This window comes from Carassius auratus, chromosome 13 (assembly GCF_003368295.1).
Source record: "Carassius auratus strain Wakin chromosome 13, ASM336829v1, whole genome shotgun sequence".
NCBI lineage: Eukaryota > Metazoa > Chordata > Actinopteri > Cypriniformes > Cyprinidae > Carassius > Carassius auratus.
In genome coordinates this window covers 19,613,511-19,685,599 of record NC_039255.1, presented here as the reverse complement: position 1 = coordinate 19,685,599, position 72,089 = coordinate 19,613,511, and the positions used below count along the sequence as shown (strand labels likewise).

The 72,089-nt window shown below is 37.8% G+C and overlaps 4 protein-coding genes across 4 annotated transcripts in view; 3 read left to right on the top strand and 1 right to left on the bottom strand.

Annotated features, from left to right (window-relative positions):
• The window catches only part of dhx57 (DEAH (Asp-Glu-Ala-Asp/His) box polypeptide 57), a 12,619-nt gene extending 6,677 nt beyond the window's left edge, over nt 1–5,942 (top strand). Inside the window, exons 14-23 of the mRNA XM_026279048.1 lie at nt 1–96; nt 200–400; nt 1,840–2,116; nt 2,193–2,288; nt 2,411–2,494; nt 2,583–2,720; nt 3,153–3,227; nt 3,300–3,434; nt 5,160–5,360; nt 5,432–5,942. The exon at nt 1–96 is cut by the window's left edge and continues 78 nt beyond it. Of these exons, the coding sequence (XP_026134833.1) occupies nt 1–96; nt 200–400; nt 1,840–2,116; nt 2,193–2,288; nt 2,411–2,494; nt 2,583–2,720; nt 3,153–3,227; nt 3,300–3,434; nt 5,160–5,360; nt 5,432–5,575 (1,447 nt within the window). The 3' untranslated portion in view covers nt 5,576–5,942. The remainder of the gene's footprint in view (nt 97–199; nt 401–1,839; nt 2,117–2,192; nt 2,289–2,410; nt 2,495–2,582; nt 2,721–3,152; nt 3,228–3,299; nt 3,435–5,159; nt 5,361–5,431) is intronic.
• A 1,730-nt stretch (nt 5,943–7,672) lies between these two features.
• On the top strand, nt 7,673–18,979 carry LOC113112985 (atlastin-2-like). Its single transcript, XM_026279049.1, has 13 exons — nt 7,673–7,835; nt 10,882–11,204; nt 12,108–12,242; nt 12,331–12,435; nt 12,509–12,559; nt 12,642–12,698; nt 13,233–13,325; nt 13,400–13,538; nt 13,620–13,747; nt 14,300–14,356; nt 14,603–14,674; nt 15,011–15,442; nt 17,886–18,979. Exons 1-13 carry the CDS (start codon nt 7,763–7,765, stop codon nt 18,003–18,005), a joined length of 1,785 nt encoding a protein of 594 aa, XP_026134834.1. The 5' UTR covers nt 7,673–7,762; the 3' UTR covers nt 18,006–18,979.
• A 3,207-nt stretch (nt 18,980–22,186) lies between these two features.
• LOC113112983 (lymphocyte-specific helicase-like) lies at nt 22,187–31,423 on the bottom strand. Its single transcript, XM_026279046.1, has 23 exons — nt 31,116–31,423; nt 30,932–31,029; nt 30,732–30,835; nt 30,368–30,490; nt 29,640–29,693; nt 29,513–29,537; nt 28,262–28,323; nt 28,127–28,165; nt 27,665–27,889; nt 27,256–27,438; nt 26,995–27,138; nt 26,629–26,825; nt 26,409–26,505; nt 26,113–26,274; nt 25,618–25,769; nt 25,395–25,539; nt 25,212–25,295; nt 24,465–24,584; nt 24,257–24,373; nt 23,229–23,388; nt 23,025–23,121; nt 22,834–22,910; nt 22,187–22,702 (listed from the first exon to the last, which is right to left on the bottom strand). Exons 1-23 carry the CDS (start codon nt 31,121–31,123, stop codon nt 22,611–22,613), a joined length of 2,565 nt encoding a protein of 854 aa, XP_026134831.1. The 5' UTR covers nt 31,124–31,423; the 3' UTR covers nt 22,187–22,610.
• A 12,588-nt stretch (nt 31,424–44,011) lies between these two features.
• LOC113112982 (uncharacterized) lies at nt 44,012–71,706 on the top strand. Its single transcript, XM_026279045.1, has 8 exons — nt 44,012–44,417; nt 50,970–51,766; nt 60,394–60,558; nt 64,025–64,193; nt 65,113–65,243; nt 66,125–66,246; nt 70,286–70,389; nt 70,912–71,706. The coding sequence occupies exons 1-7, from the start codon at nt 44,339–44,341 to the stop codon at nt 70,377–70,379; spliced, it is 1,557 nt and encodes a 518-aa protein (XP_026134830.1). The 5' UTR covers nt 44,012–44,338; the 3' UTR covers nt 70,380–70,389; nt 70,912–71,706.
• Nucleotides 71,707–72,089: the final 383 nt, after the last annotated feature.

Genomic DNA, 72,089 nt, shown 5'->3' with positions numbered 1-72,089 from the left:
GACCAAAATCATCATCTCCACCAACATCGCTGAAACCTCTGTCACCATTGACGATGTGGTGTATGTCATAGACTCTGGCCGGATGAAAGAGAAGAGGTTTGAGACTCTTGAGACAGATCTAGATGTTTATTTTTCTTGGCTAACATTGACTGATCTTTCTGGTTTGGGATGCATTGTCATATGATTGTGCATGTGTTAGGTACGATGCCAGTCGCAGTATGGAGAGTCTAGAGGACGTGTGGGTGTCTCGTGCCAACGCTCTTCAGAGAAAAGGCCGCGCTGGTCGTGTGGCGTCAGGTGTCTGCTTCCATCTGTTTACGAGCCATCGCTTCAGACACCACCTGAGCCAACAGCAGCTGCCTGAGATCCAGAGAGTTCCTCTGGAGCAGCTCTGTCTAAGGTAACCACCTCAAAAGGAAACCAATCACAAAAAACGCATGCATTTACAATAAAACACTTTAATTAAAGGTTCACCCAAGGTCACCCAAAAATTAACATTTGCTGAAAATGTACTTAGCGTCAGGACATCCAGGATGCAGATGAATTAGTTTGTTCCCGGGAACCGATTTGGAGAAATTTAGCATTACATCACTCAGTGAATGGGTGCCATCAGAATAAGAGTCCAGACAGCTGATAAAAACATCACAATAATCCACAAGTAATCCACACCACTCCAGTCCATCAAGTAATGTCTTGTGAAGAAAAAAATGTTTATAATAAACAAATCCATCACTAAGACTTAAAACCATCTCCTCAGTCCAAAATATGAGTCCATAATTCATAATTCCTCCAGTGACAAAATCAATCCACTGTTGTTCTCTTATATAATAATTCACCAATGTATTTGTTTGTTGGACGTTTTTTTTGCTTGTAAACGGTGCTTGATCTGTGCACATTCCTCTCCTGATTCAGATGGGACAGCATTTTCACTGAAGAAAGCAATAGCATGGATAAATGGATGTTAAATTAATGTTAAAAATAACTTAATGATGGATTTGTTTCTTAGAAACATGCAGCTTTTGACTTTATAAGACATTTATTTAATGGACAGGAGTGGTGTGGATTATTGTGATGTTTTTATCAGCTGTTTTGACTCTCATTCTGACGGCACCCATTCACTCCAGTGGTGAGAAAGTGATGGAATGCGCCATTTTCCTTCAAATCTGTTCCCATGAACAAACAAACTCATCTACATCTTTTATGGCCTTTCAGCAATTAAAAAATTCAAGTGAATTATTCCCTTAAAGCTGCAGTAGGTAACTTTTGTAAAAATATATTTTTTACATATTTGTTAAACCTGTCATTATGTCCTGACAGTAGAATATGAGACAGATAATCTGTGAAAAAATCAAGCTCCTCTGGCCTCTGGCTCCTCCCAGTTGCCCTATTGCCATTTGCAGAAACTCCATCGCTCCCGGTAAAAAATAACCAATCAGAGCTGCGGTCCGTAACTTTGTTTGTGTTCAAAATGTAGTAAAATGTATATAATAAGCGAGTACACCATGAATCCATTTTCCAAACCGTGTTTTTAGCTTGTCCTGAATCACTAGGGTGCACCTATAATAAGTGTTTATATTCGGACTATTTTAGATTGCTTCGGGGATACCGCGGCGGAGTAACCCAGTACCTTTGTGATTCTTCATAGACATAAACCGAGAGAAGTAGTTCTGGCTACGATGTTCTTCCGCAAGACGCAAGCAGTTCTGTTTATTAACCGCTAGAGCATCAAAAGTTACCTACCGCAGCTTTAATACAAGTAAACTTCATGTGAAACCCAAGTAGGACTGGTTTAGATCTTAATAGTTTAAACTTGAACCCATTTCTGTTCATGTCTTCCAGGGTTAAGGTGTTGGAGGTGTTTGCAGAGCGTCCTCTGGAGTCAGTTTTCTCTCAGCTTATTGAGCCGCCCGAGGTGGGCAGTCTGGACGCCGCTAAACAGCGCCTGTGTGCCCTGGGCGCCCTGACAGACAAGGAGTCTCTGACGCCCCTCGGCTGGCATTTGGCCTGTCTGCCGGTGGACGTGCGCATCGGTAAACTCATGCTGCTGGGGGCCATCTTCCGCTGCCTGGACCCTGCCCTCACCATCGCCGCCAGCCTGGCCTTCAAGAGTCCATTCGTAAGTCAGCAGCCACATGTAGAAGATCCCACTCCAGCGCTGTACTGTGTTACCTGAGGTCTTGTCATGCTCACAGGTGTCTCCCTGGGACAAACGAGAGGAAGCGAATGAGAAGAAGCTGGCCTTCTCTCTGGCGAACAGTGACCATCTAGCTTTGCTGCAGGCGTACAAGGTCAGTCCAGGCTCTGTAAATACACAATATTTAAAGATTATGTGAACATACTGAAAGTATTCCAGTGAATTTTATTTTCTGTTGACAATATAATCATGATATAAACAGATTTGTTTGCTCAGGGCTGGTGTAATGCAGCACAGAGCGGAGCTAATGCAGGTTACCGGTACTGCAGAGAGAACTTCCTCTCGAGCCGGGGCTTACAGGTGAGACTGGACTCTGATTGGCTCAGTAGAAACGTTAGTCATTTTAGCATGCTTGGGTAACTGCTCTGTGTCGTGTGTGTGCTTTCAGGAGATAGCAGGTCTTAAAAGGCAGTTTGCAGAGCTTCTGTCTGACATTGGCTTTGTGAAGGACGGACTGAAGGCCAGGGTCATTGAAAAAATGACCTCGAAAGGAAGTGATGGGGTGCTGGAGGCCACAGGTTATGAGGTAACCGATTCTGGAGTACAGAGACAAGAACTACAGAACTGAAAGATGTCCATGCAGTGATGAAGCTTTTCTAATAGATTTTGATTGATTTAAGTGTTTTCAGAAATTTCTGACTGGTGGTAGAGACAGCTATTTCAAAATTGAAATTAAAATATACAAATATTTTACATTATTTCACTAAAATGGTGCGTTTGTGTTAACATTCTAGTGATCATCGCTGATTAATATCAGTTTGATAATTGTGCTGTTTTCTGAACTATTTGGAAGATGTTTCATTGCATCTCTTCCAGACAGTGAATGCTTTTTGACACTATATATGTCATATTTAGACTGTTGGGTAAAATCTATACAAGGTATTTAAACACTGTAGGTAAAAATAATGATAAAAACTCACAACCTGTGAACTGTTCTTTGTTTTTCTGCGCCTCACAGGCCAACCTGAACTCTGATAACACCAAGCTGATGTCAGCCATGCTGTGTGCAGCTCTCTACCCTAATGTAGTCCAGGTCAGTGCACACGTCTCTGGTGTGTAAGATGTTAAATGTGACTGTGTGTAAAACATGCTGTGTTTTGTTTAGGTGAGATCTCCTCAGGGGAAGTACAAGCTCACTAGTAAAGGAGCTATGAAGATGCAGCCTAAAGCAGAGGAGCTGCGCTTCATGACCAAGAGTGATGGAGCCGTCCACATACACCCCTCATCTGTCAACTACTCTGTAACTATCCCATCTAAACTACATCTGCTCTGAACATAGCATCTGAAAAATCAAGCATTTTCTGCTGAAACACTGCGTCTCATTCACTAATTTTTGTGTACAATTTTCTTATTTATACGCACATTTGAACTTCTCACGAGAACTTTCTGCCTAATTCACAACATGTGCATACGCACATGAGCTTGTTCTTAAACTCGTTCTTCTGTTAGTGAATTTGGAGTCTTCTTAATAAGCGCCCGCGTGCACGAGGTCAGTAATTAGCATAATTCACGCCCAAACCAGCTCCATATAAGGGCTTTCCACAACGCGGCACTTGTACAGAGAAAGACAATTATGGCACCGAAACAAAATACAAAGAAAAATAACTTTAACGATAATGAATGTGAGGTTTTGCTGTCGCAGGTGGAAGCCAGGAATAATTATTTGTTATTTAAAAGTGTATCCACTGGCATAACGGGCACAGGTAAGAAGGAAGCATGGGTTAAACACAGGCTTGGAGATAAGGTGGTGAGAGCGGTTGGTGATGTGGCTTAGGTGTGGTCCCAGTGAGTTGCATAAATCAATGAGGACTTCTCTGGGCAACCTAAAGCGACTGAACAGTCAATCGTCACTCTCCGCGAACATATCTGTGCGCTCTCTAAAGACGCGCTCTCTCCTTAGAGCACGCGCCACGATGTCTTCAAGCAGTACCAAGTGTGCAATGCCTCTAAACACAAGATGAGACATTAATCATCGTTTATATAAGTATAGATCAGGTGATTGTTGTTTGGAGCTCTAATATTTTATATATAAATATAATTGGAACTGTAATTATAATTTATCAATAACATCTAATTATATACGGTTCTTAACACATGCTTATAAGGCCCCCGTTTGTACATGATTATTGCGTACGTGTGGTATAAGTTGTTCTTGAATCTTTTAGTACATTTAGAATAAATTTTAGTACGAAAGTTTTTGATGAATTATGATTTATTCGTGAAAACGTCTGTACGCACATTTCGCTGTTTTCAGGGCAGGATTTTGTCAGTTAGATTGTGAAAAGCGGGCATTTTTAGACTGCACTATTATCAGTAATAGTATTTATAAATTATATCATAATTTATACAAGACCTGTCTGTCTTACATTATTTTTAAGTTTGTTTTAGAGGCAGATAAATTTAATATAATATTAAATATATAAGAAAATGTAGTATTTTCTATAATATAAGATAGAATAAGATTCTAAATAAGATAGATAGACAGACAGACATAGATATATTTACATATGTATGAATGTGTGTATGTGTGTGTATATATACATATATATATACATATATATATATATATATATATATATATATATATATATATATATATATACAAATTCATGTGTACTGTATATAATACATGTGCAGATAATAATTTTTCATTATTTTAATTTATTCAGTTACATGTACTTTTATTATATAACAATTAACAGTATATACATATAGACACAAACATCATTATATAAATTTTTCTAATAAATTAAATATAATAAAATGTTTAATTCAATACAAGCATATATAATAAAATTTAATATATATAAATAAACACATAAAATTAAATTTACCTAGTTCTTAAATAATATCGATCTATATATAAAATTTGTGATTTTGTTATTATAATTGGCATATTATCATATATTTGTTATTATATATACATTTGAATTGTCTTAAATGGAGTATAACTTCCACTCTGTAGGTGCGGCACTATGACAGCCCATACCTGGTGTACCATGAGAAGGTGAAGACGAGTCGAGTGTTTCTCCGTGACTGCAGCATGGTGTGCGTGTATCCCATGGTGCTGTTCGGTGGCGGGCAGGTGAGCGTGGAGCTGCAGCGTGGAGAGTTCATCGTCTCTCTGGACGACGGCTGGATCAAATTTGCTGCTGCGTCTCATGAGGTAAAGCAGACGTGCACTAGAATATTATAGCATGCTATGGCAGTATTTGATTTCAGATTGTGTTTATGTAGGTGGCTGAGCTGGTGAAAGAGCTGCGGTGGGAGATGGATCAGCTCTTAGAGGAGAAGATCCGAAATCCCAGCATAGATCTGATCAGCTGTCCTCGAGGATCTCGCATCATACACACCATAGTGTCACTCATCTCCACACAGTGACACACATTCATCACAACAAGGTGTTCACCTGGAAACAGCCTTATAGCTTGTCAGTAGAAGATTTTTGTTGAACCTTGTGGAAGCACTTGAAAAATCTTTCATACAAATGCATAAAATGTTCTTTGACAATGTGTGATTTCACACAAACATTTCCTGAATCCCAGAGTCTATATTGGACTGCTTTACTGCAGTATTACAAATGGCATGAGATTTTTGTGAGTATGTATTGTGTCGAATATAAAATACACTATTATTTTGTTTTGAATTATCAACTTCTATTATAATGTGGGACTACTATGAAATGTCAATGCCAAAAGATGCATAATGAAGTGTATGTAAGAAATAAATGAATTAAGTGGATTCAAAATTATGGATTTACTTATTTAAAAAATATTTTTTCCCCCAATTATATTTAGGCACTTGTGATAAAAAACAAAACAAAAAAACAATTGTGTGATTTTGTTCCGTTTCTATAATTTCGGCAATTTTGAAAATGTCACCGGCATCTCATCACATGATTGCACTTTTTGGGTAACACTATTACAGTATTACAGTAGTACAGTACACCTAAACAAAATATATTAAATATATATATATATATATATATATATATATATATATATATATATATATATATATATATATGGGGGTTAAAATTGAATATATATATTTATATATATATATATATATATATATATATATATATATATATATATATATATATATATATATATATATAGTTGAATTAAAATAATAATTATTATAAATTTTAGTTGTTTAGCTTATTATTTAAAAGCTTGCTTTGATTTATTCTTGAGGCTTGCTGGGAAGTGTGCTGAGACCATGGTTAAGAAACACTTCTTTAAAAAGTGTAAATCTGTTTTTTAAGATTTTTGTGAATTTAGTAAAAATGGTGTGTTCAATCAAAATAATATAATTCATGAAACAAGTCGTATGCTCAGAAGTCACAGCTCCACCACTGTAATGAAAGTTACAACACGGAAGTACAAATGACTACAGCTTGAGTTAATGAACTACAATTTCCACTGGAGTTTGCTGCTGTTGTACTCGTACTGCCACCATCTGGATTGGAGCAGTACTGCGCAGAAATACATGTGGCCCATTGGTGCTGCTGCTCTGATTTTGTAATATGCATGAACCATTTTAGTTTAAATTTTAAACGTTGTTTTTATGCATTAAACTTATAAAATGGATTAAAAAAAATATTTAAAAAAAAATGTACGTTGCACATGAATAAAAGCAATACTCAAAACAGACATTGCAAAACAACATCGTTTTTTTTTTCATTAAAAAATTAATTCCATCATAACTTATCTCCTGTCTTGTAATACGTATCTAGAATTCCTTGTGGGATTTGAAAAAGGACCAATAAGTGCAGCAAGCTGAAGATCTGATCATACTGATCTAGAATAGTTATAATGAAATTCAATAACTACAATAACATTGGATTAATCACTAAGTATTGTATAAAGTTGCTCTTATTTTGTTTAATTTAGTTGTGTAATTTGCTAAAAGCTTTGTTAGTTCATATCCTCTTGAGTTTCTATCCATTGGTCATTATTTCTATATTTTCATGAATGCATTATTTTGTGACATTCTGACCTGGTGAGTTATTAAATGGGCAACATATGCAAATGGTTTTTAAATGTGTCAGTCTAAAGATAGACCAGTCCTAGATATGCTGTGCCTCCGAGAGTTCCTTTTCAAACCTCTTTTTTTTCCTGTCATTTAATTTCTCAGGGAAAATAGCATAAGTTTGAGATCACTATAATGTTTTATTTCTTTCTTATTTTTATTTTATAATTTTTTTTACTCCACAAATTTGTGTAAAAACATGAAGACCGTGTTCTCCAAAGAGTTCCAAAGAGCTTTTTTTTTATTATTCGGTGAAAGTATCTGACCCTCTGCATAAAGTCGCACGGTCAGTGCCACACACATTTGATGACTTTTATTGACGATTGATATAAAAATGCAGTCTCACGAATATTCCTTATAACATATTTTCTTGTAAGAGCTCTTCTCTTTCTTGTGTTGACATCCACACTGACAAACCCATCTTTGTTTCCCCAAACATCTCTGAACTAGTGCAGTAAGTTAACGCACAGTGCAGTCCGAGGGAAACTGGGGCCGCGCGACGTCACGCTGCGAAGTTTGAGCAGATCCAAGATGGCGGAAGACGGCGGACCGAGGAATCGGCGTTTCTCAGCGTCGAAGCAGAAATGCCACAACTTTGCTGAAGGTGACAACCTCATTTCATCTCGTGTAGCATCGGAAATCCGTTCTTCACAAACTCACTTTGTTGTCCTGATGCGTGTTTGTTAGTTTGCGTTAATTTGTGTTTTAATGAACGGCTAAAAGTACAGTAAAAGGGACCTGAACTCGTGTTTTATCTGTTTCACGATCGAATTTGAGCAGGTGTGATTCAGCGCGCTCCAGAAAGCAGCTCTGAAAGAGTTTTCCAGAGCTCCAGCGCTTGTTGACGCTCGTCGCTGGCGTTAAACGCCGCGTGAGAGTTGAGGTACCTGTCAGGGAAACCATAACGGTTTTATCCGTGATATGCCCCTCTCTCGGTGCATGTTTATCAGGAAACGGCGGTGTTCTCGGCGAGTTCTTACGTTACTTTTATCCTTGCTATTATTAGATGTTTTAATTTGCAACCTTGCAAACTTTGGAGCCAGTCTTCCTTAATTTCTCGCTTTGACGTGGTCGTTCAGCATGCGCTATACATTAAACTCCACTATTATGAAGACTCGTTAGTGGAAGTGTATTTGTGAGTTAGTTACTGTTAGATCATTTCAGTGTTTCACTGAATTCGCCAGCTGGTTTGTGATTGACGAGCTCGTGCACGTGAGCGAGCGCGCGGTCAGCTCTTCGAAGATATCTCGCGCGCGCCATTGGAACCTAATGAAACTATCTACATTCAAACGAGTTGTGCTTCTCGCGTGCTCTCTTTAGCTTTAGGGTGATGGGTGCTATCCTGTAGGCCTGTGTGCATAGTCTCAGAACTTACCAGGGTAATTTGCCATGTAAATTTACTTATTTCTTAGGGCTTGGCTGTTGTGTACAGTAACTGTAAGTGGGAAGGACACTTATATTAAGTTCTCTTTTGTCTGTGCAAATATGTCAGTCAGCTTATGAACCGATAAGACATAAGCAGAGGTGGTTGTGTCTGATTTGTATGTTTTGTCTGTCTGAAGTTATGCATCTGTGTTTGTGGTCCACATCTATGATTATTGGGCTTTCAAATGGCTTATAACAATATATAGCTTACCTGATATTATTTTTAAAGATATCAACAATTGTACTTTGGAATTATTCAGAGATAAGAAAAATATGATAGAAACATGTACTGTATGTTAGTTAGTAGCACTTTAAGGTTTCAGCTACCAAAATTACTTACATTTAGTATTTGTTAGCACTGTGAATAACAGCAACAGACATCTGTGTCTTTATTAAGTTAAATCAAATTATAAAAGAAGTATAATTAAATGTATCTTTCATATTAGCCAATGCATTACCCAAGAAATGCAACTTTATTGTCTTGATATCCTCTGTCATGTTCTGTCCTGGCGTAAGGAACAGGTTAATTTAAAATGATAGTTTACTATAAAGCATATTATAATTTAATATTAAAGTATTTCTAGTCACTCTTTCCATATTTCCCCCTTTATGAGTTTAGTAACATCACACAAACTCTGTTGCACTACATTACATGCTATATTAATGTTTTAATATATCAAATTAAGTTTTTATATAAATTGATAAACTGTGCTAGGAAATAACTGAATGCAGGTGATCTGGATTAAGTAATCCAGATTCCATCTTTTAAGTAATTATATTATAAAAGGGTCATAATCAGATTACAGTTAAATTTTTATGGATTGCATGGTTACATATTGTTCACACAATGGCAGCAAATTATTCATAATTTATTCGTTCACACTAGTTCTTATTTTCCTTGTTAAATGTTGCTTTCTAAGTGAACCACTTGCAGTATATACAGAGACTAATAAATTTGCAGGTTACCAAACACTGGATGTGTAGCTGTGACATGCTACGTTTTCATCATAATTCAGTGACCTTCACTAATTATTTATTTTGGAAGTCTGGACAAAAATATTACAAACCTGGAAGACTTTGGCATTGCGATGTCAGGTTTTCATGTCTGTTAATGAGCCGACATGAAATATTTAGTCCCCTTGAGATTTTAAGAATTTAACAGCATATTTGCCGGTTCATTCGTGGTATTAGCCGATTATTCAGTCTGGCCAACATGAGAGCGTCACACAGCTGAGCTGAGCTGAACTTGCAGCTGTTTTGGATGGACTGTCCCGTCTCCAGTGTGTCCTTGGTGTGTGTTTGCTCACACTGACACTGCTTGACTCTGTTCCAGTGGCTCTGCTCGGCTGGCCGTGAGCCTGAGCAGACCACAGCGAAGGGGAGAGAGAGGGAGAGGGTGTTTGTTTTCTGTTACATGTGTCTTAACCCGAGGACAAAAATTACCAAATTTAGCCCTGTGGGCGAAGGGATCTAGGCTTATCGCAGCTCATGGATAAAGTGCACGGGGTTTAAACAGAGACCCACGCTCCTGGAATAGAAAGTGACCGCAGTAATGAGCTGCTAGTGAAGTGCTAAAAAGCAAAGCTGCAAACATCAGAAAACACATCTCTGGTCATCGAGGACTGGATCTCAGTGTGTGGATGTTTCTCATCTGTGCCTTTTCTGACTGTTTGGGCCAGTATTACACAACAAAAGAGGACATTGTGCAGATGCTGAAGCTGCAACAATATATATTGTTTTTTTAAATTATTTAAATATACATATAACACTGGTAATTTGTATATGTGTATGTGTGTGTGTGTTAATTTATACTGTATAATGTTATAGTTTTATTATTATTTTGAAATAGCTTTTATTTTTATATTTTAAATATGTTATATGTTTTTTTATTTATTTATATATATATATATATATATATATATATATATATATATATATATATATATATATATATATATATATATATATATATATGCTACTGATGTGCTTACTATTTAATTTTTATTTATTTCCATTTAAATTTTGGCTAATTTTTATTTTTTAAGTCATTAATTTTAGTCTTTCAACTTAAACTAAATAGAAATAAAAATTTGAAATTGTTCGTTTTTCCTCTAATATTTATATTGTATTATGTTGTGGCTTTATTGCAGTTGACAGAATGTTTCTGATAGTTGTAGTTAATGATAATAACCGTTCCAGTGACCCTGTTCGTTCCCCTTCTTCAGAGATGAGCGGTGTGGAAGATGTTCCACTGTGCCGCCCCGTCGAGGGGATGAGCTCACTGGACACTAATGGAGTCACACCGTGTGCTGTAGAGGAAGAGCTTGAGCAGGAGGACCACTCTGTTCCTGAGGGGGCTCGACCCATCCAAATTGTAATCACCAACGAGGACGATCATAAGTTTGAGTTGGATGCTGCCGCGTTGGAAAAGATCCTGATGCAGGAACATGTCAAGGATCTCAACGTGGTTGTGGTGTCTGTGGCTGGTGCCTTCCGCAAGGGAAAGTCCTTCCTGCTGGACTTCATGCTGCGGTACATGCATAAGCAGGTTAGAACAAACCCCATTCTACTGATGTCAGTGCACGAGTAGCTGAAAGATGGACAAAATATAAGATTTCAGATTAAAACGTGTATAATATTTAAATGAGTCATATTTTAAAAGCTTATGTTTCTTATTTACTTCCTAATGGGTTTCTAAATGTTTTTCAGGGATCCTCAAAACATTGCTTCAAGAATTGATGAGAACATTGTTGCTCTTAAATGAATAAATTGATTATTCAGTCATTAATGTAGATACTAATTAGAAGATATTTCTATTTCCACTTTAATTTTTCTATATTTTACATGTTGAGAGAAATTACACATTTTATAGTTTAGGTGCAAAGTCTGTCTTTTACTAAGCAAATGGTTATAGATATTTTTCCCCCAGTGTACAGGGAAAACACATACAATGACTAGTACAGGCATTATTTATTACAGTAAATCAAGAACATTAATAATAATATATGGGTGCAAAATTGTTACCATATATTTATGCCAGCAAAGGTTTAAATTCTTTTAATTAAGATTCTTTAATTTTCTTCATTTTTGTATTTTCCCTGTTTTTACAACAGCTATAAACTCTATAACAGTATAAAAAAATAACACCGCTAAAATGAAAAAGAAAGTATTGTCCCTTTTTTGTGAGGACAGTAAAACGACACATCAACTACCCATATGCATTCAAATATGTGAAGCATGAGACCTCTCACACATCTGTTAAAAATAAGTCTGAATTATCGTTCCTGAGAACAAGTTCCTGATGACTCCTATCACTGACATGCCTTAACTTGCGGGCTCCATCCTGCATGTATAAAACCAGCTGGGTCACATAGATGTGAGCATGCATGCTTTATTAGGTACATTTCAGGACATTCACATGGCACTGTCCTTTGTCTGTGTGTCTTTGTAGACATCTGAGTCATGGACGGGAGGAGACGATGAGCCACTGACTGGTTTCTCCTGGAGGGGAGGCTGTGAGAGAGAGACTACAGGCATCCAGGCCTGGAGTGAGGTGTTTGTTGTGGAAAAGGAAGATGGAACCAAGGTGGATGGGCGTTTACTTGAAGATGTGTATTATGTCACTGTCAAGAAATGTTGACTGTGTGATAAAACTAATCTGTGTGTGTCTGAAGGTGGCGGTTCTGCTGGTGGACACTCAGGGAGCCTTTGACAGTCAGTCCACCATCAAAGACTGTGCCACGGTTTTTGCTCTGAGCACCATGACCAGCTCTGTGCAGGTGTGTTGAGCACATTAGTGGGGTTAAATAATCATTAACATAATAAGTGACCAAAAAATCTTGCTTGTTTTAGGTTTACAATCTCTCTCAGAATATCCAAGAAGATGATTTGCAGCATCTCCAGGTAGCAACTTGCTTTGTTGGTGTACATCGTTAGTTAATGTTAAAAGTGTGTGTGGGACAGTAACATCATGCATCTTTTATAGCTTTTCACAGAATATGGTCGCCTTGCATTGGAGGAAATCTGTGAGAAACCATTTCAGGTAGAAAAGCTGATCATTTCCAATTTACAGCTGTTATTGAAGAATCAGAGCATTTGTTTTGATGGGTTGTATTGCTAAAAAAAGAAATATCCCTTCAATATGTATTGATATGTAAAAAAAAAAACTATTCTGGGGGGGCAAAATAATAACTTTTAACAAAAATGTATAAATTCACAATGCACTAATTAGAGAACAATTTATGAACGCTTGATTTATTCCGAAATAAGGTAATCTTTACTGTTCAAATTGAAGTAATTTTAGTTGTGGCTTGCTAGTAGAACAGCGTTTACAAAATAACCAAGCCACTTTATTTTGTGTAAAACGCTGTGAAGTGTAGAGGCCCTTTATGGCATTGAATGCACATCTGTGGCCACAATACATCACTATAATTTGGTGTGATCTTGGTCCACTCTTCTTCCAATCTCTTTCATAGTTTGGCAACTGTAGTTGGGTTCTTAGCCATAAGTTTGTCACCAAGGATTTTCCAGAGATTTTTAATCTTAAGCTTCACGTTTCTTATTTCCTGTCTTCCAGAAACTATTGTTTCTGATCAGAGACTGGTGTTACCCCTACGAGCATGGGTATGGGCTTAAAGGAGGGAATTGCTTCTTGAACCGGAGACTACAGGTGAGAAGATGCGCAGGTGAACACGGCTTCACCATGTTGAACGGAGTGCGAGTTATGTTTTGTGTTCTCTGTAGGTGAAGCAGAATCAACATGAAGAGCTGCAGAACGTTAGGAAACACATTCACAGCTGTTTCTCCAGCATTGGCTGCTTTCTGCTGCCACATCCAGGTCTGAAGGTGGCCACCAACCCTCACTTTGATGGCAGACTGAGAGGTCAGTATAGATTTTCTCACAGACACAGACACACACGTGCACATCTCAACTCTTGGCTCATCATAAACTTGTTTTGTGCAGACATTGATGGTGAATTCAAGAAGGAGCTGCAGAGTCTAGTGCCTTTACTCCTGGCACCAGAGAACCTGGTAGAGAAAGAGATCGGCGGAGCTAAAGTCACGTGCAGAGACCTGCTGGAGTACTTCAAGGTCAGATTTGATTAGTTGAGCTGCAATAACAGCTGCAAACACAAATCTGATCAGGTGTTAATTGTGTCAGGATTGAAACTGAAGAGGCTCTATTCAAGTGTTCCCCAAGGTTTGTGCAGCGAGTGAAGTGACGGTCATCTACTTCTTTGATAATAATAGCTTTGCACCATCTTTTTACTTTACACCATCATCGAGTACTTGTAATAACTTCTGATTGTGGTCTACAATTTGCAGACATGCACTTTTTGTACGTTTTAAAATGGATTGAGTACTTATCATTTGTCATGAACATCCTTTATTGTTATGAAAATACCTTGAGGTGCATAAAAACACATACAGAAAATATGAGCGTCATAGCACTGCACATTCATGACCGTTGTCTTTTTACAGTTGTCAGGCAACATTAATGTAGAGTTGAGCTGATTTAAGATCACTGCTGGGCTTTTTATAGTGTCATTGAACAGGGTTCATCCAATCAGATTGCATTTCCAGAACATTTTCTGCTTTATGAACATCCAGTATAAGACAAATGTTTATTTTCCTTGTTTGTAGGCGTATATTAAAATCTTTCAAGGGGAGGAGCTTCCACATCCTAAATCCATGTTGCAGGTGTGTTGCTCTCAATCTTTAATGTCACCTACAGTGTTGTACAAAAGTTTAAAAGAATCAGAAATGCAGTAATATGGTGAAACATTTAAATTGACTATAACAATAATGTTTTCTATTTGAATGTATTTTATATAGCTATGAAAAGCTAAATTTTCAGCATCATTACTCCAGTCTTAAGTGTCACACCATCCTTCTGAAATATGAATATGAAAGTGTTAAATACCCACTGTTCCCTTTTTTACTCAGGCAACTGCTGAAGCAAACAACCTGACAGCTGTCGCTGGAGCGAAAGACACTTATAACAGAGCCATGGAGCAGGTAGAGTTACCTTGAGCTGCTAGTTTTTCTTTCATGCATATAGACCAATTTGAAGTAGTGTGAGAAAAATACATTCTGCATATGAAAGTTCTTTATTTTCCTAAATGGATCATGCATGGAGAGGGACCTCAGTTCTCTTTAAATATAGCAGGAGCGTGACGTGAGATGAGCTAGCCTATATAACTGAAAATAACAAGGCCATTGCTCTAAAATAGTAGGTTTGGCCTAGATAACTCAAAATACAGAGATGCCTGTAATGGTTTAATCATTTCTGCAATGCATGCATCTGGTGATTAGTAAAAGATTTTGAGCTCATATTTTTGTTGTATGTCACAGGTATGTGGAGGTGACAAGCCATACATCGCCCCTTTGGACCTTCAGTGCTATCACGAAGAGTTTAAGAAAACCTCCGTTAAACAGTTTAGCGTGGTGAAGAAAATGGGCGGCGTGGAGTTCTGTCAGCGCTACCAGCAGCAGTTGGAGACGGAGCTGGATGAAGTGTACACAAATTTTGTGAAACACAATGAAAGCAAGAACATTTTCTACGCAGCGAGAACTCCAGCCATCCTGTTTGCCATCATGTTTGTGACCTATATGGTCTCCACAGTAACAGGTTTCCTTGGGCTATCGGTAATCGCGGCTCTGGCCAATCTGGTGATGGGGGTGTCGCTGCTATCGTTGTGTGCCTGGGCGTATGTCAGATACTCAGGAGAGTATCGAGAAGTGGCTGTGGCAATAGACCTCATCACAGAGGCCCTGTGGGAACAGGTGAGTTATGCTTCCTGGATGTCCTTCCACATGTTGGTTGGGTCCATGCTACAATATCCCACCATCACATTGTTTCAGTTGCTTGCCGTCATTATATAAACCCTTCACTTCTAATCTTGTCATAACCCCAATTTCTTAAGATGAGAAAGTAATTTGACTCCTCATTGACAGTACTTGAGATGATGGGGGCCCATCAAGCTCATATATACAGGTGATAGTCATAATTAGAATATCATCAAAAAGTTTATTTCACTAATTCCATTCAAAAAGTGAATCTTGTATATTATATTCATTCATTACACAAAGACTGATACATTTCAAATGTTTATTTCTTTTAATTTTGATGTTTATAACTGACAGCTAAGGAAAATCCCATATTCAGAAAATAAAAATATTGTGTACAGGTTCAATATTGAAGACACTTGGTGCCACCCTTTAATCAGCTAATTAACTCAAAACACCTGCAAAGCCTTTAAATGGTCTCTCAGTCTAGTTCTGTTGGCTACACACTCATGGGGAAGACTGCTGTCTTGACAGTTGTCCAAAAGAGGACCATTGACACCTGCACAAGGAGGGCAAGACACAAAAGGTCATTGCAAAAGAGGCTGGCTGTTCACAGAGCTCTGTGTCCGAGCACATTAATAGAGAGGCGAAGGGAAGGAAAAGATGGGGTAGAAAAAAAGTGTACAAGCAATAGGAATAACCGCACCCTGGAGAGGATTGTGAAACAAAACCCGTTCAAAAATGTGGGGGAGATTCACAAAGAGTGGACTGCAGCTGGAGTCAGTGCTTCAAGAACCACTACACACAGACATATGCAAGACATGGGTTTCAGCTGTCGCATTCCTTGTGTCAATCCACTATTAAACAACAGACAGCATCAGAAGCGTCTCGCTTCAAAAAGGACTGGACTGCTGCTGAGTGGTCCAAAGTTATGTTCTCTGATGAAAGTAAATTTTGCATTTCCTTTGGATATCAGGGTCCCAGAGTCTGGAGGAAGAGAGGAGAGGCACACAATCCACGTTGCTTGAGGTCCAGTGTAAAGTTTCCACAGTCAGTGATGGTTTGGGGTGCCATGTCATCTACTTCATGCTTTCTGCTGCTGACCAACTTTATGGAGATGCAGATTTCATTTTCCAACAGGACTTGGCCCGTGCACACAGTGCAAACCTACCAGTACCTGGTTTAAGGACCATGGTATATCTGTTCTTAATTGGCCAGCAAACTTGCCTGACCTTAACCCCATAGATTTTCTATGGGGTATTGTAAAGAGGAAGATGCGATATGCCAGACCCAAGAATGCAGAAGAGCTGAAGGCCACTATCAGAGAAACCTGGGCTCTCATAACACCTGAGCAGTGCCACAGACTGATCGACTCCATGCCACGCTCCATTGCTGCAGTAATTCAGGCAAAAGGAGCCCCATCTAAGTATTGAGTGCTGTACATGCTCATACTTTTCATTTTCATACTTTTTAGTTGGCCAAGATGTCTAAAAAAATCCTTTCTTTGTATTGGTCTTAAGTTATATTCTAATTTTCTGAGATACTGAATTCGGGATTTTCCTTAGTTGTCAATTATAATAATCAAAATTAAAAGAAATAAACATTTGAAATATATCAGTCTGTGTGTAATGAATGAATATAATATACAAGTTTCACTTTTTGAATGGAATTAGTGAAATCAACTTTTTGATGATATTCTAATTATATGACCATCACCTGTGTGTGTGTGTGTGTGTGTGTGTGTGTGTATATATATATTTATATATAGATTTTTATGTTTTTAAAAGATCATAAAGACTTTGTAAAAGTAATCTGTGAACTATCCTTTTTAAAGGATTTGAGAAACATGTCTGACGTTAAGACCAGCGTTCTCATCCTCATGGAAAATCTGAAAGTATCAAGGGATTTAATTGTCCCAGATAAAAAAAAAAAAGATATAGAAGTTTATAAAATCTCATGGACACTTTTTATGTATTAAATATACTTTGTTTTTTAAATGGTCAACTGCTATTTTATCAGCTACACTTTGCTCTTTGTGAGTGCAATGTTTATAAAATTATTAAAATTCTTGTACAATAATTGCAAATGACTGGAAAAGTCATGGAAGGTAAAACATTTGAGGAGCAGTGTGTTTGAGAGGTTACTTTAAACAACCAACCAGGGGAGCGTTTCCCAAAACCATAGTTGCAAACTAAGTTAGCGACTTTGTTGGTTGCAATACAATTTCCCATTGCCAACCAAGTAAGTTGCTAACAGGTTAGCAGCTATGCTTTTGGGAAACACACCCCAGGATGGATGTTAAAAGAGGTGTATATCTAGGGATTTGACCCCTCTGACCTGTAATCAACCACCCAGAACATCCTAGCAACAGGCTAAAAACTCTCCAGACAAGCGCCATTCATGTTTTCATTGTTGTTTTCCCTTTCCTCGCTGATTCTAGGTGCTGAAGCCACTTACTGAGCAGTACATGGAAGAAAATGTCAGACAGACTGTTGTGAACTCTATAAGAGCCACGCTCACAGATCAGGTGACACAAGCCACAAAGTTGAAGACCAACTGACAGTTTGCTGTGCCTTATCTGCCCCGTGTTTCAAAAATCACTGCTTCTGTTGTGTAGTTTTTGTGATGTACGGTCATGTAGGTTCTAACCAAAGTTTACAGCATTATTTTCCCTGACCAAGACTTTTTAAAATAAAGGTGATTCACGATGCCATAGAGGAACCTTTTTGTCTAAATGGATCCATAAAGATCCTTTCTGTTCCACAAAAGGTTCTTTGTGGCGAAAGAAGGTTCTTCAGATTATAAAAAGGTAAGAAAGAGATGGTTCTTTAAAGAACCTTTGACTAAATGGTTCTTTGTGGAACCAAAAATGGTTCTTCTATGGCATCGCTCTGAAGAACCTTTACTTGTAAGAGTGAATGTATACCCCAACATGCTGACTGACACTGTAACAGCAACGGACAGCAGTACAGATGCTTCAGGATTAATCATCAGGTATACATGCAGCTTTGAGGGATTCTTCAGGGAAGCACTACAGATGTTTTACAATCTGAAAGTTTTGAACAGTTTTGAGATCTTTAATCCCTTATGTGCTTAACGGTTGAATTACTGCTCTCAGTGGATGATCCGTAGCATTTGCCATTTTGCCTTCTAGCACACAGCTTTACTTTTGTGAAAACTCATTTTTGCTGGATTTCTTGAGGCATTTTTAGCCTTTAAGGAATGCTGAAGTTGTAAATCCATCCATGACACCCCTCTATCGGGCCTCTTTCTGTACAGTGTTGTTTTAGACCGTATCATAGTTTCCTGCATGTAAATGAGTGTACAAATATCAGCTGTAGATCACGAGGATTTAATTTACAATATTTTGAGACGAGTATGAATGTGATGCTGTAATTGCTTTTGTTGTCCCACAGAGCACCTTTCATTGTGCAGTCTTCTGACACATGGGAGTGCTCATGAGAAGACTTTTAAGTCTTTTAAGGTTATGCATGTAATTTATTTTTTAAATGATTAAAATATTGAAAAACTTTGTTTCCAGCTCCTTCAGGATTATTTGGGAGGCTATCAGTTTTCTTTTTTTTCTTCTTTTTTATATAAAGACAGAAAAAAAAAAACTAGTAAGCTATATGTTAATGTTTTATATTCAAGTTAAAACTTACATTAATGTATTATGGATAACTTGAAATAAACCATAGCATGTTTAACTCTTCACCAAGATTAGTTTTTAAAGCTGTCAGGACCCCTTATTTTTTCAAAACAGCATTTTATGTGAGCTAAACTGGCATTCAGTGTCTATATCTTTCATATTACAAGAGTTTTTCTCACTCAGAAACAAACACCACCAAAATCCAATGTACCTGCAGGCTAGTTTGCTATGCAATATTTCTACAGTAATATGCTACGTTTCTAGAGTAAAACAATACTGAAATGTGTTACAAATCAAAAATGAAACGCTATCAAAACAGATTTATTACCATCTACACAGAAGGGAACAGAATAATTGTGTACTGTAATGAGTTTACAATTATTACATTATATTAATAATGTTTACAATTATTACGGTTCCCAGCCTCACCAGATGTCTAAACTGCTGGACAGGAACAAATTACATTTTACAATATTAAATTAAGTTTGAGTTGATCCCCACCAGTGTGATAGTAGCTGCTTTTGTTCTGGAGACGCTAACGTTACAGTCTTTCAAGAAGAACTGGTTTAATTCAAAACCATTTTATAACGTCTTTTTCCAAGTGCTTAGCATTGGCACCATTGGTCCTGTTACTATGGCGACAGACATTAAGTTTTGAACAATGGGTATTGAGTTGCACAGTCGGCTTCTGATGTAGTCGGTTTGGATGCTGGGAGTAATGCAAGGTAAGGGCTCATTTCAACAGTTTCATAAAGTGCTTATCAGAATTGAACTTTGTACACCATTGCCTGCATTGTTGTCCAAATAACTTTATCTGAATTTCTTACAGTACAAAGAAACTCACCTCACATGGACCTGGACATTAAACAGACTAGAGGATCTATGCACAAGTGTAAACCTAACGGCATTCACGACTCACAGCAGGACAGTGACAAACCAATTCCTGACAAGCTGGGCACCGGTCAGCCAGAAAACGTGAAATGCAGTCAAACAACAAAGAGGTGCTTTTTAGTCGGAAGAAAGGACAAGAACTCCCTGCTAAATCACAGCATGCCGCAGCGGATAAGCTTGAAAACAGGTTCTTGAAAGTGCAAGAGAGTTCACTGCAAAATACAAGTGGAAATGTCAATCAAGATTTGAATGAGCAGGCAATTGAATCCTTACAAAGAAGCCTAGCTGGAGCACATTTATTGAGAAAAAAAAAATTGTGGCTACGATGAGTATCCTTAGGTCAAAATATGATTTCCTATAGCCTTACATCTGCCCTTATATTACGTTATTAGGTCTAATTCAACAAGATCTGTGGAATGTTCCCCAAACCCATCCAAATTCATTTTGAAGGAAATATCAGAGGGTCAAGAAAGAAGCAGAGCCCTCAAAAGTTCATCTCTGAAGAGCAAACATCTCGACTTCTTTGAAGTTGTGAAGAAACAACTGCAACAGAAGGACTTGGAGAATCAACATCTTGTCCATTTGTTGTTGGTTAAGCAACAAGAACTGAAGGATATTAAAGAGACGTCAAAGCAAAAGGAGAAGGAAACCCAAATTGTTACAGAATAGCTGAAGTGCGAAGAACAGAAAAACACTGAAAATCACCACCAGGTTTGAGCAAACCTCTGAAGATTTGAAGAAGGAACTCGGTGAAGCCTAAATTAACTATGAAACGGCTTAAAGCACTGATGGAGAAATAAGAGCGCCTCAAAACACGTGCTAACACCATGAAGGACCAACTCAATGTGGAGCTCAGTGAGAAAGAGCTGTCCAAAAACATTCAAGAAGTTTCAGCAGATGTCTCAGGAGCTGCTAACCAAGCAGAAACTTCTGGAGGAGCAAAGAGATGCAGCAGATGATGGATGCCGAACACAAGAAGAACATCAGCATTCATCAGAGACTTGAGGAGGAGATATCAGCCACGAGAAGTGAATCTGCAAACCTCAGAGAACATTTACGTAAAGCTCGGAAGACGAACAAGGAGTTCATTCAGGCGACTCCAAGAGTCTGACAAGAAGAAGAATCTTAAGGAATTTCAGGATACGGTTGAAAAACTGAACGCGGAGTTGAAAAAAATGGAGAACAGAAAATGCAGTTCAACAGGTGGAGACTGTGAAGTATGAATTCAAACTGAATTCACAAGCAGAGAGTGGAGATACTTCAGCGGCAGGAGCAGCAGAAAGCCTGTCCGTGGCAGTCCGGTTGTTTGAGAAGATTATAAGACTTTGATGCAGATGTTCAGTGAACTCAAGAAAGACAAGCAGGTCTTGACGGGGAGGCTGGAGAGCATTCATAAAGAAAAGATAGCGTTGAAGATGCCAAGCACAAAGAAGGGAGAGCGACTCAAAGAGGCCATTTGTTTGCTGGAGCGAGAGAAAGAGGTGCTGTTAGTGGAGATGGAGGACTTCTGTAAGGATTACCTCGGCCTCAGTGATAGAATCACACAGAAAATGAGCCAGATGGATGCAGCTGATCCTCCCATGACCATCACTACAAACCACCAACGAAACACACAGGTGCTCTAAACCACCAATGATGGAATGATTCCTAAAATACATCACTAGTGAATTATTTAGAATTTCCTATTTTAAATCCTAATTTATAATGCTAATTATATTGTCAAGAAGTGGAGATTAATAATGAATATAAATTAGTATTTGAACATTTGTATGTATTAGTTTTATCCCTAGTTACAGCAGCACTCAAACTGCATGAACTGAGCTGAAATCTGACACTTTCTCCGTGTCAGTGGATGCCAGTTTCACAAACTCATGTTTGTTTTCTTATTACGCTATGAAGCAAGAATGCATCAAATAGATTAAAATATATATTTTACAAAATATTTATATTTAATGGTTTTATGAACTTTCTCTTCAAAAATGAAAAAATGTTATGTTTCCATGTTAAACACAAGAGCTATGTCTGATCAGACACATACATGTAAAGCCACATGAAAGGCATTCCTTATAACTGTAATGAGACAGAAAAGGACCAGCTAAAGTGAACTGGTATCGTGGTCTTTTTAACACTACATCTATTGTGTGTTAAAAATAAATTACCAAGTTACTTAAAATGCAAATTATAGCCGGTTTAAATGAAGAGCACTTTATATATGAAATGTTTATTATATTCTGAAAACATGACAAGAATGTTTGCCCTACAGTATTCTAGAAGGTCAAAGTGCTTTGAAGCAGTTTACATGCACGATTACTATTCAGTTTCAGACAGCTACATATGAAATGTACAACAGTATTTACAAAGTTGGCAAAATATGGGATTCTTTTTTTTTTTTGTGCGCTAATCCCAAAACAAAAGTTGGCATGGCATGAAAAAAAAAAAAAAAAAAAACTTTAATTTGTAAAAACTCAAAACCACAAATGGACTTATTAAAAGCAGCAGTGTTCAACTTAAAAGTCTAAAAGAGAGAAGATCTCAATCTTTCAGTAGAACCAGCAGGCAGCTTTTAGACCAGTTTATGTTGCTTGATCAGTTTAGGCAGTGGGACAACTTCAAGTGTCAGTGTTCTCAGGACAGACTGATTTCACCATTTTCATCTTTGGTCTCCATTATTTTAAACACCCCATCCTTCTCCAGTTTAACACGCTTCTTGGCTTGATCTGAAAAGGGGAGATTTGATTCATATAAAAGGGGCATTTAAAATGCCAAAGCATCACTTTGACAATTGCCATGCAGTGGAATCCACACAAATTACAAAGACATTCAGATCTGAGATGTGAAGGACACTTACTCATTAAATCACTACGGTCCAGCAGGATCTCCAGATCTCTGTCACTGATGACCTTTCCTTTGGTGCCTTTCACTGCCCTGCAACAGCACGAATCACATTAAAGCAGTCCTTGTGATGCAACTTACAACACAGAATTTATCAGTACTTTGTGATGGATTAAAATGCTTGATATACAGTGTGAATGTCTGTACCGGTCATAATCTCTGGACTTCAGCAGTTCCACGAGCTCATTTAAATCCACACAGCTCTTGGTCTGTTTGAGTTCTGCTTTAGAACCTTTAAACTTATCTAACAAGACAGATATTGGGGTCAATAGTCTCACAGCAAAAAAATAAGAAGAAATTCATTAAATCCAAAAGGTTGGTAATGTGGCATTTTCTGCAACAGCTACGTACTTTTGTGAATGACCATCTTCTCTAGCTTTCTCTTGGCAGAGGCTCTTTCCAGGATCTTCTCATCAATGGTGTTGGCCGTAATGAGGCGGTAAACCATCACAGGCTTCGTTTGACCAATACGGTGACACCGATCCTGTGCCTGCAAATCTGCCTGGGGATTCTGAAAAAGAAATTCATAAAATGTATGATGATAATTAGGCTTTTCATTTAAAACCGTAAAAAAGAAAAAAAAGAATAGACGCTTTATCCAACTATTTATTTAGCTTTTAAAGCGGACACAAATTAAGAATTGGTTTAACTAAAAAGATGGAACAAATTCTTAATTTCATGGCCACAATGAATATTTTTCATCTGCATGTCATGTGTGGGGCTCCATACAAGTCACATATATGTGACCCTGGAGCACAAAACCAGTCTACCCCAGTCACTGGGGTATATTTGTAGCAATAGCCTAAATACATTTTCTACCGTACATGTATCTTCCCAGTGCGTGCACACTGGTGTCCTCATGGGTCCAGGAAGGGTGCGTTGACGGACTCACATGCCACCAGAGACGTGAGCTGCCAGACCCGCGATCCGGATGAGAACCGAACCAGTTTACACGGCCGACGGGCCAGGATGCTGGGCCGTCCATCCCCTGCCAGCGCCGTGGCCAACGAGAGCGATGTGGACACTAGAGGAAGCCACTGCCCCTCCCACCCCGGACCGGAGAGGGGAGCGCATGTGGCTTCCAGACTCCGTCCCTTACCTGGATCCTTCCTCCATGAACACTGCCCGACCCACACGAACCCCGCAGCACAACGAGGACACCAGATTCCCTGTTTAATTTGGACACTCTTCCCCTTTGGCAACCTTTATCCCGTTTTATTTGATTTTCTGTTTATAAAAGCCTCTCCGAGGCCTGACGCCACGCCCACTGTGTCTGTCTTGTGCTCCTCCAGTAACAATATTTAGAAAAAAATTGACCCTAATGACTGGTTTTGTGGTCCAGGGTCACATATGAACAGGTTTCACATTTAAAATCATACCCAGTCACTGTCAAATATGATGACTGTGTCGGCAGCTGTGAGGTTGATCCCAAGACCACCAGCCCGAGTGCTCAGGAGGAAGAGGAACACCTCCGGATCAGAAGAAAACTTCTTCATCTGCATGAGAGAAAAAAATATATATATTGTCAAATGAGAACAACAAAATGTAGTGATTGCAATTTATTTTAACCAACAAACTGCTGCTCACATTCTCATCTCGGTCGGTGTAGCTCATTGACCCATCCAGACGGCTGTAGTCATAACCGCGGAGATAACAATAATCCATCAGAATATCTAATATGGAGGTCATCTGGCTGAAAATCAGAACCTGTTTAAAAAAAAATGTATGTAATTAAAGAGTGTTTGATATGGCTACCATCAAAACATACATTCATATATCTTTTTATACAGAAAGATGCATTAAAGTGAAGGAATCCTGACATAATATATTTGTTGCGGTTTACTAAAAAGCTGTTTTTAACTGATAACAACTTGGATGAAATGGCAAGGTGAGAAAATTATTAGAATGTTTATTCTGATAATTTACTCACCTTGCCATGTCATCCAAGATGTTAATGTCTCCCTTTCTTCAGTCACAAAGAATTTCAGTTGCAACTTATATAATGAAATCATCCGTCATTTTCTTAAAAGGAAATATACACTCTTTGCTCGTTTTGTTTATCTCTACAAGGTGCATGCATAATGAGGGCACTAAATTTTACTAATTCACAATACTTTTTGTGTCTCTTTGATAAAAAAAAAAAAAAAAAATAGCTTTGGTGAGCATAAGAGACTAAAACATTAAAAATCTTTCAGCCCTTAATGCAAATCACAGATACATTTTTTTCTACGAAGTTAAATGCGTGCAAACTTGTCTTATAACCACAGTGGAGTTTGTTACTCAGACAGAGCAGTTAATCATTAAATCGTATGCATGAAAGATTGTGAACTGTACCTTGTGCCCTCTTTTCTTCAGTTCAGGAAGCATTCGGTCCAGGATAAGAAACTTCCCTGATGTTTCCACTAACTGCTCATCAATCTGTTAACATTGAGATGATTATTACACTCATTCTGTTGCCAATATCTTCATAGCAGATGAGATCATTACAACTCATGCTAAATGATGTGTAAGTACCACCTTAAATTCCCCAGTGGCGGGGTCCAGAGGATACTCGATCAAGTAAGCATGGTTGCAGCACCTCTTCAGCAGCATCAGTATGTTTTGCAGTTTTAAGTTGACTTGAGCATCAACAGGCATTGAGACATCCACCACTGGGCAGGAGCTAAGGAGACCGTAAGCATATCATGTCAGAAAGCTCAGAGAGTTTAAAGAAGAGGTAAACACAACAAGAGAGACAAACCTTGCCTGACTGTCCATCTCCTTCTGGACCTTCTCTAGATATTTCTCAAGATCTTTCACAGAGTCCGTGTTTGACTCATAATAGTCCACCACCTTCCTGGTCCTGCGCTTTGGTCGGCCACTGGATGTTAGCGGCACAGGTGCTGAATCATCCTTAAAGAAGGGCCATAATCTTGTTATTAATAATGAATAAATAAATAAATACTCCAACCACACTCCTCCTGCTAAGTTTAATTTAATATCCTGTTCACACTTAGACAAATATTCAGTGAGATAAACATTTTGAGTTGAATGAACAATGAATCAGATGTTTGGTGCCAATACATCTTGTATTTGGTGCTGTTTGATAAACACCAGAGCAGATACAAAACTCGAATGATTGTTAATAATAAATACTGTAGAACTTTCTTCTCCATGACAAGCTGGTGTCAGAAAAGAAAAGTTGCACAGCTTTGTGTCCCAGAATAACTGCTGTTCCTCTATCATTAACACTCACCTTCTCTTGACCCAGCAGCTTCGCTATAGTCTTGTTAACAATGGCCATGTAAAAGGCCTCCTGTTTGTTGGTGAGGGGGGCATACACTACAATCTCTTTCTTAGGTGGGACCTCCAGTGTGACGTCTGACTTCAGTCTTCTCAGAAGGAAGGGTGTGAGGATCTGAAAACATTAAATTGACATTCAAACCAACAACAAAGAACAGAACAACTGTAAATGCTTATGATACTCAGCCTATACCTGATATAAGACCATTTAAAGTTTACATTCTGGAAAAGGTCTACAGGTGAAGATACCTGATGAAGCATGTGGAGGATATTCTGCTCGCGCTCATTAGCCACAATGTTTTCTGCATCTGAAGTGATGGTGCTAATGTCAAACCATGACTCAAAACTGAGGGAAGAAAAGAAGAAAAAAAAACATTTTGATTTTGAGTCAAGAGAATCCTCAATTCTATATACGGAGGAGATCAGTATCATACAGTATGATGAATTCCCTTTGCATGTGCCTTCTTACCTCTTCAGGTCATCAAACACATCTGGAAGCAGGAAGTTGAGGAGAGACCACAGCTCGGACAGGTTATTCTGCAGGGGGGTTCCTGTCAGCAGCAGTTTGTTGTCGGTCATCAGCATCTTCAGTTCTTGCACCAGCCGACAGTTTAAGTTTTTAATCCTGTGGCCCTCATCCACAATCATATAGTTCCAGTGGAAACGCTGAGGAGAAAAACGTAACAATCCATTCATGCACTTCAAACTTCTTTGTGCTTATCAGGATTCAATTCAGTGTTATGTATTCACCGTTTTCCAGATGAACTCTGCACAAGACCAGGGCCCAGACACAGTTTGTATGCAAGTAAAAGAATGCAATGCCAGATCGGTTTACCTGAAGAAGCTTCCTGTCTCTCATGGCTATTTCAAAGGATGTAACGACAACAGGACACATTCTGAGAGGACCCTGCGGCTGACGGATCTTCTTCACCAGGTCCATCCTCTCTTTTTGTGGACCGTGATACAGCAGGACAGTCACCTGAAACATTGAAAACAAGAACGAAAGAATCAGTCAATCTGCAGGAATGTCTCAAACTGCTGGTATTTATCAAAGCATTCATTTCAATGAAGATGAACAAACGTTATGGTTTCACACCTCTGGGGTGAAGCGCTTGAATTCTGAGATCCAGTTTGGAAGAGTGGACAAAGGAGCCACCACTAGAAAGGGCCCGAGGACCTTCTTCTCAACCATCATCGCAATATGGGCGATGCACTGTATGGTTTTCCCAAGACCCATCTCATCAGCCAGGATACCATTGATACCATTCTCCCACAGCATCTGCAAAGCAGACAGACCCGTTTATTAGCTATTATACAAGCAAAACACATCCTTGTTTGGCAACTCACAAGTATAAGAAATGTGTGTTTGGCTATCCCTTTTTAGGCAGTTCAGAAGATACACACAATATTTAGATGAAAATTGAATCGAGCTCATAATCCAGACACTGGTGATTAAATATACTGCCCTCTGCTGGTCATCTACACATTCAGGTCTGCTCACGTACCCTTAGCCACTCGATGCCTTCCACCTGGTACCACCTCATCACACCCCCAGTGAAGAGTTTGGGCTGCTGTGCAGGCACACGCTGGCCATTCACGGTTCTTTCGGGATCCAGCATCTGCTTGCTATTTTCCCGCAAAGTTTCAGACAGCCGGCCTTTAATATCAGAGTTGGTGTCGCTGATCTTCTCTATATCCTCAGCTTCCAGTTTCACTGACGAATGAGCCTCCTTCAGATAAGAAATCAAAACAAAACAGTATTATTACTAAATATTACAACATTTTATTATAATGTTTTTAACCAGTGCAACTGTAGGTGGTATATGGCTGCCAAGAAATGTAGCAACTTGGCATTAATAAAGAATGTGAGCTCACTGGTGTTTTATCAGCATTTTACAACAGTTTCAATACAGATAATACGAATTTCACAATGTCTGAAGGCACAATGAACAAAACATATACTTTACCTCTTCCAATTTAGTTTTTTTGGCTTTTGAGAGAATTTCCTAAGAGAGGAACAAAGAAAGAAAAAAAAATTCAACATCAGTAACATAACAGAAAATATTGGTGTCATTGAAAAACAAATTACAATGAAAACTCACCTCTTTAGTCATAACATCTGCGATTTTGTAATCTTCTTCCCTTTCACGCTTCTTTCTTTCAACTTCAAATGTAACAAACAGATCAGAATTGACTGCACATCAGACATCTTACGTCAGGGCTCCAGACTAACATTTGAGAGCATGGCACCAGCGCCACTAAGTTCTGCAGATGGTGCGCCAGGAGCAGATTTGGTAGCGATAGGGGTGACACGTGAAGGTATTCAAAATAAAGATCATTTAGTCATAAAATTACTAGTGTTTTGCATCAATAAATGCAGTTACTAATAATATTTCATGTTCATTTCTTGTTTATTTTTCTTTTGTTTATACAGATTTGACAGTGAAGCACTATTAAGATGCATACAAAATTTTATTTTAAAAACAGCAACCAGTGCAAAATCTAAAATCTACTAAAGTTTGAAACTTATTACTTCTAACACACACACAAAAAAAGTATAAAATTGACAAAACCTGATTTGAAAAGTAATTTTATAAAATCTAAAAAAGTAGAAATGAATAACTAGTAAGCCAATAAGTGCTCCTCTGCTGCAGTCTACTGGTTATAAATGTGATTTGATGTATTTTAAGTGTTTGCTTACCACAAAGTATATTGTGTTCATCCCATTAAAAATAACATTAACATGCTTGAAAGCCATTGAAAAGTGCTTGAATTTCTCTCTCAAATGGTTGCACAAACCCTGAAATGAATGATATAATGCATTCGATTATTTCTACCAGGACACCGTGATTACAGTTAGCGTTACCGCTTCTGGTTTCCTGATCCATGTCAGTGATTTCTGTGCAGAATTTGAATGATTCTCAATAGATCTCGCAGCAACCTTATCATTGTGCGATGAATTCAAACACTTCTCACTGGATCTCGCAGCACTGTTGCATCTGTGCAGTAACAATTGAAACACTGATTGCAGTGTTACAGTAAATCAACTTTGGCTCCCAAATAACGCTGTTCTGAGCCCTTACAAATTTGTTTTGGTCAGGGTCCGAGCTGATAAACGGTCCACGCTGCGCAGCTGAAACGTAGCACGGTTTAGTTTCACTTTAGTTTTATTTGCCGTTTGATGTTTCTCAAATGCAACAAATGGCAGAGCTTATGAGTTGGGCAACGTGGTGGTCCCACCAGTGCGACTGCTCACAAAAATTTGTAAAATGTCTGGAGCCCTGTACTTTTTATTTTAATATTACAGGATCACAGTTAATACTCTGTATTGAAATGTAATATTTGAATCCTACCTTTTACAGTCTTCTTATCATTTCCCTGTTGGGGGGGGATTAAACAATGACATTTGAGAAATACAACTCATTTATCCATCTTTGTCAACATGGAGAAGAAATTGATAAAGCATTAACATAAACTTACCTTTTGCTTCTGATTAGTAGCTTTCTTGTCAAGTCTCTCTTTTTTTATTCTTTCCTGTAATTTTTTTTTTTTAAATAAATCAAACTTGAATTACTTCACAAGCAAAATAGCAATGTCAATATTACAGCTTAAATTGAGAACATGCTGCAACTCTATCACGAACTACTAAAAAATTAAGAACTCGACAGAATCATTACATTTTCAGTCACCGTGAATTTTCAATGCAGAAATAAGCCTCGATTCATTAGCCACTATAGATGATAGATTAAAAAAAATAGTTTCGATTAGTAGTTTAGTAAGAACTAAACTCTTTGCATTACAAACTTGTGCATTATGCTTGAGGCTATAAATTAAAACAAAAGTATAAATACCAGTCAGCAATATAAAATGGACTGTTTTTGTACAGGTAAAATAACTGAGTGAATGACACCAGAAGCGTTGCACATTCAAGTCACAAATTGCCATATTCACTCTAAAATTAAAAATAAGGTGGATAGTGAAGTGGATTTCACAGATGCTTCCAGAAAGAGCTTAAAGAAAGGAAGCTGGTTTTAAATCTACCCTGATCTTTACAGCCTTAAATTAAATGAAACTAGACACGATCAAACTTCACATTAGGGGCAGGTGGTGCAGAGCACTGGATTCATTTCTTCACAGGCCTCTGCATGCAAACATCTGTTTCCGTGCCACTTCACCAGCGCTTTCCTGTCTTCAATCAAAACACTCACATCTAGCTGCTGCTGTTCCATCTTTGTGAGCAGAAACTTGGAGTAAATGTTGCTTTTCTCCAAAAGGTGCTGAAGTCTTTTGAAGCGCATCTCTTGAGAATCTTTCTCCCACGACTGTCGGGCCTGTTAAAACAGCATGCAGTATTCATACAGACATTTACTGATAAACTGAACCTCAGATTCCACTGTCAATTATATTTATAAAATAGAGATTTTTGCAAAATAGGACAACATGGAGACCCAATCATCTCACACTGTGACAAAACTAAACATTTCTAATTACTTCTCAGTTATGTTAATACCGACTAAGAACACAATATCACTTTATAGGTATTGCATACATAGTCTTATGGTTTTAAGTTACCTCTTCCATCATTTCTCTTTCTTTCTTCTCTCCCTCCTCCACTAAATGTTTCTCCTCCTCCTCCATCTCCTTTGTAATGATTATCTCTCCATGCAGACTTTTTTCTGTGAAATGCAGGAGATTACTGAAGTTAAACTGAAGACTGCATGGGCTTGCACAGACAGGTGTCCCATCATGCACAGAGAATAGTTTGGACCTACCATTAGTGCTCTCCTCCACTGCTGTACCTTCTGGCTCTTCAGATTCGTTGGGTTTGGGGCAGTGAGGAGACACACTGCGTGTTTCTTCTTTGGCAATGCTGCAACGTGAACATGGAGATAATAATTGAACACGGCTCTGCTAACAACTCATAACTTACTTAATGTGCATTATATACACACTTACCCACTCATTTCTGCTGCTTTCTGGGTAAACCGGCTGTAGAATTAAACTAGGTCTGAAAAACGTCTGCAGTGTAGTTATGCAGAGCAGTTATGTCTATAACTAATAAACCAGTTATCTAACACACAAAAAAGCCGCAAGCGTTTTGCAACCACAGAACGGAACGCAAATAAAAACTCGGAACTGCACCCGAGTTAAGGCCTTTTCTTTGCAAAATGTAAAATTACAAAGCACTTCTCGTCCAGTCACACAGCTGGCAGACACAGAAACCTCGCCTCTGCTGAAACGTGATCGTGTTCACTGTAACGCGCGAGGAGTTTCGCGCCACTGTGGACCAAACCATTACAGCTCACATTTGGAGGGGGGCACGTCTAACTTTGCTTGTTTAATGATTCGCTTTATTGCAATAATAAATCATAGTATTGATCCAGACCCTGAAAATAATACACTCTGAAGACACTGGAGACTCATCTCGCAGACAATATTCTAAACTAGTCAAAAGGTTTGAAACCTATTAATAACCACCCCTTATACTACGGTGCGTATGCAAACAGACGAGTTGATATTTCGCGCGAAAGTACAGTTCATTCAGTGCAAAGTGTGGTTTGTGTGTTGAGGATCAGAGGATTGTTTGATCTACCCGGCATCTGCACACACACACACACACACACACACGCACGCACGCACGCATGCACGCACACACACACACACGCACACAGAGAATTTATGCAGAGCTGTTTAGTCTGAATGCCCTAGCATTTTCAATCGACGGTTTCCCTCAAGGAACTTTATATGAAACTTGCATTTTAGAAACAGAGTGGTTCAGATTCGCTGAAAAATCGTGAAAACACAGAAACTATCCGCATTTTACTCATAAACTGAAATCCGCCATTGTCAAAAACCCATGGGAACTTCCTAAAGGCTCATGTCAGTCATTGAACATCTCTTTTTTCATTTCTTTTTCAAATTTGATGCGTTTATGCAAAACAACGAAGTTGAATTTCTGTGCAATAATATGTTGATTGTAGTCCAGTTTGATGTGCACAGATTTCTTAAAGTGTGTCCAGTAACACTTTACAATAAGATTCATTTGTTAACATTAACTACTTTAATTCACATACCTCTACAGCATTTATTAATCTTAGTGAATGTTAATTTCAACATTTACTAATGCATTATTAAAATCAAAAGTTGTGCTTGTTAACAATTGTTAATGCACTTTGAATTGACATAAACAGTGCACAACTGTATTCTCACTAACTAACATTAACAAAGATTAATATTTACTGTAATGTATTGTTCTTTGTTTGTTCATGTTAGTTAATACATTAAGTAACATAACCACTGAATTAACCACAAGGTGTCAGCAGAGAGTTACTCTTCTGCTTTAATTGAGCTCATATTACTTGTTGAGTTCAAATTAGGTGAGTCTGGACCTACTATTGGATATTGAACCCATATTATGTGTACTGTGGATGTATTTACAAAAATAATCTTTATAAATTTAATATACTTTCTATTCTTGAGTTGTTATACAATCTATAATTAATCTTCTACACTATCTGTATTAATTGCACACTTAATTATTTTATTGCCCATTAATGCTTTTCTACATTTTGCAGCAGTTTTATTCAGAAAAGTAAGTTGAAGACTGTGTATATAGCCTACTAAAGTGTTGAGCTGGTTAGCAAACATCAACACCATTATTTTAGTTTAATGTCTTGTGATCAATATCTATAATTGAGCTTTGCTGAAAAGCATGTCAGCTTATGCTTTATGGCCTTTAATTTGATTTTGAGTGCACACTCAGTGGACACTGAGCGTTAGCCAGAAGTAGTGAAACAAAGGTGGCTCTGAAATTCTTCACGCTTGAAAAGAGCAGATCCATTTACAAAACAGCTTTTCGTCAAAGGACAGGACTCCCTCCTGCACACTGTCCCAGAGCAGTCTTATCTTCCCTTTGGGAGAGTGTGTGCTCTGCGTCACGCGTCTGCTCAGTGATTCTTCGGCCTTCCCTCCTTTCTTCCATCTTGAAGAATGCCCCGCTGCAGATGACACAGGGGCCTGAGGCCAGATCTGCCCAAATTATTCTTGAAATCTAATAGTCCCACATCCAGTGACGGAAAGAAATGTGCAAGGGAAGGTTTTCATTCATTTAGGTCATCATAAAAAGTTTAAGACATAAAATAAATGAAAAAAAATAGTGGATTTTAATAAATGTACATTTCCCTGCAGGCCATAGTCTATATTAAAGGAAGAATGAAATCACTTTACAATAAGATCTAATTCAGTGAGGTTAATGCTATTGCAGTGTGCTGTTCTGAATTGAATTGAAAATGCATTTAAATTCATTTATTAAATTAAAACTAAATTTGAATTGAGGTAGCAGGATGCAGGATGCACTATCCCTTAAAAATAAATAAATAAATAAAACATAGCTGACATGAACTAACCATTAGCAGTCTGTTGCTACTTATTAATCTTTGTTGTTTGTTGATAAAATTAAATTTGCATTAACTAATGTTAGCAGACACAACTTTTAATTTTAAACATTGCTTACTGAGATTAATAAATGCGGTATTGTTCATTATTTGTTCATGTTGAGTATAACAAACAAAACCTTATTGTAAAGTGTTACTGAAAAAAAATATAACCATTTGAACCATTATATAAAAAGTTTCATATGCTGAATTTGCAATCCATCTAAAATGAATATTACTGTACATTCAGCAATGGGGATTTGTCACTCAACAAAGATGACTTGACCTGAAAAATCATCAACATTAAAAATACAAATCAATTTTTTTTATTTTTTATTATTATGATACCTACCCTTACCCAACAAGATGTTCAATAAATAAAAAACGTAATATTCAATAACTTGATATTTCAATAACTGAAAATTCAATATTTATTGCTATTTGTACTGACCAAACAACCACATGATTTATATATTTTGGTGTAACACAAAGATCTTGACAGTAAGGTCAGCATAGTGATGTCTATGTTCACCTAACAAATGATTAACTGAAATATGCAGGAGGGGCGATAACCAAACAATGGAGTGTAACAGGAGACTTCTGACTATGAATTCTTTCAGAATAACATGGATCAGTTGAAAAATGGTGGTCATGTGCAGGGTGTGTTAAGTTGGAGATCTATCCGTGCTATCAGGAAGGCTATCGTGGACAGCTGGCTGCCTGTAAACATATGGAAATGACCTATTAACCCATTTCCTCCGTTGCCGCTCTCTGACTGTTGTTTTAGACTTTAAAGAGTGCCTCTTTATTCTTCTCTCACTGATGTATAGCTTCCAACCTTGTTTACATATGTAATTATGACCCATAATGTACCATTGACTATTCTGAAAAGAATAGTTCACTCATAATGAAAATATGCTGAAAACTGAATCAGCCGTTCAAGATTTAGATCACCAGTGGATCTTATGCAGTGAATGGGTGCCGTCAGAATGAGAGTCCAAACAGGTGATAAAAAAAAAAAACACAAGTAATTCGCACGACTCAAGTCCATCAATTAACTTTTTGTGAAGTGAAAAGTTGAATGTTTGCAAGAAACAGATCCACCATTAAGACCCTTTTCACCTTCAAATGGTTGTTTCTGGCTAAAATATGAGTCCTCTATCCATAATAGTGTTTTCTCCAGTGAAAAAGTCATCTTAACTGAATCAGGATAGAAATAGGCAATGATCAAGCACTGTTACAAGCAAAAACAGTTCTTGTGTTTTGGCCAGAAGTGGCTGTTTAAAGTTTAAATGGATTATTGTGATGTTTTTATCAGCTGTTTGTACTCTCATTCTGACGGCACCCATTCACTGCAAAGGATCCACTGGTGAGCAAGTGACATAATGCAGAGTTTCTCCCTAAATCTTTACTGCTGCTTGAAGATGTGGAGGTGCTGGCCCACTGTAAGCTCACTTTGTTCCCTGTCTTCTTTTTTCTAGAGCGTAGCACATCCATTGACTTCTGCCCACATTGATCTTCACCTTGAAAGAGTTTGCATGAGGGAACTTGTCTTTGAAAATATTTTAAGGTTTCCTGTTTTCATAATTCATCCTGCATAAAGGCCGGCTTTATTGTCCTCTTGCTCAAGACAAATATGGGGTCATTCACTAGAGATCAAATGACGATGTATAGGCTAAGACACGTGTTGATGCTTGAGGAAAACCTGAGAATAAACATCTCACAGGTGTAGCCAGTGATGTCATCATTTTAAATGTGCTTAGACAGCAGGGAGATTTTCAGACGGAGAGATATTTTTATGTCTCCTGTCTTTGTTTAATGAATGGGAGACTGGAAAAAACAGCTGCTCCTATATATTCACATGGTGTGCTGTTGCTAACAAGGCTCGGCTTGTTACTTGATGAAACCTTAATAAATCCTGACAAACAGAATTAAAAGTAATACAATTTTTCCATCAGATAGAGACCCCCGTGAAATCAAAATTGGGGTTTTGTTGCTTTCCCCCCTGTTCTCCTCTAAAAGTTGACCAAACAACCAGTGTGCTGTCCTAAACTGAATTGAGAATGATTTGAAATTCAATAAAAATTCATTGATTTAAACTAAATTTGAATTGATGGAGCAGGATTCAGTAACTAAATCTGATTTATTTAAAAAGTCTGATTACTTAAACAAATATATTTCCAGCATTTTCTCAGTTTTTAAGAGAGATTTCTCAGTTTGGGGAGAATCAGTTTTTCTAGCCATGCACCCTGGAATGTAGAATTTCACGTCAAAGGTTTGGAAAACCTAATACGCTTTCACCCAGTCAAACACCATCAGAAAGGCATGCAGTCACATTTATTAAAAGTGCCCAGTGTTACTTAAGATAACACAAAGAATAATTTAATAACTAAGGTCCCAGATATATCTGACAGAGTGTGTGAAGCCCCCACCCCATCCAAGTCTGTCCCAATTCCTGTAATACTCATGTAAACACTGGCCTGGAGTAAAGTCAACACCTCTGAAACGGAGGAAAAACCAAAAGTAATCGCGTCCGATTAAGGAGGCCAGAAATACTGATAGCTGGAGAAAAACATCAAAACAACTATATTCCCAATCACACACAGTGTCAGGTTTTCCGGAAGTAAATTACCACTAATTTGGCTGTCCTTGGTTTAGGCAACATCCTCGTCTCTTTAATGTCAAGCACTTACACATAAATTGGACTGATCTGAGCAGTTGATAAACACATAAATAGATGCCTAACCACAAAATAATAAAAAGGCAAACCCAAAATCTGCCAAACAAATCTCCAAAGAAGAAAAACACATCCTCTCTGGCTATGTGCTGAAGGACACGTCACCCGATGTACTGTAGGAAAAGTCTACTTTTAACCAATGCACGCTTTTCATTTGATGTTGATGTTGCACTGTCCTCAGTCTGAGGAAATGAGATTAAGGAAAATGTTTGTGAAAATGGTGTTTGGGGTGTAACAAGGGGTCCGTCCGGCTTCCCTGCAGCTGTAAACTGAAAATACACTGCTCTGTCTGATCTCATCAAGGTCATTATGATTATCACGTGACAGAATATTAAACACAAGGTGCTCTGGGGCTTGGCGACTGCAGGCAGTACGAATGTTGTCATGAAATGAGCTCTGGTTTTCATCAGTAACGAAGGGAACACCTGAAACTGAACCATGAAAAACTAGGATTTAAGACTAGAAAAATGGAAGTGTGTCAAACAGAATCCAAATTTGGACATCTGAACCAGATATGCCCTTACTATCAGCAAAAGTATTAACTGAAAGCCCATATGGTTCTGCTTACTCCAAATCTGCTTGGACTGTGATATTTAATAAATATGCCAAGATATACAGCTCTCAAGTCATTTATTAACGTCTCTGCTTGTTTTGCTCCTTGAGAATCTCAGGAGAATGACGGTCTTATGCAGTAATAAACTGATCTATTGTTCCCATGAGGCGATGTGAGATGTGTGTAAATCAGAGAGAGATATGAGATATGAAATTAAATTAACTACAATCCTGCCTAGAGTCAGTGAGCTAGCATTGTGAGGTAAATTACAATTTAATGAAATATGAAACTTTAAAACAGTAGTATTCTTTGAGAAATTCCTGTAAAGAGTAATTCATTAAACCTCTAAATGTATTTTTAACTATTTCTTGTCTTATTATTTAGCTATTTTATGACTTATATTTTATGATCATAAAAATATAATAACCATAGAACTATTTCAATTAATTGTTAATAATATAAAAGCTTAAAATGTATGAAAAGTACTAAAATGAAGACAAAGTATTTTAAAAACTGCACTACGTTAATTTTTCTTGATGAAAAAAAAAAACATTTTTATCATGAATTTTGTAATTTACCCAGATGCACCTCTGCATTTCATCAAAAAGGTACGTGCTGAATTGTGAATATAGCAAAAGCAACTTACTACATATTAAAAATATTACAATTCTTGAGTAAATCAATTTAGTGTCTTTATAGAACGTTAGAAAAATAAATAAATAAATATGCAGAGATAAGGAACATTTGTTATTCATGTGAGTCTATATTCTTCACCTTCCGTTAAATTTCATATTATATCAAAACACAAGAGAAATTCAGACAGCTGACCACTTGCATACAGAAGTTGGAGTGAAATGCAATATTGTAAATGATGAAATGATAACTTAGTCTACCTCACCTGTGCCTTTTCAGTATTTCTGGCTTTAAAAGGGACTATAACTGTTCACACTTTAGTTTCCATTAGGGAAATCTTATTCCTCTGCATATTTCATCTTCAAATAGATGGGGGTGATATGATGGAATAAGATCACTGTTAAAACATTCCACACATTCTTTTTTCTTTTTCTTTTCAGTTCTCATTTACAAACTCTCTCAAAACTGTGGAAAAAAAGAGCTTTGCGAAATGATATGGGAAACACCCATGAAGCTCAGAAGCAGCATGAAATGTTCCACTATAATGCTTTTCAAAGACAGTTATATAACAATACAAAAAGCAAACCTTTAAATCTGGAGAGATAGATGTCTGCACAATCCAAGACCAACAAGACATTGTAAAAATCACATCAGAGGTTCCCAAGTAAACATACAATTTTCCAACGTTTCCTCATTATTGCACATCTTATCTATACTGTGTTTCCAAAAAACAACCAGATGTGTTTGTGCAGGGAACATCTCACTTGTGTTCCCACCATGGAGCTGTCTGTAGAATTCTATATTATTATTATTATTATTATCACTAGTAGTAGTAGTAAATAGTTGTATTTATATATATATATATATATATATATATATATATATATATATTACATTTTGACATAGAAATTGAAATAATAAAAATATAACACTTCAAAGCAATGTATAATTATTTAAGAATATCCTAAAAATCCAAATTTTTTACAATGTTTAAATTAGTTTTAATGGTATTCTTGTCTACAAAAAAATGGTGACCTAAAAGTAACATAAACCAACTGTATAGTCAAAAACAATTATATTACGATTACGTTCTCAACCAAAAACATTAATTTATACCACCAAAACTACTTTATATGGGTTAAATCATGTCAAAAAATTATTTATTAAAAACGTATTAAAAGATATTTTAGGACCACATTAATTGAGAGACATTCAATGTTTTAATGTTTCTTCCCTTGTTGTAGTCATTTTGGTCATGTTGTTAGTTGTTTCGGGAACTTAGTGTGAGGTAGGGAACTGAAAGCAACATATTTACAGTTAAAAGTCTAATTTTGTGTGATGGTTGAATGCAGTATAATCGAGTGGCAACTATGTAATCATATTCAACAGGAATTACAAATCCAGGGAACCTGAGGCTTTTGTGCTGTTCCTCTGGTTCACAACGAGAATTCATTTGGAGACCTCAGCATTGTCCAGGCCTGTTTGAGGTAATTACCCTTTCTTAGCTTCATCTTCTAGCCCAGGGTGATCTCTGACCACTCGATTCCTTTACCAAAACAACAGAGAACCAGAATGGCATCAGATGTCAGCGGTCAAAAAACAACAACAACCAAAAACCATCTATAATTAGATTGCAATAAACATTAAAAAAGAGGTTAATGTGACAAATTACTGCATTGTTTTTCCCTGCAGAACAATGGGATGCTTCATATAATGTTGTGTTACTTTTCTCACTTGCTTTCACTCCTACGTCTGAACTGAAGAGCGGCTGAGAAAGCCTTTCATTGTGACCGTGAAAGCTGTAGTGTGTGGGCGCATCTGAATTCCTTCTTTTTTTCCTTCTTCTCTATGAACTGGAATCTTTGTATGCTTTATTATTAAATAATATAACAGGATCTTTTTGCTTTACGTGTATTTTAATAAAACTGGGTTTATTGATATTGATGTTGAGAGCTTTGTAAATGAAAGATAATCACTTTTCTTTCATCTCACTGTCTTTAATATGCCTAAATATGTTTGTCTACTAGTGAGAAGATATTATCAGTTTCATATTTCTTTTATTTAGATTTTCTTTTGGTATTGTCTCAAGACAAACTTTAACTGTTGGCTTGAAAAAAAAATGCAAAATCTTTTTTTAAAGAAGTGCGATTTACCATTCTTTAAAAAAAAGTTAATGCTTAAGTTTAACTGAATATAATATTTCCAGACACTTACTTGTTTGCAAACTGCAATTAAATGAAAAAGTATTATAGTATAATGTATATTAGACGCAATTAGCTTAACCTTAAGGCACTTTTTCGCCCACTTAAATAGGACATAAGTATATTTTTATTTTGAATTTCATAATTACTTCTATTATTATTTAAATACGGTTCATGGGTACCTCTGAATGCATTTATGTCAAAACTAAAAAATACTTTACACTCTAAAAACTGCTGGGTTGAAAACAACCCAATTTGGGTTATTTTGACAACCCAGCGCTGGGTCAAAAAGGGACGAACCCAGCGCTGGGTTGTTTTAACCCAACCAGTTGGGTTATCATATTTAACCCAGCCTGCTGGGTTGCCTTTTTTATAGTTTAAAATGACTATATTGCAGGGTTTAAAAAAACAGAGCTGGTGTTTTTTTTATCAGTGTATTTCAGAAGGAAAACTACTGTATTTAGAAAATGTTCGATATCATTTCGCATGTGCTTGATAAGGCAGCGTTTGTGAGCTCAGCACCGCTCTGCAGCCGTTACCGGAGAAACCTACCTCTCCCGCTCTTAGCGCCTCCTGCTGGCAGAAAATAAACTCGCAGAGTGCAGCCATGTGGGGAAACAATGCATTTCTACGTTAAAATTAACCCAAATTGAGCTAGGCATTAAACCTACAAATGTTGTTCATTTTAAATATCACTTTTACACACAAATAATAATAACCAAAAGGAAAATATTTATTAAAAACAAGAGAAAAGTCAAAAAGTAACATGTTAGAAGAAATGCAGAAAAGGATGGCATTAACAGCTACAGAGTTCATAAACAAAGCATTGAACATTTGATGAATATAACTTAAGATCAAATTGGACTTTGTTCAATTGTATATATTGTATAAAAATATACGAAAACACATACAATAAATTTACAATTAGTTAGGTTTTTTTCCAACTATTCTGGCATGACAGTACACAAATAAATCACAACATTAACTTTGATATTATAACATTTAACAGACGCATGTGTGTGTGTGTGTGAAAGAATGTGAGCAGGTGTATGAATGACAGTGTGTAAACTCTTCTACTAAACAACACAGAAAAAGCATTTAACTTTTTTTTTTTTTTTTACAAATTATACACTTACAGTTTGTTTCATTGTCCATGAATACAGATCATGCATCACGGTGAATTTTCATGATCTCTTTAGCATAACCGATGTAATCATGAAGAAACCCCATCAGCACAGCATGTGACATCTTCTACATCATCCAGGGCAGCGTCCTCCTTTAAAACCAGTGCTGTTTAGGGGAAAGAAGATTCTCCTCTCTGACCAGGATTCATCCAGTCACCGCCTGTTCTTCATCAGTGGCCTAAGAGAAACACATATGAAAAAATTAAACATTTAATTAAACTATCCATTTTCAGGTAGAGGTGTATTCACATCCGTAAGGATAGGTAAATAATCGGTTTTAAAGTTTCAACACTGTGTGGTTGTTTAATGTCTCAGTCCACCACAGCTCTCATGAAGTCTATAATGGCAGCACTAGTGTGAGGACATGCGATATTGTTTGAATAAATATTGCTTTCAGAAAGCTTCTTTACTGAAACATTAAAACAGACATGACATTCACATACCTCACAATATTCACGTACATGGAGGGCTGCTCTTCAAACCGTTAGTTCACCAAATAATTAAAATGTTTATAATTTACTCTCCTCATGTTTTTCCAGACTCATACAAAATCTGCTCATTTTTTGGAAAACATATGAATATATTTAATATTCTCTTTTTGTGTCCTCCAGTGCTGGTCTGGGAGACCAGTATTTTATTTTGAACATACATGTTTGCTATCATATAATTTAAGATGTATTCATATATAAATATCAGAATTTACTTCTACAATAACTCTATATTTATGAAGCTTGAAAATACTGATTATCTAAACTATAAATGGATTAACAAATATTATGAGAAAACTAAAAATATATTAATTTATGTTGTAAAGACAGACAAAAGTCTTATAGGTTTGGAATGACTTGAGGGCAAGTAAATGATTTTTTGTTTGAACTTTACCTCTAAGAGCGCAGACCAAGAATAATGACTCTCCAAATCAGACAACTCCAAAGTTGGTTTGAGTTCTGCAATAAAAAACACAGACATCAATGGTCTTAATGAAATAAGCACGTAATCACACTGTTGTTGCATCAAAATGTAAACTGGCAGGAGACAACAGAAAAATTTATTTTCTAAAAATAACTTACATAAAATCTCAAAGGAATGATGCTCTCCCATGTCTCTTGCTTTTAACATCTACAAAAACAAAAAACAAACATTATCTTACTCTTAGTAAAACACAACAACAACTGATAACATGAAATTATGAAGTTTACTTGCCTTCAACGATCTTTCCCTCTCTTCAGAAGAAGCTGAGAAAACCACCTCCTCACACAAGCAGACTTGTGTGTCCTTAACTCCAGTTAGTTTGAGTTCTGCAAAGAGGGACATCAATGGTTTCAATAAAATATTAACATATACATATATATATAAAATCACACTTTTTTTGCATCAAAATGTGAAGTTAACAGGCAGGACACAACAGAAACATTAGTTTTCTAAAAAAAAAAAGTAATAATAATTTAACTCACATCAATCTCAAAAGAATGAAGTTATCTTGTCTCTGGATTTCAACATCTAAAAAAAACACACATTATTTTAGTCTTAGTAAAAATAAAGATAACTTGATGTTATTCTGAAGTTTACTCTCCTTAACCCGTCTGTCCCCCTCTTCAGAAGAACACCTCCTCCTCATCCTCACACAGGTCTGTGACTCCTCACACAAACAGCTTCTGTGTCTTTAACTCTCAGCGCGAGGACAATGAAGACACAAGCTTGACAAGTCTGAAACATTACATGTAAAACATACTTTTAACAGTTACCACTTCAACAGCCTCTAAATAATTATGCTAGTCTTTACTACACAATGCCGTTTCCTTTAGGAGACAAACATACATTCAGTTTAACCGCGAAAATAAAAGACAAATTCACATGAGCGTAACCGTGACCATAACCGTCTGTTAACGCCTCAAAGAGAACAGATAATGTAAAATCTTATGTAAATATGACAAAATACATTCACAGACGTTATATTAAAAGTACATCCTCCGTTCAGTAACGTTACATGAGGCAGTTAAGACCTCCGTGTCCGAGGCGAAAACCGCGTCCGTTTTTTTTATATATAACGTATATAACGTTAAGCTCCTTTGTTTCCGCCTTTCATAAAACCTTCCGCCTTTCATACAACCGGGTAAACAATTAAAGATAACTTTACATTTTGAATATTTAACGTTACTTACCATAGGCTTTCACTCGCTTCTCGCTTCTATCACGCTGAGAAAATGGCGGCTGCTCGCACTGGAGACGTACGATTTTGACGTGACGTGCGTGCTCTCCTTCACGTCCGCGTCCTCAACCCACCCCGCTGGGTTAAAAGAGAAAGTTATTTTCAACCCAAACTTGGGTTAAAACATCCCAAAGTCCTATCCAACGGCGTCAACCCAGCAGTTGGGTTGAAAAAACAACCCAGCGTTTTTTAGAGTGTAATGTATTTCTTTTGACACTTGTATGCCATCTATTTAAATATATTTTTAGTTACACATTTGTATTGTTGCAATTTAGTACCTTTTAAAATACAGTACATTTAAACGTAAAATGAAGTCAAAATCAAGTATTTTTAGTATGTAAGTCAACACATCAAAATAAGTGTACTTTAAACATGACAAAGCATCATTAAACATAATACACTTTAAATGTAAAACTTTCAAATCGAAATGATTGTAAAGTGCACTTAAAATTTTACTTAGGCCTAAGTGTGTTTAGAAACAGCTGCATGAAAGTGTCTCTAATTAAGCTTTGGTGGTAATTTCATTATTATTATATTATCTGTAAGAAAAAATAAATAAAACTAATACAAGTACACATTTAATAAAATCATTTACACATCTTTTTATAAGGGTGTGCTGTGTAACTGAACTCTGATTGTAAGCTATATTTAAATTAAAATGACAGAACAGCCTGAAGGATTGTGCTGAGTTTGGGGGGATCTAGTTTGTTCAGTAACAGTATGCTGGCTTTAATGAGGTGGATTCCTCAAGGAATGTCTTCTGGGAACAACTTCTTATTCACTGATTGCAAGACACGTTTCCCAACTTCTCCCACTATCTCTCCCTCTCTCTCTCTCTCTCTCTCTCTCTCTCTCTCTCTCTCAACACAAACACACAAAGGTTTTCTGCGAAGTCTTTCCCCTCCCTCCATCTGGCGATCCTCCACCCCTCCTCCAGCTGCTGATGGTCCTGCTGTAGGCAGTCTGCTCGATCTCCTCCGCACACACTCCTTCACAACCAGCCTCCGTCTCTCACATACACTCCTGTCTCCAACTATTCTGACAATATGTTTAAAACTGGATATACCCCAAGCAGCACACCCTTCTGGAGCATCTGAACTATTTGAGCACTCGATTCAGGAGAGGGAAGATCAGTCAGCGGTGAGGTATGAGTTGTGCTTGAATAAGCCTTCAAGGAGGGGATTCTTCCACTTTACACTGAAAAACTACTGAAGTTTTGGACGTCCAGGATGAGTCTTAAGAAGAGGAAACCAAGCATGGTGTTCAGCTGGCACAAGTCTTTCACCATCCTTGCCCCGTGGAGAAAAGGTTAGTGGCGTGAGTCATTCTTCTGCTTTGGATGCATGGAGTCATATTGCTTCACCCAGTCGGCTCTACACCTGGATGTGCAGCACAGGTAGTAATTTGTCTGGCTGAGGTGTTGGAGGATATTTAGAAACCTGTCATTTGAACTCTGAGGCATCATCTGCTCGGTTAAACATGGTCGGGGATATCTTCAAAAACAGTCGTTTAACTATCATCAGATGAGCTCCACAGCTCCTGTAGCTGAGCTGATGTCATTTCAAAGCTGTGCTCGGATAGAAAAAACCCACAAACATCAGCCATAATCTTTATTACACATACACCGAATTTTGTTTTTAACTACAGTTGTTATTGTGGCTTTGGTGTTAACTAGAAAAACATGTGCAAGGGGGGCAGATTTGGGTTTAATAAGATAGAAATTCATATCAAACTTTAACTCAATGAGAGAATTTATGAGCCTCCCAACAGCCAGTATGATAGTAATATCCATGCTAATAAGCAACTAGCCAATAAAAAAATGCACCCTAATATAACGTGTTACTGTGTTTGGTTGTAACAGAAATCTTATAAAGCAGATAGCAATGGACAGGATTTCTCATGTGATGGTTTATCTTTCATAAGGACTGAATTAGGTCAATAAGCGGGAGTTATTCATTATAAATGACAGTTTAGATGATTATTATGTGTGTTAGAGTGATAGAAGACAATGGGAGGGGAATATCGCACAGGTGTTTCAACCTCAAGCAAGAGCGTCGTGAGAAACAGAGGGATCTCAGATGGGAATGTTTTAGTGGTGACAGTTTCATGTGCGGGCTCTTCTCATCTATTTGAGTCAGATTATATGACTCATAACTGCAACCTGGCACAGCTGTAGTCAAGTTCTTCATGCGTAGAAGACCAGCCAGTGTGTGAACTCACTGACACACATGACTTAGTCTGGTAATACGGATGTGAAACTGACCTGATGGGACAAGAAGAGGGATTTCAATTTAGCAGAACGTGTGCCTTTATTGTGGTCACAAGTGAAAATCTTACTCCCCAAAAATCCACAATTTCCTCAGAAATCTACAACTTTATTTTTTCAGTGCAGATGGAGGGAGAAGAGTGGGGTGAGTTTGCCTGAAGGCTTGACTGATGTTAGTGCTCCCGCACATTCTTGCCTTATCCTAATGGTGTTAGATAATGAAAGACTGGCCCGTTCAGCACACATTGATATTGTGCTTTTGGAAAGGCTCCTTAGGGTCAAAACCATTGCCTTGCTGGAGCACAGAAAGCATTGTGATGAGAGAGACAGAGAGGTGTGAGGCACTAAAGGTCTGCTGGCTTTAGATTAGGAAGAAGCAAAGAGCAATTCTGGAGAGAAAACAGAACAAAACTCAAAGGATTTAACTTTCATTTAATTTCTCATTGGGAAATATTTAGTTTGAATATGGGTTTGCCCATAAAAAATGCCCCCATGATGCTAGGGATTTTTGGATGGTCACTAGGGTGTTACTATGTGTTATCATAGTTAACTACAAACAAACAAACAAACAAACAAAAACAACAACAAAAAAAGTTAATTGCTTGAAATAAAATAAATATTCACTGAAACCTTTCATAACTCTCATTTCTGTTTAGTTTAATTTGAAACTCTAATAAATACAAAATAAAAACAAAATAAAAAAATTACAAAAAAACCCACAAAACAACACAATTTAATACAAATCAATAACTAAAATGAAAGATAAAACAGAAAAGATATTTAAAAAAAATAATTTAATTTATAATTATTATATCTATATATTCTGTAGACCAGTTATATTAAAATAACACTGACATATATATATATATATATATATATATATATATATATATATATATATATATATATATATATATATATATATATATATATATATATATATATATATATATATATATATATATATATATATATATATATCGATCGAACAAATGATCCTTAACATAAAATTTCAGGACAATTTGTTGTGTGCTGTTTTATTTATTATGTTTTATTATTCAATACAATATATTTTATTATTCAATATATGGGAGCCCTGAAAAAAAAATAGTACTAATGCTAGCAAAAAAAAAAAAAAAAAAAAAGATTTGTTGTAATGTACAGTATTATTCCATTTAATACACATCCACACAGATGCTTGTATTATTCTTGTAAGGCCACAACTTTAATTCTATGTTAAACCAGTCCATATATAGCATAGAAAAGAGATTATTGGTTCAGATGCTCTCTGGGTCATTCAGTCTGTCCGCCCAAGTGCTAACAGAGTTCAGACATTCTCCTGGCTGTAAAAATAGAAGACCTGCCCTGGCCTGCCTCTGACCTCTCCACCCACGAGCACAATGGACGTGTCTGCAGACAAGAGCGTCCCTAAGCACCTATACTGGTCCCACTGCATCCCTTAACTAAATTGCAGCCTAAATTCTTTTGAAAACCTGCTGCTCTTCCATTCAACAGAAAGCCTAAAGAACTAATTTTTGTTCACTAATGGGCAGTTTCCTACTCAGAGCTCACCTACCAAAACCAGAACACAATTCTGAGGGTTTTAGTCCATTAGCTTTGAAGTCATCTACATATTAGTACCCTCAAAGTAGACAAAATTATAACCTGTCCAAGACCATTTATCAGTCATTCAGCTGGCAGGAAAGACATTACAGTAAATGTAACATGAATGACAATAAACACCCATGATTTTTATAGAATAATAAAAAAGGTGTCTGTGTATAGCTTGGGTTTGAGTTTTAGTTTACACACATAATGTTGGGATGTCAGAATAACGTGATTATGAAGAAAAAGCTGATGAGCTAAAAACAAACCATCTATAAAAATCGTTTTTTAAAAATCGATATCAGCATATTAATGATCCTGATCATCCTGATCAAGTACAACTCAAATTTTGTGCCGGTGAAGCAAAACTCACAAAAACAGCAGGGTTGATAGGATATGTGGTAAACATGAGTGGTTGAGACAAGATGGAGTAAACATGTTTTTGTCTAGGCTTGTGAATTCTTCACATTTCATCCCTGTGAATGTGATTCTCACATTCCTCATCTCAAATGAATAACAGCAACATTTGATTATTGAAGCAGACTTTCCTTTCCCTTTCAGGACAGAAAATTGACAAAATGTGTTTTTAGTAGTTAAGTCTCCCAGAAATCTCCAAATTAAATATTTATTAGTATTGGCTTGGAAACATCACTGCACTATAATATCCACCTGGGACATGTGTTTTTACCTACCATATCTATGCAGAGCTGTAAAATACACTGGAGCAGATGAAGCCAGGATTCTTGAACGTGAACAGAGTATTATATCAGCTCAAAAATGTGAGGTACTTGTCATGTTGTACACAGTGAAAAACATTCTCTGCAGGCCTTGAAGAAAAACACCACTGGAGGTGGGACATGCCTAACAGTGCTGCTTTAAAAGAAAGAGAGAAAAAAAAAACCAAACCAATTTCCACAAACACACACACACACAGACACATAAATATATATAAATTATGCTTTTAGTCAAAATTATTATAAAAATGATTACATACTATGCCATTTAATTTAATATTATGAGATAAAAATAATATATTTTGGCATTAAAAAGTCAAACCTATGAGATATTAAGCAATAATTATGAGATAAGATAATAAGTCAGCTCAAGTCAAATATGAGATAAAAAGTCAAATATGAAATACTGTCCTAATTATGAGATAAAAAGACAAAATTATAAAATAAAAAGTCAAGATTAACACTGTTAAGATAAGATTTAACACTGTTAAGATAAAACGCTAAATTATGACACACTAAGTCATAATTATGAGATAAAACCAGTTACTACACACTGTATTAGCCTATATGATGAGATAAAAAGGCAAATTTCTGAAATAAAAAGACAAAATTATGACACACTGTGACAATTATGAGCTAAAAAGAAAGAATTATGTGATAATACAAAATTATAACATGAAAAGACAAAATTATGACATAATAATTATGAGTCATTAACTATGATATAGTCGGCATTGGCAAATTGATTAGATAAAACTATTATGACACTTAAAAACGCCTGTTTAATGCTATTATGACTTTTCATCTCATAATTTATTTCCTTTTGTCAATCTTGTAATTCATATTAATATCATATTATGACTTTTTATGTCATAATTGTTGTGATTTACCAAGGCATGACCCCCCCCCTTTATGAGTCCTAAAAAGGCTTCCGCACAAGACTGACAAGATTGAAAGTTGCACACAAAATGATTGTGTTTGCAGATGTGCAGATATATATATACATACACACACACACACACACACACACACACATATATATATATATATATATATATATATATATATATATATAAATATATATATATATTGTAGTGTTGTACCTGTCTTTTCCTCCTGAAATAATTCCCAGTAGATATTTGAAGACTCCAGATTGATTGTCATTGACCTGTTTTTATTTTGAATGCATTAAACACTGCAGCATAAAGGACCTTTGCATTACTTAAATTCCTTGCTGCCAAGGCCTAGCAAGGGCTTTTTGATCTCCCTTTACAAGCGGCCACGTCTAAGCGATGTTAATTGAAAACCCAGGGGGATTTTGATGTGGACTACTTGCTCCTACTGAGTGGCATCAAAAATGTCCAACCATCAGCAGTTCTGTAGTCCCAGCTGGAGAGCACTGCTGTATGAAAGGCTGACCCAATGGGTCCGTCTAATTGACCTGTAGAAATAAATTAGCAATGTTATGATTTGGGGTCTCACATAGAGAACTCCAGTTATTGTATACTTTAATTTCATGTTGGGGCTGCTTGTATGTAGTCACTGGAAAATGTCTAAGATTTTTAAGAAGATATTTATAGTTGACATTATACATGTAGAGTTGATAAGAAAGTAACATTGAAATACTGATGAACTGGCCAACACAGATGAATATCAGAGAGCACATGTTGTCCATAGTTGTTATTCTCTCACGGTTCAAATTTATATGGCATCATGAGCACTACAGATATGTTACAGATAGGCTATGTGTCTTCAGATATGTTTTTTTTTTGGCTTTGCTTGCATTATTGTTCGTGGAAATTTGTTGAATTGCACCTGGTTAGCACAAAATAATTGGATTACATAACATTTTACTGCTTATTGGTACAGGAGGTAAAGAACAATGAAGTCTAGTTGAAATGGTTATTTAAAAGGATTGTACTGTAGTCCAGGTGTTGTGTACCCACATGGTCTGTTAGAAAGGACTGCAAAAACAGGCACTGTTCTGAATGTGAAAACAAACCTGGAGCAGCAGCAGAGCTCAAATAATTGAAATGCTATCAATGTTTTCACAGTCACTATCTAATCTGGGGTGGAAAATCTTCCCTAACAAAACACATGGGTATGCTTATTATTGATAAAAGTTGCACACACAAAAAAGCAACCTTTCAACCTATGAAAGACCTGGGAATGGCTAAAGTCATTATTATTGTTATCTTTTTAAAGCTTCATGAAATGATATCTTAGTATAATTTCTATTCTCTTATTGTATCATTGTGATAAGTCTGGGAAGAATAAAAGCTATTTAAAAATATTTCAATTTCCTCACAGAATGTAAATTAGTGAAGCATATCCTGTAAAAATATATTCAGAATGAATATCCTGTGAATCATCCTACTAACCTTTCATTTCCACCCAACTGCAAGCTTGTTGTCACACCTCTTCCTGACAATCATGTTTACCATTGTTTACCACTGTTAATCATAAGCAAAAAGAAAACAGTGTAAACTATTGTTTTTATTTGACCTGATTGTGTCCAGAAATATTTGACCAATTTATTTTGTATTTGAAAGAACAAGTACCAACTCTTACTATGGAGAAAGTGAGATGAAGATATGACATAAATGACACCTGAAATGTCTCAGATTTCCATGAGCTGGGCCTCATGATAGCATGAAGATAATGCACAGATCAAAGTTCAGAGCAAGACAGGACTATATAACTCTTTGTGGACTGCTGATGCTAAAGAATGCCTTTATAGTGAGATACTCTTCTTTCTGCACAGGGAAATATGTCTGCATATAAATGCTTTTAAATAATTTTAATAATGAGAGCTGAAGTATGCAATGGAAATTCTGCTTTTCTGTTTTACTACACAACTGATGATTTTTCTCATACCAGTGCTGCGGTCTGCAATTTTTGTTGTTGTTGTGATTTTTACATCCCAGTTTAATGTTTAGAGACACATATAAGTCCAGAAGTTGGTTGATTTGCCTGAGAAGTGTAAATGTTGTTGCTCTTGTGGTGATATAAAAATGTTGCTGTTTGTTTGAGCATCCTGTGTCCAGTCATTTGAGTGAACTGTTCCACCAGTGGCAGACAAGTGGAGTGTTTGGGAAAATATTTTGAAAAATAAAGATTATTATTGCAACTCCATCTGGTGGTATAGTTGCACAGAAAATGCACAGTTCAAACTAACGTTATTGAATGATTACATGATTTTAATATTGTTAAAGTATAAAATTATTCAAAACACTTTCTTTGTTTGTTTTGCAGGTAAAAGGGATATTGTTTTAGACAACGAGGTTGTACTGACAAAAATGAAGGTCCTCAACAACTTCCCTGAGAAACTTCTCAATGTTGAGGATTCCATTTCAACCATCTCCATTTCAATGTCTGAGCAGGATAACACTGAACCTCTCCAGGCTGATGAAGTAATCTCCATCCACAGTGCTGCTCCTGAGACAACTGTCTCTGAATCAAAAAATGACTATCTATCTTCTATTTTTGCTGATTCTGAGCTTCCAAGATTGTACAAATTTGAATCTAATGACTCTGGGGTAGAGATGACTAGTGGAGCAACTTCTCCATCCACCCCAACTGGTTCAGAACACAGCTTTGTGGTCCACAGTAGAGAGTCTTCATGTGACTCTGACAGCCTGAACTCTCCTGTACCTGCTGACAATCCTCTTGAAGACAATTCAGTCTTCTTGGAAACTGAACAAACATCTTGTAAGTGTCTTAATCAAGACACACTTACAATCTTGGGAGACAGAACAGAGGATGAGAATGTTGATAATGATTTAATAGACATCACAGTAGATTCAGAGAGGTCCGAGGACAGAAGCCTGAGGAACACCATGAAGAACTGTAAGGATGCCATTGAAATCATGGCAGCACGGGAGGAAATAACAGACACTGCAATGTCTGAGGACACAATGTCAAGTAACCAGTGTTCTACAGAAGCTTGCAATGGCAAAACAGGACCTGATTTTCAGCAACAGCCTTTGAGGAAAAGTACAACCAGTAACAGTCTGGATGAATACATGGAAGAGTGCTGCAGGCTAAGTGAGGTAATCAACAGTTTACAGTTTTATTGTTATTTACTTCACATCATGGTGTTCTTTCTGCTTTTATATAAACAACAGCCATATAATTAGCCATTTAAATTGTTTTTTATTTCTCACACAGACGATGAAACTGAGCATTTGATAGATGCCTTAGTGAACAGTGTCAGAGTAAAACACTTATTGTCAACATGGTGAAATTAGTAGTTTTTGTTTACAGTTTAGAAGCACACACACATCCTTACTCATTAGCCATAATGACGGTCTTTCCGCAACTTGACGTCATCAACTCATCACTGAAATATGCATACTATGACTAAAAGGAAAACAGGATGAAACCATTCCTGTTAGTAGTGCTTCCGAATATATTTCTTTTTTTTCTAAAGAAACTGCTTCTTTCTGCATTTCTGCAGATTTTTTAAGGGTTCTGTCCCTAAATTAAAATACATAGCTCACTGTGGCGAGTGGGGCGGGGCCGAGGGACGTGGGAACAAGGAGTGAGGCCGGCGGGATGATTGGGAAATCAGAGACACCTGCGCCCCACCGCTGGCCTCAAGTCCCACGTAGGAGATGGAAGGATATAAAACTGGAGCGACGACAGTGAAGGACGAGAAAGGACCAGGCCTGGGCCTTATTTTATGTGTTTGCTTTTTATTTAGGGGACCAGGCCTGGGCTTTTAGTTGTGTTTTGATTTTTATTTATGCGCACCAGTCGTCCGTGAGGGGCAGGTGTGCTGTTTTGTGTTTATTTGGGATTATTAAAGTTTCATTTTGATTGTGCGCCGGTTCCCACCTACTTCTTCCCGATGAATAGGAAGTTTATCATTACAATGGTGCCGAAGCCCGGGAGAAGGAGGGACGCGCTGCTGAAGAGCCATCGCCGCTGTGGTGATGCGCGGAGTATGACTGGCCCTGGTGCTCTTCAAGGCACGACTGCATAAAAATGGCAAAGCGGATGGAGAGTTGAATGAAGTGTTCGAGCCTGATGGTGTCCTCATTTGCAGCGAGTTGCAACTGCACTCGAGGTTACAATCCCTGATGGTAGGTGGTCAGAAAGGCTTACTCATTCCATCCGCTAGTGGCCGCAGGAGTCCTGAACTTAAGAGCATATTCATTGACAGTCATTTTTCCTTGTTTTAAATTATAAAGCATCTCACCAATAGAAGAATCCCATGTGGGTCTGCCAAAAACTTCTCAGAAATGGTAGATGAAGCTAGAATAAGACTGGTTAACAGGGTTATTTTGGGTCCAAATGGAATCGGCCTACTGAAGTGCTTTAACTTGGAGTTGAGATATCAGGAAGGCCACTTTCGATTGCTCGATGGAGTATAAGTGCGGTTGCCTCTCCAGGACCAGCGAGCATTGGAGCAGGAATCTGCTGCAATCCTATGCTGAACCAGAGAAGGGCACCAGCTTGGCCATGGGACTGGCATGCACGACAGGTGAGGAAGTGGTGGTGTTGTCACCGGAAGTGCTCGCAGGTGAAGGGGATGCCGGAAAATTAGTGAGGGTGCAACGCAGGGCGTCAATGAGGTCTTGGAATGGGTCCGTAAGGCTCATGCTTGTGCCGATCGGTCTTGGTCCGGTCTACTGTTACGGTAATCAGGGACAGGAGGATGGAATAACAGGAGAACATGATTTATTATGGCACAAGCAGAGGGGCAGATAGTGCACAGTGAGGTAATGTTGCTAGAGGTAGTGGAGATGGATGGATCCATAGGTGGAGAACACAAGATGCAGGAGGTAGTGGACATACACACAATGGAGACACTGGAGATCGCTGGAGAGAGGTAAGCAGAGAGATAGGTTAGTCCTTAGAGTAAGCATGCAGGTTAGACCTTGTTGCAAACGAGACCGGACGGTGACTGGGTACGTGAGTTCGGTTTTTATCGGGGATGATGATTGACCGGTGGATGAGAAGCAGGTGAGGGTGATTAGTACTCAGGTGAGAGAGTGCGCTGTGATTGGTTGTAGTTGGAGCCTGGCCTGTCTGTTACAATAACAATATTACACAAGCAATCCACATGATTATGATAACAGTCCATCAGTTAACATCATCTGAAGTGGAAAGCTGGATGTTTTTAAGAAACAAATTGTGACGGCTGGTGAAAGGACAGTCTGGAAACAATAGCGAGTTAACAAGGTTTAATGAGATGATGATATATTGTACAAAGACACACAAAGACGATGTTACGGGAACACTCCAGAGGGATGATTAAGGCGGTGAGAAGTCCAGACACTAATGGAGTGCAGGTGAGGAGTCCGGGTGTTGACGGCGTGAGGCAGCAGGAGAGAGTGGCATAGGAACTGCGGAGAACAGAGCCGAAGGTAAGTGTCCGTGGCTGAGTGATCGTGCGGAGAGTGGATGAGGTTCTGGGGAAACACAGACATCCAAACGCAAACTACACAGAAGCCAGACGGGGGTAAACACAACGACATGAAACAACGATCTCACAAACACAAGACGTGAGACAAGCCATTATATAGGAGATGAGTAATGAGTGGCAGCTGTTGCTGATACAATTAACGGAGACGCCCACAACTAATCAGTGCAGACGCAGAACACAAAGAATTCACCACAAAGTGTAAACAACCTGAGATCACGGTTTACCAACCGTGACACAAATCCATTATAAAATGGTTAAAAACTTTTGACAAAAAGCCCATTCTCTAATAACCTCTGGAGCACTAGTCTGACGTGTTGAACATGGAGACATGAAGAAAAAATCAGTATGTCATCCAGGTAAATATATATATACAGATCTACCATATCTCTCAACACGTCATTCACGAGTGCTTGAAAAACCCCGGGCGAGTTGGAGAGCCCGAACAGCATAACCAAATATTCAAAGTGCCCTCTAGGGGTATTAAAAGTTTTCCATTCATCCCCCTTCCTGATGCGGACCAAATGATAAGCGTTACCTAAATCCAATTTTGTGAATGCAGATGCTCCCTGCAACCTCTCGAAAGCTGAAGACATGAGTGTTAATGGATAAGTATTCTTAATAGTAATGTTGTTCAGCTCTCTGTAATCAATACAAGGTTGCAGAGAACCATCCTTCTTACCCACAAAAAAGAGCCCCGCCTCCGCTGGAGATGAGGAAGGACGGATGAACCCAGAGGCTAAGGAATCAGAAATATATTTCTCCATGGCCTCCCTCTCAGGAATAGAAAGAGAGTATAACTTGCCTTTAGGCGGAGATTTACCTGACACTAAATCTATGGCACAGTTGTAGGGACGATGCGGAGGAAGAGAAGCAGCCCTGGACTTACTGAACACTTCCTTCAGGTCCAGATACTCAACGGGCACGTTTGGCAACGCCATGGTCTCCTTCTGAAAAACAGAAACAGGAACAACAGGTCAGGCAGAAACCAGACAAGACTCATGACAACTTTCACTCCACAATGTGATAGTGTTAGAACCCCATTCCACTCGTGGATTATGTTTGAACCACCAGGGGTGACCTAAAACAATGGGAGCAACAGGGGAGTCCATGAGAAAAAAGGATATGGTTTCTTGATGGTTGCTGGATGTGATAAGTGTGATGGGTTCAGTATGGTGGGTGACATGAGGCAGTTCCTGGCCGTTGAGTGCGGTGACATGGATGGGGAGAGACACAGGAAGGACAGGAATGTTCAGGTGATGTGCAAATGAAGAATCAATGAAATTACCTTCGGCTCCGGAGTCCAGAAGAGCTTGGCATTCATGATGGTGATTCTTCCACTGCAGTTTCACCGGAAGGAGGGTCGATGATGTGGGTGAGGATTTCTCGGCGGAGATCCCACCCGATAGTAGCCTCAGGTTTACTATCGGGCTGACTCTTTTACAGGGCAAGAGTAGTTGTTATGATCAGAGCCTCCACAGTATAAACATAGTCCTTGGGACCTCCGCCGTTCCCTCTCCCTCCGGGACAGCCGAGCTCGACCCACCTGCATGGGCTCGTGATCGTCGACAGAACCGACCGTGTTCTCTCGACTCAAAAGGGTGAACGTGAGCGTGAACGCTACCTTGGATTCTTCTGTGGCGAAAGTGCGGGGCTGCAGGGCAAAATGCATTGAGCACTTGTTAAGGAATGTCCATTATAAAATCCATTATAAAATGGTTAAAAACTTTTGCTTTAAGCTAAAATTCAAGTCCTTTTTAATTTAACTAAATATCAATAAGAAGTATAAATAAATATTCAGTATTTTAAAATCTACTGGTTTATGTTCAGAACATGCTTTTTAATGACGGGGCATGACACCAACAAGTAGTTATCATGACATTCTTGCAAATAAACGCCATTAACAGTTTTTTTCTTTGTCTATTGCTTTCTGCCACTTAATAATAAGCAATCTTTAATTTTTGTGTCACAACCCACCAACTGAGAGCCACAAAAGCTCATTGAGATGTTGGAGTACAGTACTGAGAGCTAGGAGGATGTAGTGGGGGGTGTGCTACAGATCTCTCCACTTTTAACACGGCCGCCACATCACAAAGCACCTGTTCATCTGTCTTGAGAGAGCATGCAGATGGCAGCTGCGATTACAGCTGGAACAGCCAATGCTTCTCATCTGGACTGTGTCCCTCAGTCCGCCATACTCGTCCAAGCCTCCCTGGAAGCATCAAACAGGTGTCAAATAGCTCAAATTACTCACATATTTACCCAAATAATGCCTCTTTGATAGCTTCTAGGTCTTTTGGTGGCCAGTGACTGGACATTTTTTTTTGACGAATGGTGGACTTTATGGAAGCTGCGATGACAGGTAGCCAGGGCGGTAAACTCGGCCCTCATCATCACCTGTCACCACAGCTAATAAGCTAATTCCCTTGCCTGTTAAATGGACCTCTGTGGCCTGAGGAAGAGGATATTGAAAAGGGACTATGGGCTTTTTTCCCATTCACTTCAAACATGGCGACTTCAAAGGCCCTTTCTCCCTCTCATTTTTAATCTGGTTTGTTCCCAATTTATGAGGGAAGACACTGAGCTACAGTGAAGGTTTAAATGTACAGCAGGTGTATGTCAGTCACAATAGCCTGACTGATTACTCTTTTTTTTCATTGTTTCTGAACTGATTTGTGGAGGGAAATCCACAGAATGGATTCAGACATGGTAGATGTGTTAAATGAAGCTAAGAGTACTATGCTTTTTAAAGGCATAGTTTGCGCAAAAATCTAAATTCGGTCATCATTTATTCACCCTCACTGCATATTGAATGAAATGTTTTCAGACACTAAATTGCATGTTAGTTGAAAGTGCATGAAAATGCATTACAGTTTTAATTCATGTTAAATGCAGTTACTTGAAATTAAGAGTACTTTTTTAACCCATTTAAGTACATTTTTAAATGTACTTTCGTACTGTAATTTACAACTTCTAGTTCAGCGAAATCCTGTGAGCTCAGATTATGTGTGGGCCTGAGGAGTCAGGTATGGACAAGAGAATAGACAGACAGTAGAAATGTACCCTATAAAGGCTCATTCACAATATTTAAAGATGGATTTTGGAATTATAAAAAACCTAAAGAGTGTTGATCAATTGATTTGGCTGCTTACCAACTAGCCTGTATATGCAAATCTCTCTGCACTTGGGTCAATGGGACATTAAAAGCATTTTTTAGTTTTTGGTTTTATGGTGTCATGGAGGAATGAAGGTGGCATAATTGCTGTTGCCCTTATTGCCCCCCTCAGCCACCCCCAGGATGGCTACAGCTGAGTTGAATTACTGAGCTGTAACATATAAACAGTCATAATGCGAACATTTCCACAGTGCGAGTATGAGGCTTTAATCTAGTGATAGATGAGGCACGGAGACCTGCGCTGTGTATGCCACATTCAGCCTCAAACATTTGGCTGACACCCTGAAATCTGATGTAACAGGTCATGATACTTGAAGGATTTTCAATGGTTTTCAGATACACAGAAAAACACAGAATATCAACACATCTTCTTGGTCTAGCAGGGCGTCTTTGAGTAAATACACAAAGCTTGTTTTTTAAGTCATCACATCAGCCAACAATACTAGTTCTCAGCTTTGTTTTAGGCTTGTAACCACCAGTACAATAAATGAAAATATAGTGCTAACCTCAAGAAGGACACAAGCTCTATGTACCTCTCCCAGCATCACCTGAAGTCACACTGTGGGGTGAGAATAGGCTGTAAACGAACCTTTAGAATAACAAAAAAAGCATTAGGACAAATTTCACAATTGTTCATTTGAAAGAATCAGCAATTATTTAAAATGTTGATTTAAAATGTAATTCAATGAATGTAATTCTGATTCAATGAATAATTTGTGTCACCAAAACAAAAAATCTCATTAAGTTTTCAGCTGAATTATGAATACAATTTTAAGCACATAAATGTGTACATAAATCCATAAATCTACTGAAAATGCATTAAAAATGTATGTTGAACCCACCTTTTTTAATATTCCAGTCAACATTTTTTCCAATATCTTTGAATACACCCCACATATGGTTCCTCATTCCTCTCCACTGAAGTCACGCTTAGTATTGCTTTAACAGACCCAGTGAAATATTTCAAATAATAAAGGATTATTTTCTCAGACACGCCTGAATGGGTTTATAATATCTTCCCTCATATTTCGTAACAGAGAGTTTATGTGATTAGAAAAATATTATTCTTGCAATCCAACCCAGAGGCATATGCACAGCTGTTTTCCTCAGTTTGTTTTGATCTTCAGTGTGCAGTTAAAAAACCACATCCTCGCAGCAAAGAGAGCTACAATCCACCCACATCATCAATACACCATCAATAGCCACAATGTCATGCTTAAGTATTAACAGCTTTATAGAAAATGATCTCCATGTTTTTTCCCATATGGGGCAACACTCTCCGCTTTGTTTCTGTGTTTGTGCAGAAGCGTACGTGAGAAACGCAGATTCATTCACACTGAGAAGAGAAGGAGGGGGAGGAAGGGAGTGGGGCTTTCCCAAACCTTTGTGTCTTCCCTTCTTCCAGGTCACTGGGGATCTTAGGCAAGGGAAACAGTTAAGATCTTTCATGTTTCTGCATTCATAAAGGCCTGGCAAAGTTACTTTCCTCTCACCACTCCACATCAAACATCAGTGCTAGTTGTCGCTGTATGAGAGAACACCAGGTTTTGTGCCACCTGTCTGGCTTCCAATACTACAAATAAAAGAATGACTGCAGTTCATTCACATGATCTAAACAAGTCTAAGTCTGAAAGAGGCTCAAGTGGGTTTCTTGCCAGACAAGCATCCACAGCATACACAGTAGCTTTTTAACATTTGCATTCACAGGAGTAAAGAAAGTAAACGCCATTTTGGTCTAATCCAGTGCCTTTTCCATTTTTCTAAAGATTTTTTCTTTCTTATAATGTACCATAACTTTCCTCAGTCGGCATATGTTAGACTCTGTAGTGGCTGAGTTTATATTTAACAAAGCCCTTATATAATTTTTTGTGCAAGTTATGTTTGACATCAGGAAAAAATCCAATAATAAAGAAACATATTATATGACCCATTTAAAGCAATAATAGATGTTAAATGAAGGTTATTAGAGAAGCATGAGAAAAGTTTACGGCCAAATGTTCAGAATCGGGACCTGCCGAGGATCTCACACTCTGTGAGTGATGTCAGTTCCTAGTATTTCATCTCTCTGTTGTGTCCTCTATTGTTAAGCCCCTGCGTTTCCATTAATGCTGGGCTTTGGGACTAGATTGGACGCAAGTGGCATGGAAAAGCTTTTGGACGGAAAAAGCTTGAGACCTGAAATCACATCCTGCTTTTGTTGGGACACTTTTTGGAATGTTGATGATTGTAAAAACATTTGTTCAAAATTTCCTTTGGATTAAAAAAAAAACAAACAAAAAAAAAAAAAAAAAAAAACGCGAGGATCTGTAGCTTTACAACCAAAGATGCAAGGATGCTTCAACAAATAAACAATAGCACCTTACACATTTCCCACCGGTTATTCATACCTTCAAACTACTTATCTTCAGATGAAAAAAAGTGGGGTCCAAACATACAAGACTAAATCGCAATTTTGGGGTTTAGTTTCATAAAACAATTGTATTACATAATGATGTCAGAATTGGTTAAAATATATATTAAAGATGAAAAGTCAGCCTGGTCTCCTGGAATGTGTCAGATTTTTTAATGAAAGGCAGCATAGTAGTTTCTCAAACTGTATTTAGACATCTAATGTGTTTCCAGAGCTGTAATAAATCCCATTAAGAATTCCACAGTGATACTTAAAATACTTGTAGTGTTAAATAATGGGTGGTGATCATGGTGTTTCCATCATGAGAACCTCTAGTCCACCTGAACAAATGCAATCATGCTCTTGGAATGATCTTTATCAGTTACTGTTGGAACCTTTGCTTTGTGCTTATTAGCCTGTCAAATGAGCCATTGGCTTTCAAACAATAGGACGCAGTCAAACTGTTCTTGTTGGCTTGTTCCACAAAAGTTGCTTAACCCCCTATGGTGTACACAAACATCTGCAGTAATCCCTTTATTTAGAGCCAACCTATTGTTCTGAGAGGGGGGGGGTGCTTTCCCTAAGGGCACAGTCCTAGTGTCCAGCGTAAATGTTTACAGCCCACATTTTTGGTTGTATTATGAAAACTTAAATTATTTTGTCTCTGTTTTGTCTTGACCACCAGGTGAACCAAGCCAATCAGTCCAACCCTCTGGGCTCAGGACTGGGCTACCTAGAGCACATCTGCCAACTCATAGAGAAGATTGGCCAGCTGCAGGAACACAACCTTCGACTACAGAAACAGATCTGTGGCCTGCAGAAGGAAGGCCGTGTGATCAAGACTAAAGAGGTATCAATGTCCAATTCTATATATATATCCCAGAATATAGCTCCAGTCTTATTCAAACACATTCCTGAACCATCTGATCAAGGTCTTTGGGAGTACTAGAACATTTTCAGTCAAGTGTGTTTGGGCATGTTGTACCTAAACTCTACAGAACATTGGCCCTCCAGGAGCAGGTATGGACAGCTCTGGCTTCCCTGATTCATATACTTGGTCCAGGACAAAAATCTATAGATGAGGTTTTTGAAACATATCCTAATCTGAGGTTGATTAAAGGCACTGCTGTAGGTCAGGGTCTGAAAGATGACATCTTGGAGTTATGATTTGTTGTGGGTTAAACTCCATATTGATGCCTAGGGCAAGGGATTATTGGTTCATACTGTGTTAGTGTAAATCCAGCTGGTTCGAATGGAGTTAAAGGGGTTTTTGGTCAAGATGGATAAAAGCGTATTTAACAAATAGAGCTGCTGGGTCCAGACCTTTTCGACCCGTACACAGATCGGGTAATAATTTCAAAGCGTGTGAAGTCCCCTCACATGGATTTCATTTGTTTTTATGTCCCATGTTGACATTATTCAGGACAAAAGTCTTTTTTTTTTCTTCTTTTTTTTGGATCATCTAGAGAACTCACTCAGGCATGAAATAATTTGTGTTTAAAAAAAATCATAAAAATTTTAAACAGAAAGGATTATGTAATTTAGCATATATTTACTGCAAAATGCCAAAATGAGAAGGAATTCTGTTAGCAGGAATTCAAGCATCTGGCTTGAATGTTATCAGCCCAAATCACAGGCAAAATATCAACACGTTTTACAATGTTTTGTGAAGTCATGGGTGTTTTTCTAACATGTCTGTCTTTATTTTCCCGGTGGATTTGTACCTCTCCAAAATGAGTAACGTAACTCCAAAATGTTAAGACCAGGAAGGGAACTTGACTTTGTTGAAAGTGTATACAGGTTAGAGTAGTGGAATCCACTGAAAATGCATCCAAATGTATTTGTAACATTTATTTAGTTAGTTAGTTAAAGTTAAGTATTATCATAAAAAATCAGTATGGTTCTTTTAAAAACTGCTCACTGAAAGATTCTTTGGGAATCCAAAATGGTCCTGACCTCTGGACGCTGTGCTATTGAATAAGAGCAGTTTTGTTCATGGTTTTTCAGAGAGTCATCTCTAAACTGGGTCTGTCAGTTCTGGCCGTGGGGCTGGAAAAGTCTTCCAGGGTCACAGTGAGTGAGCTCAGTGGGGGCCTGCACTTCAAAGTCATCAAAGAAAGCAAAAGAGAAAGAGAGGCAAATGAAAGGAGGACATTTTAAAAAGGTTTTTTACTGAACTCAAACATGTTTACAAGTTTGCCTTAGCTCAGCTTAGTTGATACCATTCATTTTAAATACTGGAAGTGAATGATTCTTCCAACATTCAGTTCTATAGTACTATGCAATCATGACAGTAAAGACAATAAATAGACAAGACAACTTTATATTGTGTTATTTCCACTGATCACACACAGTAAATATAGTGTACGGTGATTCATGAATTAATGATGGTTATGAACCAGATCTCTTTGGGAGCTTCATACAAAGATTTCATGAAAATCATATGTGCTTTTACTTTGAAAATAGCTATGTTTTCTGAGTTCGGGTTAATAAAATCTCTTCAGGTTGATAAAGTCTTAAACTGAATTTTCTCTTTGAATCAATCAACAGACTTGCTCACTCATTTCATTAAGGAGACAAAAAACAAAAAACACAAAAAAAGATCAGTGAATCCGGAATGTTAAATCCTTTACTCTTTATAATTCCAAAAACAGGAAAATTGTGCCACACAGGAATAATCTGCAGACCACCCTTGAACTCCCTGGGTCTTAGATTGTATGGGCTGTGTGTGTCTTTGGATAAAAAGCAACAGGCAGCAACATGCTGTTACACACATCAAAAGGCAGGGGAACTCCTGAAACGTGCCCCAGTCTCCACTATAATGGACCAAGCTGTCTCACTAGTCTCCTCCCTGGCTGTTTTACCTACTCGTCCCCAAAAACCTCACAGCATGCTTTCATCTGTACTCATAAAAAGCATCCAGAACTCAGACAATATGCAATTACCTCCATTGTAGTGTCCTCTGTCTCTCTTGTTAGTTCTACACCTGGATCTCCTCAGTTATCAGCCATGACGGATCTGAAGAACTGATATACTCCATCACAGTACAGCAGGTTGAAGCAGCTGGTGTTTAGGTTTATGGGACGTTTAAGGCAAATGCTTTTATCTTCAAACCTCATCAATCACCTCATCTGTCAGACAGCATTTACCATCCAAATACTTATGTGATGGAACTAAGAGGATAATCTTGGATAAACAGAGATTAGGGAAGCATCTTATCACTCTGGCTGACAAGAAACACTGCCATGTTAATTCAGAGGCTGAGAAATGGATCTTGTGTTTGTTTGTTAGTTTTTTCTTAAAAATCAAAGGATCTTAAAAAAATTTTATACACGGTATTCAAAATATAAGTCATATCCACTACACTCTACGTTTGGTCAGGAGGCAAATGTGTAACAACAACAAGAATAATTGGTGGAAATGAGAGATTTCAGCTGTTCAGGTGGTCCAAGTGATGATGTATCATACACGAGGAAAATGCTTAAAATAGGGACCCAGATAAAGACATTTCCCACTGGAAGAGCAATTCAGGGTCATTTTGATTTTGTCTCATGACTGCTAATGTTCCTCATAGGAATGCATAATCACAAGTGAGATGTCATTTTTTTATTATTATTATTGTTTCTCCTAGACAACGATAGGAATAAATAAAGTGCAAATAAAGACTTGCTTCTCAATAAGAACATCATATCAATTTAAAACCAAATTATCTGCACTCCTATGTGGATTAATATTTTAGCTCTGTGCGTGGACTTTGTGATGAAGCCATTTCAATCCATTTTGTTTTCTTATTTTAATGTTTAAATAAAGTATGACTGATGTGTCTATACAGTTATACTTTATATAACAGCTAGATTCATGTTAGATAAAGAAAGGATCAGATAACATGGAATTAGAAATTGACCCTATTTTCGATGAACATTTATGAAGTAGCAAGGCATCCCAATATATATAGTGTGATATTAACATTATTCAAATAGTTTTGTCACTGAATGCATGCATTTGATGGCTTTAGTCATTTTTCACTCACATAAATCTGAACCAGTTGTCTATTCTATGGGCCAACTATGTGCGATCATGCATGACCCATCGGTGTGAAATATCAACAAATTGAATTTAGATTTCATAAAGTGAACTATTTTAAGTATTCTTCTTTCCCAAATTACCAAACTTTTTTTTCTATACCAAACATAAAACTTTACCAATTCATGGGCCTATCTGTGCATGCCTTCATAAAAGAGATCACTAATAAATTGAATAAATCAATTTGTCTCAGTTTCACGAGACAAACTCTCAATCCCAGCTCTCTTTTTTAGGATTTTTTTATGCAGCACTGTAGCTGTGGAGCAGCCAACCTGGCCTTCCAAGAGCTCAAGAGACCCTTTTGCAGTGACCACTACAGCCTGATGGCATCAAACAGCACACTGTCTGACCTCAGCACAATCCCTGAGGTCACACGCATCCCCCTCAGTGCAGCCATGGGAGGTCAGTGTACAAACACACCTGCAGTCATACACTGAGGGCTTAGATTAATCTGTGTTTACACTGGCTAGAAATACTATTGAAAAAGCCTAATGTTTGTAAGACATGGAGCAGGCTTATCTGTGCTTAACTTCTGATAATGAATTACATAAGCACATAATTAAACTAGAAAATGAATTCAAGTAACATCAAGAAACATTCAAACTTTGAATGTTGGTTTGAAAAAGCCATGCCTGAAAGTTTTTCAAGTTTGAAAATTGTATAAGACTATACAGACAGACAGACAGACATACAGACCGACATTCAGACAGACAGACAGACAGACAGAGAGACAGAAAGAGACAAACAGACAGACAGACAGAAAGAGAGACAGACAGACAGACAGACAGACAGGCATTCAGACCCACAGACAGACAGAGAGAGAGACAGAGACAGACAGACAGACCCACAGACAGACAGACATTCAGAGAGAAAGACAGAGAGACATACAGACAGACAGAGACAAACAGACGGACGGACAGATAGACAGACAGACAGACAGACAGACAGATAGACAGACAGATAGATAGATAGATAGATAGATAGATAGATAGATAGATAGATAGATAGATAGATAGATAGATAGATAGATAGATAGATAGATAGATAGATAGATAGATAGATAGATAGATAGATAGATACGCTGTCTTTGTTGCTTTTATTCCATCTCATGTTCCATCAGATGGGTGGGCTGCCAAACATTAGTCTCTGGGAAAATGGAAAATTAATATGTCAGCGATAGGTGGAATTTCTGGAATTCCATATAGAAAGAAGAAAGATATTTCAGGGATAGAGTTTAGTTTAGTCATAGAGTCATAGATCAAGCATTCATAATATTTAATAACAGTTATTATAGTAGTTAGTAACTTTGTATCTTGGACAGATGGTGACGTGGGCTGCCAACCGGCTCTTCCTGTTTGGAGGAGGAGGGGTCTAAATCGAAGGAGCTACACAGAGGGAGAGGCAAAGTACCTGAGTGACAGCGCTGAGGTCCTCTCTGCTCCACACAGACGGGTGAGTCAGGCAATTATCAACTCAACTGGACAAACACTCATCCTTCAACTCTCAGGGGAAATCAAATTATAGCCAGTGTTTGGTCAAGCCTCTCTCATGCATCTGTTTACTCATTATATTATTCTAGATTGGGGTAGTTTAGTCAAATGAAAATAAAAATCAAGCTGCCTGGCATGGAAGTAGAGCCTGTTGAAACTGTTAGTTACATTGTTATTAATAACGATTAAGTTTATTCAGCTGACAAAACATTCCACTGGACAATGAATCTCCATAATAAAAAACTTTGTATAAATAATATAAAAAAAGTAATACAAATGCATTGATCTGTGTCCTCTGGTTTTATGAATGGCTTTCAGGTGTATCTACCTATCATACACATACAATGAATGGTAAAAACAGCAGCTGTGGTTGACAGAACTTAACTGTAGAAATATAAAATAATTAAAATTTTACAAATTGAACTTTAATTTACAGTGCATAAAAGATATATTTCATTTACTGACATAATGTTAATAGACCAAAGTACAAAGTATGTTAAATGAAAAGGCAAGAAATGTAAAGTGTCATACTAGGAATTGTGTGAATGTCAATTTATGGCTTTAAAATACAAGATGACTTGTTATTATAACAGTATCCGTATCTTATTATCTAACAGTAACTTACTGTTAAATTACATAAAAATATAAGATTCCGTTCAATTACTTCACTTTAAGGAAACTTACTTTAACATTTATACTTACTCATTTTGCTTTTATGCAAAGCAACATGCGAATGAGGTTAATAAAAATAAAGGAAACCAATTATCCAAGTAATTTAACCATCTTTTATTATTACTGCCTTTTACCAATAAAGTTACAGCAGTGTAACTTTGTGTTTTGCAGTTGACTGAGAACTATACATGGGGAAAAGTGAAGGATCTGGTGAAGAAGACCAAACTGAGGAACCAGAGCCGGCTGGGACTGTCTTCAGGCTCCCTGAAGAGATCATGTCCACAGCTCTACCGGTACTCCATCATAATCCTTTAGGAGTTTCAGCTCATTAGCACTCAAAACAATAGTCAGATTTGATCCTCCCCTGAAGGCTCACTGAAGTTTATTTTATAAATAAGTAGAATATTTATTTATTATTTTTAAGTCAAATTGACAGACGATTAGTTTCTAAATGTTTTGAAGCTTCAGCACACTCCCCTAGAAGAGAGAGTTTATTAGTAAATTCAGGAACAGAGAGGATGATGATGATAAATGAAACAATGTCCAGGAAAGCAATCACTTAGTGACACAGGGACACTGTAGTATAGCCCAGTCCAGACGTGAAGATCCCGTGAGGTGAGTGAAGACGACAAAGATCTGGATGTTGACGGCAGTTATAATCCGAGACATACTGAAGACGTGAAGGCGGACGTGCATGAAAAACGAACAGGCAGCAACAGTAATTGATCAGGTGGGAACAGACAGGAACATCCAAACAACGATCTGACAAAAGACAAGAAGAAAACACAGAGACTAAATAGTCAGCGCTGATCCTCTGCAACTGGCATGCTGATCAATCATGATTGAGGTGCTAAACAGCGGCTCCACCCACACACATACACACACCAACGGACTGTAACCTTCCCAGTCCACCAGGTACTGGAATCCTCCGTCTCGAGTCAAGAATACAATTAACCGAATATGTAGGTTCCCCGTTTATGAGTCACGGCGGTGGGGGAACTGGGACCAGCGGATTAAGGCAAGAACAAAAAACAGGTTTCAATTTGGAGACATGAAAGGTGGGGTGAATTTTCCTGTGCGCCGGAGGAAGTTTGAGGCGGACTGTCACTGCACTAATAAACTTGGTGACAGTAAACTGGCCAATGAATTTGGGAGCTAACTTATTAGACACGGAGCGGAGCTGAGTATTCTTCATAGAAAGCCACACCCTTTGACCCCCGACATGTACGGGAGGCTTTGACCGGTGGCGATCAGCCTTAGCCTTAGTGCGCGGCCCCACCTAGAGCAGAGTCTCATGGGCTCTGGTCCATGTGCAGTGACACCTCTGGACGAAGGTGTGAGCGTTGGGGACTTTGGGCAAGGGAATAAAATGTGCTGCCTTCGAGAACTGGTCCACTATGGTTAAAACAACCGTCATGCCATTAGAGGGTGGGAGGGCGGTGACAAAATCCATCGCAATGTGAGACCAGGGTCTTGAAGGGACAGACATCAGAAGAAGTAACTCATCAGGAGGTCGGTTACATGTCTTACCAATGTCACAAACTGAGCAAGCCAAATCAAAACTGCACATGTCGCGAGCCATTAATGGCCACCATAATCGTTGCTTAACTAACCAACTAGTGTGACTTACTCCTGTATGACAAGCAATGTTGGAGCAATGACCCCATTGAATGACTTTGGACCATAACCGGGCATTCGGATGCATTAAAGATGTGAGATAAAGAATCAGGTTGGATGTTTTTGGACCTTGGGCGTTACAAGAGAGAAAAGTCAAAATGTCCGAAAAAAAAAGTGCCCATTGAGCCTGCCTGGAGTTGAGTCTTTTAGCAGATCTAATATATTCCAGGTTCTTATAATTGGTCCAAATGATAAAAGGTACCCCCAACCCTTCTAACCAATGACACCACTCCTCCAACTCTAACTTGATGGCCAACAACTCTCTGTTACCAATGTCATAATTATGTTCGGCAGGTGACAAACGGTGGGACAAAAACACGCAAGGGTGCATCTTGTCATCTGAGGTAGAACATTGGGATAGAACTGCACCTACCCCCACCTCTGACCAGTCAACCTCCACCACGAACTGACATGAGGGATCTGGGGCGACTAAGATGGGAGCTGAAACGAACCAGCTTTTGAGGTTGAAGAATACTAGCTGAAGTTGCGAATGAAATACCAATAGAAGTTGGCAAACCCCAGAAACCTCTGTAGGGCCTTACAGGAATCTGGACTTGGCCAATCTACCACAGCCTTAATCTTGTCAGATCCATACGCACTCCCTCAGAGGAGACGATGTAACCTAGGAAAGGAATAGACTGTGCATGAAAAGCGCATTTCTTCGCCTTGACAAAGAGCCCATTCTCTAGCAAAGTCTGAAGCACTTGTCTGACGTATTGAATGTGTTCCTGGAGCAACAAAGAAAAAATCAATATGCAATCCAAGTAGGCATATATGAACTGATCTACCATGTCTCTCAACACGTCATTGACGAGTGCCTGGAAAACTGCTGGGGAGTTGGATAGCCCGAAGGGCATAACCAAGTATTCAAAATGACCCCTGGGGGTGTTAAATGCGGTGTTCTATAGTACAGTCATAGGGAGGATGCGGAGGAAGAGAAGCAGCCTGAGACTCTGAGGGCATGTTAGATAGACAGCCCAGTGATCAGCAGCTCCACCCACACACACATACACACACTAACACAAACACAGACAAGAGAGAGATGGCGAATTCATGAACCATGACAGTTGTTCCCATGGGGGCACTTTACAGTAACTTCTGGGAAGCATTATCACTAACACAAGTACTACTAATGGCTTTGTTCTTTTGATGTTATGACTCACTTTGTGTCCATGTGATGCAAGATAAGACTCTCATCACAACCACACGCTGTATAATGCTAAACTGCTGGGCTTCCAAATCTCGCCTGTACGCTGTCTCCTCTTAAATACCTCAACACTGGGCTCATGTGGTAGTCAGTGACTAGCACCACATTGTATGAATGAGCAGAAAGCAGAACACCGATTATGTATTGGATTATTAAACCCAGTATAATTAGGATATTGTCTATACTATTAGGAGCATTTATTAATATTTAGAAATATTTTATTATTATTATTATTATTTATTTTTTTAATTTAGTAATTTGTTATTAATCCACCCCCCACCCTGTTAATCTCAGCATTTTCTAATACATTTTAAAGATCAAAAGTTAACATTAACATGAACATTATTATTAACTGATATGAACTAAAAAGGTTAATTACTGCTGCATAGCTATTGTTTTGCTCAGTGTTAGTTAATGGATTAAGTAATATTATCAAATTGATTTAAATTAAATTAAAATATTGCCGATTTATTAGTATAATTTTTTCAGACATTTTACTACTATTTACTACTATTACTACTATCATTCCATTTCCAATTTGTGTTTAATTTTTTAAAACTTAATTTTAAGTAACAGAAATAAAAAAATTTATAGGAACAACTCAGATTTTTTCAGTATCATGGGTTTTGTGGACGTAATACATGATGCTAGAACATCTATACTGCACTTTTTCACAATGTTAATAAATCAGTTTATACTATGACACTGTTCAGTTGTTTATTCTGACTGGTTGAAAAGGTTAGAGACTAGTTTCAGGTTTGCTGAGCATATTGCAACATCACCTCCACATTCTTTCTGAACTGATAACTTATATTTCATCTGTGACATAGGGAAGAGTATTTTATGGACAGTCCCTTGAAAAATGTCCTCTCTCTCAATGAAAACAACAACTTGAACCTCAGTCTGTTGTACCATTGAGCTGTGATCCCACACACAGGTTGGCACAGACTCAGATGAATAATTCAGGGCTGCAGAGTCAGGTCGGAGGTATGCTGGTGGGAGTAAGTGAATTCCCCATGTATTTCACTCATTAGAAGAGATATAGGAGCCATGCTGAACATGCTCCCCTCCCGATAGCGGATATTTTCTGAGGAATATATCCATATGGACCAGTGATTCATACAATATGCTGAACTTTAAGAGACAGTATTTGCTCTTAGTCTCTGTTCTTACATACCATTATAATCAACTTGTCATCACGAGTGCAGTGCAGTTTGAAAAATCAGGTCAGACTGTCTTCCATTACTTCAGCCAAACTTAATGGGGCATTAACATTCTCATTAGTGCTATCTGGAAAAGGTTATGTAATACATGTTTAAAATGTTTTAAAGTTGTGCCCCAATATTTAGCGTGATATGGAAAGCATGCTTGAAATCCACACCTAAATTACACTATAAACTTGTTCACTGCTACTAAGATTGCTAAAATGGTGTCTGTCTTCCTAACAGCCCAGATGTGATGTCAGCAGAACGTCCCAGGACAAACAGAAGCTCCATGATCGCTCTGGGCCATCAGAAACTGGACTATCTGTGGCCACAGTAGTATTAATCAGGTAGGCCGAAAAATACATCTTCTGCCACTTCCTAGTGCAAGAACTATGGAAATGAAGGTCAAAAACTGACACTAACACACACATATATATAAATATATATATATATAGTGTTCCTGTAGCTCAACTGGTAGAGCACTGCGTTAGCAATCAAGCAAGCACAAGGTTGTGGGTTCGATTCCCCGGGAACACATGATATGTAAAAATGTATAGCCTGAATGCACTGTAAGTCGCTTTGGATAAAAGCGTCTGCTAAATGCATTAATTTAATTTAATTTAATATGGTTCCCATGGAAATATGTTTCATGGAAGATGAAGAGGCCTAGACCTGGAACTAATTTGAAAATGAAAAAACAAAGCATTCAGTGCTTGGTCCAGGGTTTATGTTCCAGGCCAGTTGTTATTTTAAGACTGTTTAGGAAAAAATATGGCTCTATCTCTCAACAGTGTTGTTTCAGTACAACTGATATCATGCACACAGTGAATGAACATTATGTTAACTCTCAGCTTTTGTTTTCTCCTCAGACAATGAGTAGACGGCCTGCGATGGTGCAGCTTATCTGAAAAGCAAAGGACAAAGCGGTGGTTTTTGCAATTTGCAGATGGTTTTTCCAGACTGAGGAACAAGATGGGAGAAAAATACACAATGAACGGGATTTGAATAATGACAGAGAAAAAGTTGGTATTGTGTGTGTATAATACTAAGAGAGAGGTTTATATGTTGATGAAAGTGTTGAGTTGACCGGTTGATGGAGCTTGTGTGGCAAGACATTTCTATAAATGTCTTTAATTCAAATAAAGCACTCATTAGATTTATCAGCTAATGAGGTACTGTAAAAGACTACATATACACGGAAAAATGATTTACAGAATGTGATACGACAAAGGGAATTACAGCAAGCCCTTATGTATACACTGATATAAATTTCTGCCAGGACTATTTACCAGACACCGTCCTAATTGTAAAGTACTTGAAATACATCCAAATGATAACAGCTGTTGACCATGTTGGCTATAACTTAATATAGATCATTTTGTACAACTATTATAAGAACTGCCATGTGTAAGTGTGTATATACAGACAGAACAAATATGCATGTATCTATGAAGCATGGATCATATGTGCAGATGAGAGTGGATAAGAGACGCTCCCACGTCTGAATTCCTCTATCTACAGACGTATATATCGCTGTGATGATGGGGCTTATGATAACATGTAAATGACTTATGGTAGTTCTGTACGCAGCTCGCCTGTCTGATGTTATATATTGTGTGTGACCTTTCACTTCCCTAAAAAATAAACAATGACCAGAATCTGAACCTGAATTATCATCCTTAAATATGAATTAAAAAGAGCTTCCTATGTGCATAAAGATATAAACACTGTTAATTAAACAGAATGAAATGCAGCATAAAATGGTCATATCACTTTATTAAACTTTTAAGTGGACCTCAGGGAGAAAGCGCAAATAATAATACAAAATATGTTATGAATTGACCCTTTTGAATTAATAAGGTTTTTCATTCAGGCTTTTACTAATAGATAATACAGTGAAAACAGATCTCCTGGACAACATTAAGTTAAGTTTAGAAAGTGAGCAACATTGCATTTGTCAAGTGTTTAACTGTCTTTGTTGACAGCTGAGTTAGTGAGGTACTAAAATACTGATGTCTAGATAAAGACTGTTGTGCAGACCACTTAG

Bases quoted from the DNA above. Each gene is read 5' to 3' on its own strand.
- LOC113112985 (XM_026279049.1), top strand. From the start codon at position 7,763: ATGGCGGAAGACGGCGGACCGAGGAATCGGCGTTTCTCAGCGTCGAAG. The intron at 13,748-14,299 runs GTCAGATTTGAT...CCTTGTTTGTAG, and splicing joins ACCTGCTGGAGTACTTCAAG to GCGTATATTAAAATCTTTCA. The intron at 14,675-15,010 runs GTAGAGTTACCT...TGTATGTCACAG, and splicing joins ATAACAGAGCCATGGAGCAG to GTATGTGGAGGTGACAAGCC.
- LOC113112983 (XM_026279046.1), bottom strand. The intron at 30,836-30,931 runs GTAGGTCCAAAC...TGCATTTCACAG, and splicing joins AGTGGAGGAGAGCACTAATG to AAAAAAGTCTGCATGGAGAG. The intron at 27,139-27,255 runs GTGTGAAACCAT...TCAATGTTTCAG, and splicing joins TCAAGCGCTTCACCCCAGAG to GTGACTGTCCTGCTGTATCA.
- LOC113112982 (XM_026279045.1), top strand. From the start codon at position 44,339: ATGAGTCTTAAGAAGAGGAAACCAAGCATGGTGTTCAGCTGGCACAAG. The intron at 44,418-50,969 runs GTTAGTGGCGTG...TTTGTTTTGCAG, and splicing joins CCTTGCCCCGTGGAGAAAAG to GTAAAAGGGATATTGTTTTA. The intron at 65,244-66,124 runs GTGAGTCAGGCA...TGTGTTTTGCAG, and splicing joins TCTCTGCTCCACACAGACGG to TTGACTGAGAACTATACATG.